At 44.5% G+C, this 72,089-nt stretch overlaps 1 protein-coding gene across 1 annotated transcript; it reads left to right on the plus strand.

Moving 5' to 3' along the window:
- Positions 1-2,650: 2,650 nt before the first annotated feature.
- MUSK (muscle associated receptor tyrosine kinase) lies at positions 2,651-47,394 on the plus strand (the record flags this gene model as incomplete). Its single annotated transcript, XM_079548094.1, has 17 exons — positions 2,651-2,729; positions 6,102-6,228; positions 8,967-9,118; positions 9,902-10,029; positions 10,534-10,675; positions 24,400-24,524; positions 27,532-27,691; positions 28,287-28,293; positions 29,876-30,142; positions 34,699-34,874; positions 35,092-35,115; positions 37,584-37,672; positions 37,994-38,153; positions 39,390-39,579; positions 39,882-40,073; positions 44,731-44,879; positions 46,724-47,394. 17 exons carry the CDS (start codon positions 2,651-2,653, stop codon positions 47,392-47,394), a joined length of 2,838 nt encoding a protein of 945 aa, XP_079404220.1.
- Positions 47,395-72,089: the final 24,695 nt, after the last annotated feature.

The raw sequence follows: 72,089 nt of genomic DNA on the forward strand, positions 1-72,089 counted from the left end.
CATGCACGGACTTCCTGTGCATCCCTTTGCAGTGCAGAAAGCTTGGCTGATGAAAACACAGCTTGAATTGCAATTCCTGCAAGCCAAGGATTGCTTCTCAGTATGAGCTGTTCAGAGCCTCATTTTAGTAGAGACCTGGAGGCACGGCTACAAACAGCAACAATAATTAGCTTTAAACTCTGTGAATCTCAGTGAAATTGGTGAGGCATTGGAATGGTCTAGTCAGGGAGGTGGTGGAGTGACTGTCTCTAGAGGTGTTCAAAAAACACGTAGATGTGGCACTGAGGAAAGTGGTTTGTGGCCATGGTGGGAGATGGTTTGTGGTTGAACTTGGTGATCTTAGAGGTGTTTTCCAATCTGAATGATTGTGTGACTCTATGAATCTCAGTTTTATTGGGAAAAAAATGACAACAAAATATCACATGGATAACTGCTAGATGTAAAAAGTTAAGGAGCATTTACTTTGGGAAGCTAAGCCTGAAAACAGCTAGGAATCAAAGGAAATTTGGTGTTCTCATTGTTCTCATTCTTCTGATTTCAGTCTATACAGTCCCATGTTAGACTCATTTCCCTGTGTAGAAAGATGAGGTTTCTTTCCATGATGGACAGAGATGGTCAGCAGCTTGCAATATGTGTTGCCCATCAGCTATTGCACATGCACAGCTGGAGAACAAAGTAACCCTACCTTGCATGTCTCTGCTCATGTTTACTGTGTAAACATGCATTTTTTTTTTTCAGTTTGGAGCAGCTTAGCTTACTACAGTTGTTTATAAAATCTTAGAATGCAGAGGAATTGAGAGGTTACCAGCAATCTGATCATCCTGAAAATGCCAAAGTGCTGTTTATATTTAACTGCCATTGCAGCCAATGTCATACTTAAATGCTCTAATCAGCCAATAAAACGGAAAGGCCGTTGTGACATGGCCCAGACAGGAACCCAGTGATGTAGAAGTGTTTGGTCAGTTTGCTCCTTGGAGAGAATTTTACCCTAAAAGACCAGGTTGCATTTCTATGGAATAGATTAATTGGATGTGATTGGATTTAAACAAATACAAATAAATATTTGTAAGTTCATCCATAAGTCAGGATTTCTCTGTTCCCTCATAGGACTTTCGTTGTTTTGTTGTTGCCTTGCTTCGCTTTGTTGTTGCTAGCTCCAGAATTCCTGGAAGATCTTTAACATATGTTCACTGACTGTTTCTGCTTTTATCCATGCACAGAGAATACTTGTCTGGGGGCCTTCACTCTCCACCAGCCCAAACTCACATTGCCATTATCATGTTGTGCTGAACTTCTGGGAATGTGACACAGTCATGTCCAGCGTTGCTCCACTGGCTGCTCAGAGAGACCACCACAGGGATGTGCACATTCTTTGCAGAAACGACTGCTAATAGGTGGCTGAGATGCAGAGGCTCAGCAAAATAAAGGAAATTCCAGAGATCTCCAAGTACCTTGTGTTGTGATATGTTATGACCGCACATTCCCTTTCCTCAAATGAGGACTTTTAGTGCTTTGCAGAGCCAAGCTCACATCCGCTTTGCTGATAACATGATGAAAAGTAGCTGGAGTCATGTTCCCGGGGCATCACCATCAATCCAATTCTCCCAAGCTAAGTATTCATTGTTTCCCCTTCTCCTCACACAGATGTTGCCCCACACAGGGAAGACTGATTGCAAAAGCCGTTCATATAAATATTTACAGAGGAAAAGCATGAACCAAAAAGGACTTGACATTTTTGCGAAAGATCGTATGATGCAGGCTGGTGAGATAGGAGGCGGCAGACTGAGTGAGGAGATGCCCTCAAGCCCACGGCTCCTCTAGAGCTCAGAAGAAAGCTCTGACTGTCCATCTGTTGCTTTAAACAGAAACCACTTGGATTCTAAGGTATTTCTGAGGGATTAGCAATGCTAGCACCCAATGTGTATATTTCATCTGTGCCCAAATCCCCTGGGCCAGCTGCTGCTGATGAAGTGAAGCACTCCTTCTTCCCTCCTGCTGTGAACATGCCTACTCATTTCTGTCTGTTTCAGGACAAGACTCTGCCCTGTTTGTGCTGCAGCAGTTTCCAAACACCAATGACAGCCTTGACAGAGCTCTTTCAGCTCCCCTGTGCCAGCCTCCTGCTGCAGCAAAGATATCTGTTAACAAAAGTAATGCCACCAGCAGGCAGCAGGTGGTACATTGCAGTGAATCATGAAAGGTTGTAATAAGACAGAGGCAGAACACATGAGAGGCAGGGGAGGAAAAAATGAAAAAGAGCAGAACAAAGCTGAAGGAAAGCCCTGTGGAAAGCACTTTTTCCTCCACTGCTTATACACATCACAGAGCGAAATGTTTTGCTGCTTTCCCAGCTCTGGGATCGGGTATGGCCCTGCCACGCTCTCACCCATTGTCCTCCCCACTGTTTGCTTAGAAGGAATTCAGGAGGGATTTGCTTTCTCTTGTTTCACAAGCCCCACGTTTCCACACTGCCCGAAGTGGATACGCACCAGCTGGCCGTGTCCATCATTGCTGCTGGGATGTGGAATTCCTGATTATACTTAGAGCTGCAGAGCCTGCTCCGTCATTAGCAGGGCAGCTCGACGTGCAGCAGTGGGACCGGGGCCGTGCTGGCCTGGCCCGATGCTGCCAGACACTGTCCGGACCAGAGATGAGAGATCTGCTGGTGGTGCCCCTGGGGCACGTCCTCACCCTTGCTGCCCTCAGCCTGGCCGAGACGCTTCAGAAAGGTTTGCTGGAAGGGCTCTGCTCCAACGGGGGGTTTCGCTAACGGGAAGGCATTTCCACCAACAGCGGGGAGGACAGCATGACTGGCATTACCAAAAATGTGTGAAAGTCTACTGGTTTTGGGCTTGTCTGTTGAGTAGTTGCTTGGTTGCTGTTGTGAGGGGTGGTGAGAATAGCTTGCGTCTAGGAGGAGGGATAGCAGTGAGTCTGGCTGCAATGGGAAGAGGAAAGCTTTGGGTTCAGCCTGGGTGGGATGGATATGTCCTGTCACAAAGCTTGCTGCCGAGCACAGGGCCAGCACTGTTGTTTACCTGTGGGGATACACAGCTTAAAGACAGCCCTCTGAGATCTGCATAGCATATGTACATGGCTACAGATGTCCAACATGTCCACTACGTGAAGCAGAGAGTTACTGCCTTGACCTGCTCTCTTGCATACGTGCATACATTCAGCCAATGCATGAACTGAAAAATTATCTATTCATTAAAGTCCCTTAGGTGCCAAGATAAACACTTGTGTTCAGGATTTACCATCCAGTAAACTTGTGGACTTATTCCACAGTGGTAATCAGGAGGCATTCAGGGCTATGCAGCTTCAGGGGAAAAAAAAAAAGCAAGGTAAACCTCAAAAAGGAGTCCAGGGGTTAGCAGATAGGCCAGTATTTCTGCTCTCACCCATTACAAATGGAAATCAGGTTGGCTTCAAAATGGGGAAAAATACCTGCTTTTTATGAAAATTTTTAAAGTCAAAATGTCAACTTATTAAGACGGCAGTAGTGTAAGTTGGCGAACCTCAGTCTGTTTCAAAGTGATCATAGGATGGGATCAGGTGGGCAAGAGAATCAATAAGGAGTGTGATTGCCTCCTAGCCTGGTGGCACAGTGCAGTGAGGAGATAGGCATCTGCTCTTAAAACATGGTGGGTAGCTGCATTACCCACACCCAAATGGCCCGGTAGCTTCTGGTGGGTGGGTGCAGCATGGGGTTTGGCTTTCCCATGGGCCCCGTGACTGCCGTTGGATCATTTTGCTATCTTGGGAAACTACAGCTGACATCCAGAAAAATGGTACCAGAGTGGCTTTGCAGATGTGCTGCTTAACTGATTTTCAGTGTTACCTAATCCCCTAGGGTTAACTAAAAATGTCAGAGAGCCCCCATGCATGCACACAGTGCTATTTCTTTATACTGATAAATACATATTGTAATGTTTTATTTTTCTGCATTAAAATCTGCTCATTAAGGCATCATAAGTTTTGACTGCTTTCCTGAAAAGGTTAGAATGATGCTGATATCTAGGCTTTTTGGATGGCCTTTGTGAGGAGGCACCATCTCAACCATTTTGGGGCTCTCTCACCACACACTGACAAAATGGCGGTGTGCTCCACTGCTTCCTACATCCTGAAGATAGGCCATATGACTTCTAGGCTTGCGTCCCCTTTCCTCTGACCTCAGTGAAAGGAGTACTGCCTTCATGCTCCCTGCTGGCCATGCATTTGATTTTAGTATGGGAAATAAAAGAACAAACAAGAGAATTACACAGTGTTGTTGTCACGGTCGTTCCCTGAGGCTGTAGAATTTAGGAACCCCTCTGTTCTAACTGTATGTTGATGCATGGCCAGCTCGGACAACATTCTCCATAAAGAGGGAGTTGGATTCTATTGCAAGAGTTGTATCTTCGCTGTCAGGAGATGCCAGGTGGACAACATCACTAAGAATAATTGTGTCATATGTAAAATTAAGGAGAAACAGTGAAAGTACTTATCCATTGCTAATTTATTTATTCACTACATAAAACTGATAGACTCACTTGGCTGAAAGAGCAGAACAGTCATGTACATACAGCAAATCTATCTTTATTATTTATCACGTTGCCATTTTCATTGTGACAATGCAATTACAAAACCGGCTGCTTTGAATTTTTTTTACTGCAAACATTACATTTCTAAGGGTTAAAAGAGCATCATCCCAGAGATCAAGGCATGTGGACAACAGCAGTAAAAATGTACAGTATAAAATTGGATAATAAAACTCTATTTCAGTGAGTCTTAATTCCATCAAAACCTCATAAACTCAGTCACGAAAGAACAGCATCTCCTTTGAGGCAGACAGGATAACCATCAGTAGAAGTTATTCTCCTAGGGCAGCTGCTAGTTGCAGGGAAGTTTAGGCTTTCTGAAAATTTTCCACTTGGTTTCACTGAGATGCAATTCATCTGGGGATGCCATGTGGATGATTACTTCTATTCAGTATGACCTAGAGTGACCCAATAAATGGAAACCTGATACACTTTGAAGTGGTGATCTCAAAAACAAATCTGATGCAGATGTGTTTTAATTAACATTTAATAATATAATGTTTAGCACCACCTTCACTGTATTTTTAAGTTTTTCTTTCTATGCAATAGGAAGTCATATAATCCAGAAATGATACTGAGGCAAGTTTGTGCTAACGACGTTTATGAAGTGTCAGGGTATCTTTGTAAAACTGGTGGTGGAAGTCCATTCTTTCTTGCCTTACTTTCATTCCAACCGAAATCTAAGACATTCTAGTTTTTACGCTTATGTAAATTAAAAAAAGCACTAGGCTAAATGCTCTCTATTAATGCTTTCTATTATTATCAGTCTCTTATGCTGGAGTACCTTTTCGTTTCTTAGCAGGAGGCGAGAATTTGGTGGTGTCTTTTGGCTAAATCTCATTGTACTGAGGAGATTTAGCAGACAAAGTATGGGAAGGGTTTTCCCATGAGAAAATAGTTTCCCATATACTGCTTCAGGAAGCAAGGAACAGGAAGATTGTTGCATTTGCTGAACATTTGCAAGGAAGTGTTTCAGGAACATGGCATGAAGCTTACTCACCTCAGCACAGCTGTCAATGAAATACAGCCCAGCAAATATTGGATGCGTGTTCCATACAGCCATTCAATTAAAGTCGTTCATGTGCACTGGGGTGCAAAGGCTGCCATGAATTCACAAGGCATATCCCTTCAAACACTTCTTAGAGACTTTCACCAGGGTGAAGGAAAATGTTTCTAAAGATACATTCAAATGATTTGTGATCACAAGTCTGCGATAAAAGTGTCAGACACAGGCACTGCATTTTTAACCCTAGTGCTACTTGGTTAGAATAGGTGAGAAAAAGAGAGGATGTGCATCAGTCACACCACAAGTCTGGAAGAGCTGATGGGCCTTTAAGAGCCTCATTTTGGTAAAAATTAGTCTTGTATAAGATTGATCTGACTAGTGCCCAGGAGAGAGAGCAGAGGGGAGAGTTTGTGATAGCAAAGAGTCACAGGGCAAATTACAGGGGCATGACTTCCTTGGCCGCATCTCTCCAGCGAGCACTGGGAGGTTTTCATGCTTTGTCTCTCTTTGTGCAGCCCCCTTTATCAGCACTCCTCTGGAAACTGTGGATGCGCTGGTGGAGGATGTTGCCAAATTCGTGTGTGTGGTGGAGTCATACCCAGAGCCGGAGATCACATGGACACGCAACAGCATTCCCATCAGGTAGGGAGCCTCCTTAGACTGCTCAGGGCCAGGGCTTTCCTCCACAACAAAGGTGTGACATTGGAAACATCAAAAGGGTCTGCAGTGAGGAACAGGAGTGTGGCTGTAATTATACTCCTTAAGGAGTGGTAGGAGCACTCCGGGGGCTGCCTGGATATGTGGTCAGCCACAACAAAAACAGAAATCTGCTATCAATACTCAGGGCAGGGAGTCCAACCTCTTGCTGTGTTATGTGCTTTATTAAGTAATTCTGGGAAGCCATTTTCTTGGACATTGTCTTGTTTTCAGTCTGTCTTTATTGGTAATGGTAGTCTGTGACCTTGAATTTTCTTTGAATCTCATTCTGTTACATTAGGAGAATCTATCCTTTACAACTTCACATGTTGAGTTTGGAGATGGCTGGTTTCTGCTATGAATAATGCAAGGAATTTGCTCTCCAGTTACAAATATGCAATTCTCTTTCTGTGCCTCAGTTCACTCCTTGACAGAGGAGTATGATGTTGTGTATTTGAACAGAACTTCAGATCTGGCTGCCTAAACATCTACACTATGCTTAAAACCTTGCAAGGAGGGGGCTGCAACAAGCAATTCTTGTTCACTTCTGCACTTGATGGTAGATGAATTATTTGTGCTTTACTCTGTCATATATTAAAGATGAAGCATCAAGATGCCTCTGAAAATGCAACACTGAGACCATGTTATGGAAGTGACTACCATTATTATAACCTCATTGATCTAGATAGGCTCTTGCAAAGTAAACTCTATTCAGTCATCCAACTCTGAAATCACATCATATCTACTGGATATCTTCACATCGGTTTCTCTCTCTTGTTTGCTCTTAATGACTGTAATGGAAAGCTACAGAATGTTCTCTATATAGCACAGTTGGGATCTGTTCCTCATGAGTGATCTCCATGTTAAGCAGATAGTCTTCTTCAGTGTGGTTTCTGCTGCTAGGATTGGAGACTGAAGACACCTGTGATCTGCTGACTCAGAAGACTCAGACAAATCAACAGCAGGAAGAGTTCTTATTGTCAGGAAATCAATTTTAGAATGAGAAAAAATAGATATCTACATTTAAGCATGCTTGCCTTCAGAAATCACATTTATCACCTGCAGAAGAACCTGATCAAAACCCTACTCCTAACTCTCTTGTCCTCTCCTAACTCTAACTGCCCTTAATGTGAGGTGAAGGTCTGATTTTCCATGGATGTTATTTCCAGGTCAGGTCAACTTTCTCCTAAGTCCTTTCCCACTCATGACACCATGCTTGAGAGTCAAATCTGGCAGAGGAAGTCATTCACGTGGGACCATGGGAGATTACATGCTTTTTTTGTCATAAAGTCATAAGAAAAATCACAGTTTTCTCTCAGTTTTCTCTTTCAGAAGATAAACACACCAATCTGTGCTGGTGTTCACAATTGGTGCTGGTGGATACAAAAGCTGGGACCAGTGGCAGGGAAATAGGCGAGCTGAAAATATCTGTTACTTTCCAAGAACATGGATTAACGTATTTGCACAATAGAAATGGATCAGATCATTGGCTTCTTTTCTGAAGAAAAGTATATTTATGCGTGTGTGTAGCAGACTTCAAAGGGGCTAACTAAAGCAAGCAATAAATATTGGTTGTTTTATTTACGAAATTTTCTTCTCTTGCCAAGGTCAAAGTACCATGAACAAACAGCTAAGCTAACCTCCAAAACAAAGCAGTATGTAAACATGCAGCTTCAATGGGAAAAGTGCCAAGACAGAGGCTACTGTCAGCATTAATCTTCTGGAAGATCCTCTGTGTGTTCCTTTTGGTGTCAAAAACCTGTGCAAGTAGAGTGGTGTGTTCTGAACTGAGCTGAACTTGTAACACCAGCAATGGCACAGACATTATGCAGTAGCTGCAGTACGTATTTCAGCAGCCCACTCAGGCTTCAGGGATTTGTGGCAGACTGGGAGACAGTGCTCCGGTCAGATCCATTTTGCTACCACTTGTTGGAGTGAGTTGCATGGTAGTGTGAAAGTCAAAGAGGGAGAGAATTATGAAACGTTATGCAAATCATCCTTCAAAGTTTTACCATATTTTTCCAGCTTTGCAAGGAAAATCAGAGAGCAGCCCTCTTGCTTTCTCACTGTGTGTACTCCTCCCTGTTTCTCTAACATGTACATGCATGCACAATATTCTCTTGTTTACAAGTCGTCTCTGCTCCACGGGCTTCTCTGCAAAATCCCATCCCTTCCCAGAGCAACAAATGCTCTGATTTCATAGCTTTTCTGCATTTATCTGAGGTCTCCAGGTTAAATCCTGCTGTCATTGAACTGTAGCTAACCTTTCATCCTCTAGTATTTGAATGTTTCTTTTCCAGCCACCCTCCCCCCAAAAAAAACAGGACCCAGCTGTATTAAGGCCACTGGTGCTCATGCCTGTCCTTGAAAGGACAGAATGGCAGATGCCAGCACCTGTTGGATGTAGCATTGCCACCATGCCAGTGGCCATCTATGCGTAGTCTGGATGATCTATAGTTGTACTAGATGATCTCAGTGGTCTTTTCCAACCCTATCAATTCTGTGATTAATAGTTCTTTGGTTTAGTGAGGCCCAAACTGAATCTTAAGGCCCATCGTGATGTTTTCAGTCCCTTTCCTTGTCTGCAGATGTTGAAAATAAGAAGTAAAACCAATTGACTTTCATGGTGCAGTCTCCAGTCTATATGCACATAGTCTCCTCACCACCTGCGCTCTGCTCCACAGGCTGTTTGACACCCGGTACAGCATACAGAGGAACGGGCAGCTCCTGACCATCCTGAGTGTGGAGGACAGTGACGACGGGGTGTACTGCTGCACGGCGGACAACGGGGTTGGTGCAGCTGCCCAGAGCTGCGGGGCTCTGCAAGTCAAAATGCGTAAGTGGGAAAGCAGAGGAGCTCTCAGCCCCACAGTTGCCCTCAGGTTGGAGCCAGCACGTGGTGATGCTTCTCTGCTGGCTCAGTGATACACCATGGAAGGAAACTTAGTTCCCCCAAAATGGTGAGCGGGGGATTCTTTTTCCTGCCAGCGAGTGCAGACTAAGTTATGTTTTGCCTTTGGGCAAAAAGTGTTCAAATTTTCCACACATTACCTTTAATGGAGTTTGAATAATTTAATTTTTTTTTTTTGGATTGTTAAAAATTTTTCTTTAAGAATCCTTTATCATTTTTACTGACATGGTCACAAATCTTTCATGTAGGGCCATTAATTGTGGTTACATGCCCTTCTTGCTGAGCTAGAGACAAGGCTGAATCACTTAAAAAACAATTCACTCCAGATCTGAACTTTCACACAAGGTGTTGTTTATGCAAAAAAAATAATGTCAAAACCTGGAATGCAAACATTCTTCAATATTGGAAATGCTCTTATCTGGATCTGGACTTCAGCCTAGGTCCTACTTCAAATGGCTGTCAAACCCCACTACTGAAAACAAAGGATGCATGCAAGGCAGCTGTTTTTGTGTCCAAAAACTGCAACTTTGATTGCTGCACTAAGGAAGGGTTTTACTTTCCAAAGCAGCTCACACCCCACCAAGGATCTATCTTTCGGCTACAGCAATGCAAAGAGAAAGCAGCAGGGGATTTTGTTGGATGACTCTGAACTTGTCCTGTTCTTTTATCTCTTACCTTCAGTTCAAGTTTTGCCTTTTCAAATTTTAGGACCCAAAATAACCCGGCCGCCTGTAAACGTGGAAATCATAGAAGGTTTAAAGGCCGTTCTTCCATGCACTACAATGGGGAATCCAAAACCTTCTGTTTCATGGATCAAAGGAGAAACAGTGGTAAAGGTGAACAGAGAATGAAATTTCGCTATTGCTATTATCTATTGCTATTTGCTGAAGTTACTGTGACTAAATATTAACATCACTTACAGCTCTTCCAAGTTCTTTCTAGGAGGAAATCATTTAGAAAAACCTTGGCTGATCTTATAGATGCTTACACTCACAATAATTTCTGTTTGTTGAAGTTTTACATTTCATTTATTACTACTAAGCATGGCTAAATGCTACAAATTACACTTGTCAGTGTTTCATAAATAGCACTCAGGTGAACCACTTGGCTAATACTGAGGGCCCTTTTGAAGCTGCAATTCACTGATCTGCAGAAATAAAGATGGATTAGTGTGTTGTGACAGTGCTGAACAGGAAGGTCTGAGCTCAGATTCTTTAGTTACAGGGCAGCAGAAATCAGTTTTATGCATGTAAGCCCAAGTTTTGCAAGAGGACGTTTGGTGCTGCTTGTATGCAGGGTGTACACAAAGTTCTCACCTTGGGCCCTCCTTTCTCTGGCAGGAGAATGCACGCATTGCTGTTCTTGATTCAGGGAATTTGAGGATCCACAATGTTCAGAGAGAAGATGCAGGACAGTATCGATGTGTAGCCAGAAACAGCCTGGGCAGTGCCTATTCAAAACCTGCAACAGTGGTTGTGGAAGGTGAGTAACCCTTGCGTCGGGGTCCAGCTCTATCTGCTGACCTGATGGGACTACGGAGCTAAGTTGGGTTAGCCTGAAGTACCAGTTTGATATTGACAAAAATATCCTAGGGTGGCCAAAGAGGCAGGGGAAGGGAAAGGAAGGGAAATGAGGGTAAGAAACAGGATTTTTGACCTCACTAATGCTCAGTGCTTTTTGATGGGGAAAGGGTCATTGTCCACAGCTGCTGTGGGTCTGGTGGAAATTGGTCTGAATAGGAACTGATTCTCCCTTCTGACTGACATGTTCCAAGAAATCAGCTTGTTTCTTGTTTGGAAGGTGCCACCAGCACACTGTTTGACTTGTGGAGATGGACAAGTAAGAAGCTTATGGCTTTGGAAAACTGCTGTAAAGAGACTGGTTGGAGACAGCTGTCGCACATCATTTTGCAGCATTATGTGTACATCCTTCCCTTTTCCCTTTGATTTCTCGTCTGAGTTGGTTGATTCTTCAGCTAAACAAAGATGTTTTCTTTGAGGACTTGCACATTTTCTGCCCACTAAACCCAATACCAATTTGATTTTTCAGTTTCTGGTCTTTATGTGTTCTGTCCTTCTTTTATTTACAGAAGGTGTTTGCTTTCTGGTATAAATCATATTCAGTTTCCCAATGCTGAGAACAGTGGGCTGCAGGGGCACTCAAATGTAGGCAATGAAGCACTCAGTGTTCCTGGATCCTAAAGGAGAGTCCGGGTTAAGCAAGGTTTTGCAAAGCCAGAAGAGGGATGGATGACACAGCAGAAGAGCTTACATTTGTTTTGTACTCAGAACTGAACAATCTGTACAGCAAAATGTAGAGAAGGGCATCTGTCCAATTCTCAAAAGATTGCAGAGGTTACATTTAGTCTATTAGAGGTTATTCAGGGTACAGTCATGTTTCTAAAAGAACCATTGACTGTCTCCTGGAAGGAGGTCAGATGTATTAGATTCAGCTACAAATCACTGTAGGATTGCTGTTTTCTTAAAAAATGCAATCATTTTCTTTCTTCCTTTTTTTTTTTTTTAAAAAAAATAATATTTACATGTGCAGACTGAAGGATGTTAGAAATTCCTTAAATAGCTTGAAAATAGAAAGGCAGCTATTTCTAATCTAGATTCAGAGCTGTGCAGCTCCTGATGAGGCAAGGTGACTATGTGGCTGAATAGTCTGGGTCTGGGTTCTGCTTTGTCCCTGATGCTGATGGAGCAGCTCAAGGCTCACCAAGAATTGACTGAGGCAGACGCTCAGTGCAGTGCTTGGAGACTGCCCTGGTCCATGCAAACAGCCTCAGTCACTGGGGTCTTATTTCTCAGGCCTACCGGAGCATTTGGGAACCTAAAAATGGTCTAGAACTGCACCAACATCTGGGCCGTTAAGGCCGATACCTTCTTTTGTCCCTGTCTCCAGAATTATACAGCTGAATGTTAATTCAGGGAATAGCAAATTTATCTACAAATACACTGCTTGCAAAGGAGAGTCTGTGTATGCTCTTTTTAAAAGCAGAAAGATTAGCTCTTAATTAATCAGTGGGAGCTCAGTGCTCCTGCACAACCTATCCCTTCATGTTCCCTGCATGTGTTCTGTGAACAAAGCGATGTTGTTCTCTAGGCTCTCCTTGGTTTTTCTGGTAGGGCACCCGTATAATAGACCTTGTTTCAGGCTGCCACCCAAACTAGTCTGGTGAATGTTTGTTTTACTTTTTTGGCTCCCAAAATCCAAAGGTAATAATCCTGACTGCAGCTTGCTGTGTACACAGATCACTTCCCCTCCCAGTATTTTAGATCAGCTCTCATGAATATTTACAGATACATACAGATGTGTGCATGTAGCTGTATATGCATGCATGTTCGTGCTTCTATAGCCTAGCTCACTCAAGTTATTGTTATTTTTAGTGTTCCTACCCCCTCAATGCTAACAAGTTAAGATAGATCCAAGTCAATAATAATCTAAAGCGAGAAAATTGCACTTTAGACTGCCTTCTCTAAGCATTAATTTGAGCTCTGTGTTCAGAAAATTCATGCAAACATGCTGCTTTTCTGCAATAATACAACAATATTTTTCCTTAAAACTTGGTGCTACCACTTGCTGAAGTTACTATCAAGTGTAGTGTGGCTTAATAAAATGAAATGACTAGGTATGGCCATGAATATTTAATCCTGAAGCAGATGTTCATTCAAAGGGCAGTGCAAATATTTATGCCTAGCTAAATTGAGATCAGGCGGGTCCTGATTTCTGAATGAGGTTTCTAATTTTCTGTCTGATTTTAATGGCTTTGATGCTAGTCCTGCAATTAGTTCAAAGCATGGAGGCATCCAGCTTTTGCAGGATTGCATGCAGACATGCTCCTTTACATAGGTACCTCAAAAAAAAAAAAGGCTGCTATTTTCATTTGCTCCGAAATGTTACGAACTTGTGAACTCTAATCAGTTAATGAACCTTGATACACAGAATTGGGTCAGGATTTTAATCAAAAAAGTTGAAAAAGCCTGTCCATCCAGACTATGCCTTTTTCCTCCTTTGCTCCAAGTTCAAGGCAAACCCATGTTTGTATAAGTGATGGTGGATGGCTGGATATTATGTAAAATTTCTTTTCCAAAAGAGTATTTGGTCACTGGAGCAGGCTGCCCATGGAGGTACTTGAATCATTGTCTCTGGAGTGTTCAAGAAATTTGTGGATGTAGTACTAAAGGATATGATTAGTGGGCATGGTGCGGATGGGTTCGGGTTGGACTTGATGGTCTTAGTGGTCTTTTCCAATCTTAATGATTCCATGATTCTGTGAAATATTTTGTCCCCTTAGAAAAGCATAATCCACTAGGGACAGAAACATGATCACCATGGAGCTGGCTGCTGACAGCAGGGAGCAGGCAGGAGAGGGAGAACGGGGAAGTCTTCTGCTCTGCAAAGACAAAGAATTGAACAGTGGCCCCTTTGCCGACCCTGTTAAATTTAGCAAGTGAGGATGGCTTCCAGTTACTCATATATATTCAGTTGTGGCTACAGGAAGGTACTTGTCCACTGAGACAAAGGTACAATGTTACCATCTTTTCTGCTTGTCAGGAAATGTGGTTTAAATTTCCTGGTGATAGTTGAACAGTAGTTCTGTATTCATTTTCTATCTTAATAATTTTGCTAACTAGCAGTTTAACCACTACAGGGTCAATTTTGAATATTCTGCTAACCCTAAAAGAGAAGAGTGTTTATGTACACTGTGAAGTAGTAGCTTGCCAAGGCGTTAGTCAGCATCTATACAAATTTCCTACTGATTGTTATACCAATGCACAAAGTGAATCTGTGGCTCAAAGACTTTGGGATGAAGGCTAGATTCAGGGCTTTGGGAGAAGTTTTCACTTGCTTATGTGATTTGTAGTTCCTGCATATATTCAGAGGGTAAACCTTACTGACAAGATGTTGGCTAAGGAGTTGCATCTGGTTTTACCTGAAGATCACTGCTTTGGAAATAAATAGGAGAAGGGCTATTGTCTTCAGTAACACAGAGAGGTGCCTTGAAGTGCAGATATTCCCAGTGGTGTCAATGGAAACTGCAGGCCAGGTACAAGCTCTTGGGCTGTGCCAAGAATGTATTTCTTGGCCCCCCATCTGCACATCTGAAACCTGTGGGGTTTGCACGCTAGGCAGTATTAGTGAGTTGTCCAAGGCTTTTCCCTTCATGCAGTACACAGCAATTTGTGTAACACAAGCTGCAGAACAGGAGGAATATTCAGTTTTCATTGGTATTTGTTGTAGCATTGACCCAGCCCATTAATAGGACCAATCCAACAAAGGCTGTACATAGGCTGATCAGGCTCAGCTTCTGGGTTTACTGCCCTTGGCAGTCCCCATGGCTTGACATGTGTAACAGTGACATTCTCCATACTCTTTATGTATAAATTGTATGACATTTAAAGGATAAATTTGAAGCTACAAACCCTTGCCTAGTAAGAGGCATGAGAACATTTATACTTTGGGCACACTTGTTGTTCTTTGAGAGCTCTGAGAGACTGAGAGAGAAGACGTCCTGTTGCCCTTTCTTTTTTTCCTTCTTTTTTAACATGGAAAAAATTCCTCAGAATGGTTTTTCTTTACCTTCTTGCTGTCTTTTTCAGATGTGATTCTTATAACCAATATACAAAGTATACAAAATTTCTGAATCAAGTAAGGAGCTCGTATTGCAAATCAGCAGTAAAACAATTTATCTCCTGGTGACTTCAGGTCTCATCACCTGATCTGGGCTCTGTGTTTTGGCAGAGCTTTTATTTCTGTTTTGGAGAATGCTTCCTGCTCCCCTTGGGAGAAGCAAAGTGCCACCTCATGAATAGGTAGAGTGAACTTCTGTCCCATATGGTCTCCATTCTTCAAAACAAAAAGGTCTCAGAAAAAAAATTGAAAACTGGCCACAAATTATGTAGAGCTTAGAAGCAACAGATGTTTATAGAAGAGGTGTGAAAGTGAAAACCATATGCTTCCGAAACAGTATAATTTATTTCTATAGCACCAACTGCAGAAAAACCATTTTCTGTAAATGAATGGTGTAACTGCTGTTAACATGTACAAAGGGTTGAGGTAAATCATTTACTAACAGAATTCAAGGTCAAATGCCCTTCAGAGATGTTCCCTTCCACTTCAACAGCAGCATGTGTAGGTTCTGTGCTGTAGGAAGATGACGTTTGTTTGTGTTTTTTAGCTTTAAAAAAGATAAAGATTTTCTTCTCCTGAAGGTGAACAACATTCACATTGTGTCTAAGCATTGCACCCAGTTACTGAAACTCCCACCATTCCCAGTTTGCCCCGTAACACATTTTTAGCTCAATATCCCAAATAACAAAGAAAAAGGTGATAAGTAAGGTGTAATTTAAATAAAGGTGTAAATTAAACAGAAAGAATACGTGGATGGATGACTGTGTATTCAGTTAGATGCACCTCCATTTTGTGATTTACATGAAGCTGAACTTGATCTCCAGCCTGTGGCACCAGAGAGTTGTAGAATTCAGGATTTTTGGAGCATATTGTGTGATAAGCTTTGGTTTTGAAGTCATCACTGTACAAGGGCAAGTCTGGAAATCAGCAATCGTAAATCCGCTGGGAAAGAAAGAAACAAACAAAAGAATTAGCTAGGACAAGTGCTGGAAGATGCAGTGCTCTCATCAAGATGCTGACAGGATCCTCCAGGGATTTCATAACATGTTTGGGTCAAATCTTCCTTGCAGTTTCCTGTTGGCTAAACACAGGTATTGATTGCGAGCTGCTGATCCTTTATCCAGACAGTTTGGTTCATCCTTCTGTTGAAATGCTCCTACTTGGCTTCTTCCTCTGCCACACTATGTGGACGGCACAGAAATGAAACAAATTATAACAATAGTAGAAACAATGCTCCTCATGCTACTCTGACTGAGATGTTTGTTTTTGCGTTCCAGTCCTGGTAGATAGAAGTCTTTTCTTGCCCGCAGTTTATTACTAGCTTATTACTGCTTATTACTAGCTACTAAAATAATACTCTGCCACAGGCCACAAAAATGTTCCCCTATAAGCCACTTGTGAGAACTGCCTCAGTCTTAAAAATAGGAAAATCTTCCTTGGAGAATCATCCTTCAAAGAATAGGATCTTCCAGTGTATGAGTAGATTCAGTCCAGATGTTTAACATTCTTAGATTGTTCTGTACAATTGGAGACAGCAGGCTAGAGGACATCAGAAAACAGTGCCTTAGCTGTTTGATTAGCTACTACTGGCTAATGACAGTAAGCACTATCTGTTTTATGAGCCTCTTCTGATGATCATTATGGTCCTTTTCCACCCATGCCATTGGGTTGTCTATTTCTGTTTCTATTGGGATTCTATGATTCTGAAGCCTTGGGACAAATTTGTATCACAGATAAATCAGAAGATAAGAAAGTCACACCATAATTGCAAGAAAGAAATGATGCATTTTAGTGTATCTGTCAATTTAGATGGACCACGTTCCAGAGAAAAGTTTGATTTCAAATGAAACCTGCCTCCAAATGTACCATCCAGTAAGTGCTCTACATTTAGATGTTGACGCTTCTTTGCATAGAAAGGGAGGTACCAAGGGATCACACTGATAGCCAATCAGCACTGTTATCCTGACTCTTGTGGCCATGCCTACAGGTTGGCTGTTGCCATGAAATCTGACTTTTTGTCTATGCTGTCTCCGAGGGTAGAGCATTTTGAGCAAGATGGAAATGGATCCATGGCCAAGAAGCATACTGACAGCATAAGCCTGCTTTTTTGCACTTAAGCATCAGCCTCAGTTTCCACAGGGAAGCTTAGATACCAACAGTGAACATTATTTGGACATTCCAAGGAGAATAATTCCTGCCTCCTGGCAGTGGGGCAGCTGCATGAGCCTGCAGGCAGTGTCTTATGGCAATAAGCAGAGTACACTGAAGGTTGCTGTGAAAAACTGCATAGGGTGTGGGGGCAGAGAGCACTGAAGGGAAGGAAAACAGAGCTGAGCTTGCCTGTAATTACACAGTGTAATTGACTGTTCTCAGCAGGGTGGCAATGGGCAGAACTGAAATTCCAGAATATCTCATTAAATCTCCTCCTGCCTACTGAAGTAACCATCATCATCCTGAGGTTATCAGATGGTGCAGATATGTGTATAGCCCTAATTACAGGGCAATGGGGCAGGCCACAGGAGAAAGAAAACAGTCCCAGACCTCCTGGGGAGCAATGCACAGGCATTCAGTGTGTCATGCAGCAGTGTGGTATGGGCACAAGGTGCCTCTCTGTGCCTTCAAGTGCCTCCCAGTTCCTCCCTGTGCCTCTGGCTGATGACTTCCTGTGCTGATGAAATGGAAGACAGGCACCTAGAAGCACAAGGCTCCTAACAGCAATTCTTCTTTAATGGACTTTTGAGCTTGCTTCTTCTTTCTGAAAAATAAAAAAACCTCTCTCTTCCAAAAAGGAGCTTGGAAAGGCACAGGAAACATATATGAATTTCTCATGTAATCGCAAGAATTGTCATTCTCTACCCTATGTTTGGTAGCTGGGAAGCATGTCTTTTGTGTGCAACAACGAAGGGAGTAAAGGACAGAGAATATCTGTAGCTGTGAGGCTAAGGGAGCCAGAGCAAGATGAGATGGCTGTCCCAAGTGACTGCCTTTTCAATATGAGAAACTGATATATGTCTGAACATACAGAAAGTTAGGTTTTCCAAGCAGTAAAGAGATTTTATACAATCTCTTTGAATGTGCACTTTTGGTATGGTACATTTGGGCCAATATCCTTTTTTCTCAAGGCTGTTCCCCCAGGTCATCTCCCAGTGACTTCTCCCACCTTTCTTATTCATGGAGCCTTGTGGGAGATGATTTTTTTTTTTTACCACTTGCAACTACTCTTCCAAATGGTAAGGTGCTAGATCTTGTCCTAGCAGTAGCACCAGTTCTGTTGTCACACAATATTTCTAGGATGCCTACCCAATGAAAGTGCCTGCGTTGTGCCGCTGTATAAGACCAGTCCTTGCACAGCTCCAAAACTGAAAAGGAAATCTCAAATTAGAAGTTGAGAATAAGGTCATGAGATTAACTTACATTATGATGGGCTGACAGAGTTTTCAGAACTGAAAACCAAGCAATCAGAAGAAGGAATGATCATGAGTACCGTAGATACTGTGATTGGGAAACGCCATTTGCAATTACCCACGTGCAAGAAGAACCAGTTGCCACTGCAGGCAGCACTTTGAAACAGACAAAAGGAAGTACTGCACATCTATAAGGCTAGCACTGACATGAAAAGAATTTCCTTATTCATTTCCTTGGGAAGTAATTTGAACGTGTTATCCTCACTTGTCCTTGAATCTGGTGTTTGCTCTGTATATAGAAATGGACAGTCATACAGAACAGGTTTTATATAGTTACACAGGATATAAGCTATCTATTTACATTTTACTCCTGATTATTATAGCCTTGCATATTTGCAGGATCTGCTTTAGGATTCCATCTACAAGCCATGCAAAGCCTTTCACAGATGAGAAGTTCCTGTGCTGACCTGTGCATTTAGCTTTCAGGGAGGCCTTCTGCTGAAGCAAATTTTCCTGCTATCCATTAATCTTGGAGCTCACCCTAGAAAAAAGCTACCTTGGAAGGCTATTTCCTGGATAAGAAAAACTTGCTTTGATATTAGACACCAGAGATGAGAATCTGAAGGCATATGCTTCAGGATGAAGATGATGTGATTTCCTCCACCTCCCTCCCATGCAAACTTTGGATTGTCCTGACTGTCATCTCACAGGGTTGTTGTACAGCCTCAGGACCCCAGTTGTAAATATATATTGCTGTGCTGTGCATTTCTGGACAGAGGGTCTCAGACCTAATGAAAGTCCCAGACCTAATGAAAGTCCCAAACCTCTCAAATCATGTATCAGGAGGCAGAAGGGCTTTGGAGATTGTGAGATTCATAGAAAGTGCTGAGAATTCAAATCTGGTTCTCCTTCCAGATTAGCATGATAATCAGAAGAGGGGCAGCGGTACCAAGGGGACAGGCTGATGAAGCAACACTTGCCTACGGCCCTGTGCAAACTGCGTCTGGGGCCAATGCTTAGTAGCCCTGTTCTTTTACAAATAATACACAGTTTATGTACGCTCTTCACTCTCTACAACATTTTATCTTTTTTTTTTTTTTTTTTTTTTTCCTTTGGATAACTTATATGTCCATTGTTCTCTGGCAATAAGCATGTTTGGATGAGGATTAAATAGAAATAGGTAAAAATTTGATAGAGATAAGTGGAAGTGTCTCATACTAACTTTGCCTGTGGCAATTTACTACTCTTTGTGATTACTTGCTAGGCTTGTCAAAAGTTAAATTTGCAGTTTTGATGAGAGTTACTCAAAGATCAAAGTAAGACTGACCTCACAGTTATCTCAGGGTTTAATCATTGCCCAATAAACTTCGGGAGGGTCTGGAACGGTGCGAGCAACAGCCAAGGTACATCATGAGCTGTTCCTGTATAGAGGTATGCATTGAGCTGTGCACAGAACCTGCCTTTGATCTGCTGGTAGTGCTTGCTAAAGAATCTGTTCTCTGAGCTCTGATCCAGGCCCACCATGCCAACTGCCAGGTCTGTGCCAGGCTTGTTCAGCCTGGGTCTCAATGTGCTGCTAGCTGTGCATACATACTCGTCGTTGAGCCAGATGTGTGGTGGATTTTGAGGGTTGGTATTCAGAAATTATTGGGATTTTACAGGGATTCATTTGAAATGTCAGAAAATACAAGTGCTTCAGCTTTCTGTGTATTTATGAATGTATTTTCAGAACTCCGCTCATCTCTCACTGGTGGGACAGAAACCATAGCCCCTCTGCTTAGTACTTCTTCTTGGCTGCCTGGTTTAGGTTTGTCAGGATGAATGAATGGATGTGAAAGGAATAAATCTGGATGGGGATTTGCATGGCTGGACTTCTTATTGGCAAAGCCTGCAAACACACTGGTAGAAGTTTATGGTCCTTCAGAGCATATAGGTGGCAAGCATAAATGATTTCATGCAGATTTGCAAGTGAAGTCCCAGCCTGGAGAACAGCTCTGTTGAGAAGGAGTCATATAAATCTGTCATGCTTCAGGTACCAAAGAGCTACCAAAACACTGTGAAACATGAATTAAGAAATGCTTACAGGCTAGTTACTGACTGCCTATACATGACTACTGCAGAGAGCAAAGGCTTTGGCAAGGTGTTTCTATCGGGGGAGGTTCCTGAGGCAATGTGTACTGTGCCAGTTCTTCCAGCAGCACAGAGCACCACTTCCCAACACACAGAGGTGACCTTCACTCACTGCATTGTGCAAGTTAGCAGGCAAAAACATCCAGCATGTAACTGTAATATTGATCCAAAGGCTACTTTTTATGATAAAAGCAGAACTATCTGGGGAGTGGGGAAGGCTGGGATATCAGATCCTGCAGCATGGAGAAGGTCTTGCTCATGTATTCAGCCAGGCTGAGACAGGGAGAGAGCCAGCACCCACTGGTGCTTTGTGGTTTCTGAAAGAGCTGAGTTCTCTGTGGCCCTGTCTCAGTTTGGACTATCAGGCATGCTTTACAGTATACCAGCACCAGCAGCAAGCTCCTGAAGAGTGAACTTGTGTCCACATTCACCAGCTGGCTGAATTCAATGCGCTGGCAAGCACTGGCTGCGTTCTTTTGGAAGCCAAGGCTCAACCAACACCAGTGGAGGTGTGAAGAGAGCTCCACCACATACCCATGCTTGACAGGGTTTAATGCAGCAGAGCAAGCAAGGACTTGCAAAACTCACCCACTACGGGTGTCCTGACATGATGGGGCTGAAGCTGATGGTTTCTGTGGGTTGCTGGGCTCTGAGCATGGCTTGGCCCTCCCCTGAATGCCACAGCCCACCAGAGCTGCAGCTGGATGCCAGCAACCCAATCCAGCCAGCTTTCATGGAAAAACAGGCCTGAGCAGGCCAAAATCTCGTGGAAATGACGGACAGCTCAGCCAAAGGCAGAGGGAGGGTGAAGTCACCTGGAAAGAGTTAGCTGCTCAAACCAGGGGGACACTGCTTTAATCTTTTTATAGCACAAAAAATTTTGTGACTGGGTTAAAGCCCTACTGTTTGGACTGGATGATGTTACCTAATTCTCAGAAATGAGAGCAGCTGGCCATGGTACAGATGCCTCCTAGCAAGCCCCGTGGCTTGCAGCACATCATTTAGCAGGACTGTAAAAGAAAGGACATTTATTAGGGGGCTTGAGAGTGAAACTGAGCGTGCTGGCTGGACTTTGAACTGGCAAGATTTCATTTCCAGCTCCTCTGAGTGAGGCACTCTGTTTCATTTTCTGCTGAAATATAAAAGTAAGTAAACAGAGCCCTCTTCTCTCACCCTGCTCACCTCACTAAGGACACTGTGTGGTTGCTGATAGCTTGTGATGATACTGCCAAATGAGGGAAAGTCCTGGTAAAAACCACGTTTGGGAGGATTTGGACAAGGAGGACTTGTAGTGGAAGTGTCAGAAATCATCTGACTGCTGGGGATTTTCATTCTGAGGTAAAATGAAAACAAAACCATGTCCTAAGCCCAGCAAATAATGTGAGTATTACAAACACTTATTGCCATTTCTTGTTCCTTCCTGTTCCTGCTTTTCATCTCTCTATGCCTCCTGGTTGCTTAGCTTGGCACCATTGGGGTCTTTGATTCTTTCTCCTGTTTACTTCTTCCATTTTGTCATGTAGGACAGTGGAAAAAAAAAATCATATTTTTGGGGGCTGGGTTTCTCCCTTTAGCTCCATGGTAGATTTCATCACTAATGCCATTGCCAGCACAGACCTCAATTTTGCCCTGGTGGCCTTGCACCTGCTTGCACTGATGGAAGGTGACCCTAGATACTAGCACACAGCTTGACCTGGTGAGCAGCCAACACCAGAAATACAGGAATACATAACTGTCACTTTGTTTTCTCCCCTCATATTTGGTAGTTTAGGCTGGAGTAGCCTGATATGTTGCCTTTGCTGTGCTTAAGCCAACAGAGCTATAGCTGCTGCAGCAGGTATTGTGCTCCATACACACTGGGGAACCAGAGGAGCCAATTTCAGATTCTTGGCCTTCCCACTTGGGGCACTTGATCTTGCTCCCTGTGCATAATAGAGCTTTGCTCCCTAACCGTGAACCTGCTGCCACTGTTGAAGGATTTTTTTTTTCTTTCTCCTGTCTGAAGGTTCCATGCAGATTTTGAGAGATCAGTGGGTAGAGGGGATGGCACAAATGTCTGTGTCTGACAGTGGCAAATGCAATGCTGTTAATTTCTTGCTCTGGCATCAACAAGGCTGGATCAGAATAACAAGATTGTTGTGAGGGCAGGCTCCCTGTGGCACACTGCACAAGTAATGGCAGCATGAGAAAAGCCTGAAGGGCTGTATTCTGGCTTTGGGATTAGAAGTGCTGGCTTCAGCAGGAGCCATGTGCATGTAGCTGCCGCCAGAGGACCGGCCCAACAAGTTTAGTATTTTTCCAAAAGAAGTACGAAAGTAATCATGAGCTTGGCTTATGGTGTTCAGGGTGGAATTCACAACCATCCAATGCTAATGACCTGGAGCAAAACCTTGGGCAAAAGCTTAATTTCACTTCTTAATCTTCAGAGAAGTCCATGGCCAGGCACTGCAGCTCTGCTCACCTGCAGTGGGGCTCTGTCTCACGCCAGCCCCTTTGAGCAGCATCCATGGGGTGCTGCTCAGTGAGTGGAAGGGAGCCAGGAGTCCAGCAAGTGTCCTCCTGCCCCATCACTCAACCAGTGCTGAATTTAACCCTCCTAAAAATTCCTGCCCAGGAATCCACTGAATGGGTGTGCTCCCAAAGTGGCAAAGTTTCTAGGAAATGCACTCCCCTTGTTGCCTATACATCTGTGAACAAAACTGACTTTAGGTGCTCTGTTAACACAAAGTTCAGCCTTCACATGTCCAAATAGGAATGGAAAGACTATGTGGAAAGTAATTTTTTTTTTTTTTTGTCCCATTGAAATTTTGCAGATGAAGGCTTTTCTGCTGTTGAAGAAGTCTCTATCAGGAGAAATATTCAGTGTGTGTCAGGACCATAATTGTTTGCTTAATTTCTCTGCTTGGGATGTATGCATCTGGAAAATGGGAGAAAACAGTGGTCAATGACAAGAGGTGCAATGGGGAAACAGGAAAGCAAAAGACTGTAATGTAGTCTGATATTTTGATAAGGGGAGCTGCATGGATAGCTGAAGTGGAAAACAGAATATAATCCTTGCAGAAGAATGCCAAAATAAACTCTTTTACTTTCTAAAATTTTTGATGGAGATTTTAAGTCATTGCTGTGCTGCCTAGAAGGTAGAAAGTAAGCATTACTCAGTCTCCAGCATGGGAAACTAGAGTAAGAAATGGCACAGAGTTATCCATCCTGCTTCTGTACACACATTCAGGCATCTCCACTGAAATTTTTGGGTCAGAACTCAGATGTTCCACATAGGAAATGATTCTCTTCTTTGTTTTCCTCTGTGCCGTCCAAATGCTGCAGCTGAAATACAGCTTGTGGAGGCTTGTCAGGTCCATGTTTCTGGATTAAAACACCTGCTCAGCAAAAAATTTGTAAGATGTTCTTTTCACCAAAAAAGTAAAGCAATCCTTTTGGAGAGGGGAAGGCCTTGGCTTCAGACTGTCCAGTAACTTGACTGCCATGGAAGAAGCAGTGGAGGTGAAAAGTGACCTTCTTGTCCTGTGCAGTCTTAGTTTCCCAAAGCTTTTGCTGGCCTTGCCCCCATAGTTAAGTGATAGAAGCTTACTACCCAGGCATGTCATGGCATGGAAAATAATGGGGTTTGTGGTGCTCTGTGGTGAGTCCTAATTGCTGCAGTCACACTGATGAGCCTACTTGACCCCCAACCTCTACCACCATGGTGGGTCCCTCGGTGTTTTCAAATTGTAATATGCCTTCTATTCACTGCAAGCCATCTGGGTGGTTTTTGCATGTTACTTCCTGTGAACAAGGGCTGTGTATAGATTTCCAGAGCTAAAGTCTTGGTTTGTAATGTGTGGAATACAACCACACTGCCTACTTCATTTCTTCTCTTTGTCCCTCTCATAAAACTGTTGTTCCTCAGGACTTTGCTCAGCTTTCTTTGAGGGGTTGTGGCCTGTTTGGAGATGTACTGGGAGGAGACACCCCTGCATCAGACCAGCCTCAGCTGTAAGCACCCATTTAACATAGTGCCTTTGTCTTCTCCCACAGTTTTTGCCAGAATCCTGAAGGCTCCTGAATCCCAAAACATCACCTTTGGCTCCATGGTGACACTGCGGTGCACAGCAGCAGGTGCTCCAGTCCCCACTGTCACCTGGCTGGAAAATGGAAAAGCTGTAAGTGTTGCTTTTCTGTCCCCAGTTCCCATTGCTGCCCTTTGTAGTGCCTGCTGTTCAATCACTCTGAGACAGTTCTCAGTTCTTCAGTGCTCAGTTCTATGGAATGCTCTGCCTTGTCTCCAGGTGTCGCATGGGTAGGATCTGGAATGCCGGAGTTGAAGGATGTTTGAGATGCTTGCAAGCTCCTCCTGGGCCAGAGTGTCTAGGAGGACTTAATGATGAGTTTAAATATTTCTACAGCCAGCTTTCCTGGCCTTTGTCCTAATATGATGACAGTAACATGAAAAAATGGCTTATCTGACGAAATAAGAAAAGCTGAGGCAGTTAAATAGAGCAAAATTGTTTTGAGGCAGAATATGCTGCAACTTGAAACTTGAAAACCATCTGGTGCTCACAGGAAAGTGATTTGTGGATTAATCAGCCTGGCCATCTAATGTGGGTGCCTCCTTTTCGTTTACCCAATTTAATGCCCACCTATAAGACATTGCAGTGCTCTTCAGTTGGACTGAAGAGCCCCCTGACTCCCAGCATACCCTGTATGCCAGAACAGTAGCAGCTCTCCAGTAGTTGCAACGCTGGATTCCATCCTACGCCTTTCTGACACGGATTTCCTCCAGCCTTCTCATGTTTGTTAATGGCCATGCTATACATTCTCCATGGTCTTCCAAAAGCTTTCATAAAGTTGTGTGGCCTGGAGCACAGTGCCGCAGAGGCAACTATGTGCATACCAGTGATTTGCCTCTTCTTCTTCTCACTGATTCTTCTGGTCAATGGCTGGCCATGGGCATTTCTGTTGGCTTGCTTGTCCAACAGGACCAAAGGATCCTCTTGCAGAAATTTCTTACTTCAGGAGGCTACTCCTGCCCTGCTCCATATCTCTTCTGTCCGTCTATTAAAATACATCATTAAGGAGCTTGGGCTATTCTGCAGGCTGTCTCACGTTCTTTATCTCCAACAACACTTTTTGTATTCTCCAGTCTTACATGGTTATTTTCCAAATTAAAGCTATTGTAATATAGCTATATTATATTCTATGCTATATTCTGTGCTCAGACTGGTAGGTAGTCCCTCTCCTTGTGTCCATCCTCCAGATTTCCATACTGGCTTCTAGACTCTGGATTAACCATGCACATTGTCCAAACCCTTTTTATCCACTCCTGCCAGTGACTACAAGGTCATGCTCCTGCCCATAGTTTTCAGAGTAGCTGAGGAAACAAGAAAGATGAGGAACTCACTGGTATCATTTCAGAAGGCTGATGAAGACCAAGGGGCCTCAGAGCTTCAAGGACCTATATTTTAGGACAGCCAGTTCTTCACCTTCCTTGCTTTCAATTGTTTCTTGCAGGAGTGGAAGGACCCTGCTATGCCAAGCTCCCATTGGTGCATGACTCCTGTAGAGAGCTGCATGCTGGTTGATTTGTCACCGCTGGTGAAAGCATAGTTCCTGTTTTGTTCACTCCATCAGCTGACATGGAGCATTCTGTACTTCTTGGACCAAGCTGAGAAGAATGATCTCAGATCTCCATGGTCAGGGTTCCTGGCATGAGAGGCCTCTGCTGTGCAAAATCCTATAGAGGGTCCCAGGCTGGACCTGGAGCACTGTAGAAGAGCAACAGATGTGTTGAATGCAGGGGAATTGTTTCAGATTGCAGCAGATAATGCTCAGTGCTGGCTAGGTTCTGTGAGGAAAAACTTGTAAAAATAAATCTGACCAGTGATACAGTTAAAGAGAAACTCTTCAATTGTGAGAAAATATCCTGAGTTCTCATTCATCTGAATTGATTTGACAGCATAACGCCAAAAAATATCCCTGCTCCCTGCTTTTGCACTGTGACCAGCCTGCCATGCATTTCTGATGCAGTATTTACAGTACTTGTGTTAGTTCTGTGATTTAGTTACTTCTCCTGCAAGTCTCCTTTCCATACATTTGAGTTGAGCTGGAGTGGGACAGAACAAATGTATTACTTTTTGTATTTTCTTTTTAGAGAGAAAACAGTGTGCTTCCTGAAGAAAGATACCACACTGATGTGTTCCTTCTTGCTTTTTAGTTATTACCAATAACAACTCTGGAAGCAGACAGACATCTCATTGAAACATGCTTCCACTAGCTTCCACAGTGATCAGATTAATGTCTCACCTCTCTGCTAGATGTGTAGATAGAGCACTTTGCTTGGATAGATCCAGACACACACAACTTTCACTGTCCTTAGGGCCAAGACATACCAGAGGAACCTACAGATGGCCACTTTTCCCTTTGATACTTCCTAGTGGTATGAAGAACAGAGCAGGCAATGCTGCTGTATGCTGCTTCCTTGCGAAGCACAGTCCTGATGTGCTCTGTTTGATTTTAATAAGGGCCAAAGTTGCAGGAAAGGCTTTAAGATAAAAACAATTCTGACTTGCCAAAATCAGCAGGCTCCAAGTTCATTCACCTCAGAATTTCTTCACTGGGGAAAGACCTGACCAATATCACCACATCTGCTGCTGCTTCCACATTTCCAGGCAGGAGGGAAGAAAATGTGTGTATCTACTAGAGCATTGGAGACAGAGCGTTTGCTTGGCTCACTGCTGGTTTGAAGTTGTGGCAGAGGCTGCCTTTATCAGTCAGGTCACAGCTATTTTGCTTATACCCAGGCTTGGGTGCACAAAGCCATTTTGTGCTCCACTGAGTACATGAAATCTTCTGGTTAAGTCCTTGGAGCAGTTAGCCATGAAAAACTGAGATCTCTAGAACTGAAAATTAATTCCAAAAGTACTGTTGAAGTGTGGACTAGGAGAAGTCTTGAACATTTGCTTTTGTCTGTGAAAGCTATGAAAACAGCAAAATAATGCCAGCGGCTCCAGCTCTCTGCCACTTTCATCTGCTTGCTTCATCTTTCTCTGCCAAGCTTATCGCAAAGTAATGAATCTCTTGTGATTTTGTTTTTTTTTTTTTTCCTTTTTTCTTGGTTTGCTTGTTTGCCTTTTTGGAAATGTCATTGCAGTGGGCTTTTCGTTCCCTTAGGTTTCTGCAGGATCTATAGCAGAAAGTGTGAAGGACAGAGTGGTTGACTCCAGGCTGCAGGTGTACGTCACCCGACCCGGCCTATTCACTTGCCTTGCTACCAACAAACACAGCAAAACCTTTGGTGCTGCCAAAGCTGCCGCAACCATCAGTGTTTCAGGTATGCTGGGAAGAAAGGGGTCGTTAACAACTCACTCTTCCCTGCAGGCCCAGCTTTCCTACTGGGAAATGTGATGGAGGAGGAAGGAAGGCCTTGGAGAGCTCATAGTTTGCAGGGAGCTAAATTTGAGTACCAATGCCTGCCCTGCTGGGCTATTTCCCCATATATTCTTACACCCAGGAGACTGGCACAGCTGTCGCTTCCTGCATGCTTGGTGCTGTCTTGTACGTTGTGTCCCAGAAGCACTTGGAAAGACCATCCATGCGGAGGAAGTTGTGGCTGCAGCCCAACTTTGGTGTCACCTAACAGCAAGGTGAAAATAGCTTTCCTCAGATCATGAGCTTCTTGGGCTTTCCTACCGCCCCGTCTCTTGATGGGAGAAAGAAAGGATGAGCCGGGGGAGCAGCTGCAGCCACCCGTCCTGTGAATGCACGACGCAGTCTGGTGGTTATGTAGGGCCCAAAGATTAAGGCAGATTTCCTACCATGTAACTCTTAGCTACCACAGATGTGACAATGACAGATCAGTGACGTCTTTTCCTTTTCTTCTTTATTCTGACTCATCGCCATCGCTGGGCCTGGTACCTCCCTGGCAGAGTGGAGGTAAGGATGGGTTTTATGGCTGCCTGGGGATCCTGTGGGTCAGGGAGGGTAACAGTGATGAACCAAAGGGATTTGGTGAATTTTGCTTAAATGAAAGGGGTAGGTTTCTGGATGCTAAGCATATGGGTGAGACTCTCTGGAGGGCACACTGGGATCCTTTATAAAAGCATGAACAGAGCCTGGGACCCCATCAGATACTGGTGCCTTTGCACTGAGCCACTAATGGAGCTCACATCACAGTTATGTGCCCATGACTTGACTGACATTATAAATTTACAGACAAAAGTCTAGCTGCATGATAGGCTCCTGCCTACATAGAGCCAATGAATGTATTTTTGTTCAGTGGTCACTAGAGTAAGGCAGAAAACATTTAGATATTTGTTGGAAGCAAAGTGTTAGATGAGTAAAGCCACTTGTATGTGACCAGAGGTGCTCTTTTGCGAATTACTTTCTGAAGTGCTGAATGATTAGTCTGACTTTTTATTTCTAGAACCCTAGTGGCATGAATAAATAAGTATGAAAGGCAAATGCAAGGGCTAGCTGAGACCTGGAGGCTCTCAGAACAAAGAGCAGAGCCTGAGGAAATGTAAGGAAATGGCTCAGCTAAGCTGTTAGCACATCTGCTTCAAGGCTTTTGCAAAACATTTGGAGACTCCAGCAATGATGGCAGACTTATGCCCTGCACCTTCACCTGTGTAGGTGTGACAGGCACAAGAACTGTGATCTAATCCTCAGCCTTTATCTCTCGCAACTGTTCTTGCTTGCACCCTTTTCTGTGATAAAGACTGCAAGAAACATTGCTGCCTCTGCAGACTGTGTCTCTGCAGATGGTGAAAAAGCAAGGAAACATAATACTGACACTGGTGTGCTGATAAAAATGGGACCTTTCCAGGCTACAGCCCACCAAAGCTAGCAGCACAGCTGTTCTATGCATGCCTGTACCCCCTCTTGTCTCTCAGGCCTAGGAAGGATGCATCTTGCATGGGAGGCATATGGGGTGTCACCAGGACAGCGTGTGTGGTGTGCCCTCTGCCATAGTGAGGATTGTTGTGAGGAAGCTGCTTAGCAGGAAAATAAATAAATAAATAAATAAATAAATAAAGAGATTAACATTGACCCCAAACCCATGCGGCTAAACTGGGGCCAGGGAGCATCACCTACTGATTGCAAGATGTGCAAAGCAGAATTTTGGACATCCTGTGTACTTTGTTGCCCATGTAAATCCTGTTTTCCTAAGAAAAACAGCAAGAACACCCCCAGAACATTGACAATGGGGGATTATTTGGACAGAGAAGTAAAAGGCAAGGTTACAAATAGCTCTGCTGGATGCTCCAAATGGTTGGCATGTTGAGAATTGACCTCTCTGACCCCAGTTACACTGGCAGGGTGAGCAATGGGAACAGCTGCACTCCCAGCTCCCCCCGCCCAGTTTGAGAGCAGGAGGGTTCATTTTCCCAGGTGTGCCCTAGGGACAGTGTCCTCTGACCTGAGTGCATCCACAAACCCCTGCACTCTCCTCTCCATTCCCTTCTGGTGCAGGGCTGTGGGTTTACCCTGTGTGTTTGATCTTGTTCCTTGACAGCAGGCTGTATAAGGGTGATGCAGGCTACTGCAGCACCTACAGAGGTGAGGTGTGCAGTGCCATCCTGTCAAGAAATGCTCTTGTTTTCTTCAACTCCTCCTATGCTGACCCCGAGGAGACCCAAGAGCTGCTTGTTCACACTGCCTGGACGGAGCTGAAAATGGTGAGTTCATTCTGCCAGCCAGCCGCCGAGTCACTGCTGTGTAACTACATCTTCCAGGAGTGCAAGCCCTCGGGAGTGGGGCCCACCCCAAAACCCATATGCAGGTAAAAAATCACAGCGTGCTCCTCTTTCACTTTTGTTCTGTAGGCATGTGGCTGGTTAAACTGCCCAGTAGCACTGTGCTCTCTGGATTGCTGTGTTTTTCCTTTCTTCTCCCTTCTGCATGCACAGAGAGGGCCTGTTGCATGCAGTGTTCAGTGGTGGGGTTCAGAATGAATTCCAGGCCCCAGAGATCTGTGCTAAATCAGGTGTTTTGGTGGCAGCTGTTGAAAAGATACATCCCTTTGAATGACATTGTTGATATAAGTAATTAACATACAGCCATCAGTTAGATCTTGCTAGGTCAATGTATAGTCCTTACTGTTATCAGAAATGTGCATGTTCAGAATTCTGACTAAATATGGACATGCAGCAGATGTGGCCAGGGCAGGACACTGATCATTCAGCACTTCCCATCCCCACAGTGATGGAACTGAAAAAGACCACGCTGGAGACACTGTCAGTGTAACTGTACCTGCTGAACCAAACCTCCCCCCTGGCACACGTATCCTCTCATGGCCAGAGGAATGTGCAGTCAAACAGACCTGGCAAGGACCCGTGGAGTCCGAAGCATCTCACGCAGCAGCTAATCCCCTGCTGACAGGTGCTTGTGTGGCACGTCCCAGGCTCAGAGGCTGTACAGCCCACTGGGCAGCCCTCCCCACTGCACTCTGTCCACTCCTGCAGCCACTGAGAAGAGCTTTCTCCTTCCTTTCTGCAGCAAGATTTTAAGAAGCCTTCCCCAGCCTAGAATACACCAGCTTTCTCCAAGTTCTCTCCATAGGTCTTGCTTTTCAACCCTCTGTATCTCTTGCAGCTTATTTTTCAGTGAGCAGTAACTGTGTATGTAGCCTAGTTGTGGACATGCTCTGGCTCCCCATGATGGCACAAGGACTGCTTGATGTGCTGCACGGAACAGTCCCTATAGACATTTTGGGCTGATACTCTCCTTTTCCCTAGCACTGCTGTCTTGCATGACAAATCTGTGAAGGCCTGCTGTATGGTTCCCCTTGGCTCTGTGTTTGGGCAGCTGACACTCCTGCCTAAAAGCAGACTTCAGCTCTTGTCCCTCATGAACTATGTCCTAAAACAGATTATATAGATCAGTATTTATCAGGAGAGTGGCCCCAGTTCTGGTGCCTTGACCAAAATGCATGTCTTGTCTGCAGATGTGGCAGGAACAGAGGCAGTGCTCCAACAGCTGGACATGGGCCAGGTGTAGTCTAGTGGCAGTTATTTCTCCAGTTATGCAGGGGCTTTTTAAAACAGTGAACGGTATGCTGTCTTTGCATTCAGGGTCTTTCTGATCTCTTCTTCCACAACTCCGAAACAAAGGCACAGAGGAAAACACCAGTGTGGAACCTGACACATGTTCTCATTCGTTGCATGAGCTACTTGGTGTTCCTCACTCAGAGCACTTGCAGCATGTATCCTAAGAAAGAAGTGTATTTGCAAATATCCACAAATAATCCTGCAGACAAGTGCTGAAGTTGCTTTTTGTTTTCAGACTCCTCCCCTCTGCCTTGATGTGCTGCTCTTTGTCATTGTGCCCTTTAGTACACCATCTCTCTGCCTGTTTTCAAGATGTGTGACAGTATTTATATCTGAGCCACACAAGCGTGGCACATTTGTCTGTGAAGGACTGTGCATGGTGCTCCAAAGGACATGCCAGTGGGGGTGGCTAAGGCACTGGCTTCATTTCACCTTGCTCGTGCGTGGCCCAGCAGGGATCAGAACTGGTGTGTATGAAGACTTGCCTTCCTGGGGTGCTGCTGGGAGGTGCAAGTCATAGAAGGGCCTTCAACTAGCAGGCAAAACCTATGCAAACATGTCTGAATACTAACAGATCTGTCTGGCATCATCATTCTTCAAATCCAGACAATTTGCAGATACATCTATTTATTCTCTTCCTTTACGAATTTTTCTCAGTGATTTTATTGTGAATTTAGAAGTGGCTTTCTTCATGACCAGAGCCCTGGGACAGTGTTCCTCTGGTTTCCTGTTCCCAGAGCCCATTGGCTGGACAAGTTTCCCCAAAGCCCTTGCCCCACACTCTGATAGCTCAGACATCATCTGTCCTTCTGAATGGTTGAGACCTCAGAGGTCTCCTGAAAGCATTTTGTGCAGTCTTGGTTGCTTTCCAGTTATCTTATCTGCTTTCTACTGACAGCTTTATACCTCTCTGCTCAAACTGTCTAGACAGCACCAGCTTTCAGCTGAACTGCATCAAGAGTAAAAATTTAATTATCCCAGAGGCTGTAGAAATCACCTCGTTTTTGTGGGACAGATTTCCCTTGGTATGTTTTCATGTGCTTTTGTCTTTTTTTACTTATTCTTTGTACCACTTCTTCCCTCCTATGTAATTTTTGTTGTTCATTCTGGTTTGGAAGCTATTTAGCTAGAACAAACTGAGCAAGACTTTTATAAAAATAAATGCTGGCAAAACAAGATGAAGTGAAACAGAAGAAAACAACATGGGAAAAACTTTACTTTCCATATATTCAGATACAAATTGATTAGAATAAGAGTTTTTGTACTTGAAAGGAAAGTGATACTTCATCTCATAATTCTTGATTACTTCTGGCTTTTATCATGGGCTGTTCTGTGATACTAGAATACTAGATACTAGTTGAAGAAAGCCCCTCCATTTCCATTTCAATGACTGCTGATATGAAGTGATGGGCATAAATCTCATGTTGGGAAATCCTTCACTTTTGTCAGGTTCATATGTCCTCTCCTCCTCTGCAACAGCCCACAAGCTGCTGGCCCACTTGTCCTCCTCGGCTGCTCCTGGTCTTTGTCTCTCTGTCATGTTACATAAAACTTCTAATAATACTCTGAAGTAATCTTTGCATATGATCTCATCCGGCTCTTGCTGCTGGGGATAAAGTGCTGTAACAATGGCATGATCTCAGCTGCAGGAGGCTGACTGCCCCTCCCTCTGGCTGCCTTGTTCTACTCCCCTAGAAGCAGCCAAGGGGCACGGGGGCTGAGGATCACCTCCCTCTAAAGAGGCAGTGGAAAGACTTGCAGAGGTCTTTGTCTTGCAGGTCTTTGGCTTTTTGCAGCTGCACTTCGCATACAAGGATTGTTCAAGGATGCTCCGTCTTTCAGAGTGAAGGCAGCTAATGCAATCCAGGTCTCTCTGTGTCAGACAGTGCCTCAGATGCTAGGTTTTCCCATTTCCATAGCAAAACATTAGTGTTTTTTTTTTTTTTTTCCACTTCAGAAAGTCTTTCCTGTTCCCATTGTTGCTTAACATAAAAAACTGCATCTATATGTTGCACCATCTGTCTGCATACTGGTTCTCATGGAGGTGAGGAAGGAATCAACCAGACATGGAAAAAAACCAAGAGCAAGGCAGCTGGGTCTTCAATAGCTTCAGCCTGCAGATGTGAAGAGCATTCAGCTCCACTGCAAAAGATCTGCCACCCTGGAAGAATTTCCAGAGGCCTCCATCATTCTGGTGCTACAGAAGATTTGCAGTGGTGGTGTTTGTCGTTGAAGCTCATGACCTTCTACTCTTGCCAGAACTGTTGGTAGTAATGAAATTGCATCAGCCATCCAGGTGGTGAATTTGGCTGAAGCCTTCAGCATGGGTGCCAGCAGTATATTCCTGCATGACTGTGTCATTCTGTGTTGGTCAGGAAGGACAAGCATCCTCAAAGGACAGCGGCTGAGTTCAGCAAAAATCATCTCTGTACATTACCTCAAAGCTGGTTGTGCAACTCGGGCTCTCAAGAATGAGTGAATAAATAAATGAATCACTGACAAATTAACTAATACAACAGTCAAATTTTCCAGTATGGCACAGTTTCATTTACTTATTTATTTATTTATTTTTCTAGCACAGATATTACTGCCTTGGCCTTCTTTACAAAACAGCTTCAGATCTAAGGAACATTTAAACATACACAGTATGGCTTGCCAGTGAGTATTTCACACTGTTAGGGAGGCAATAAATTAGTAAGAGGCAATTTGGTCTCTTATTTCACCTGGCATTGCAAAGATTTTGCTGCAGATAGCAAGCAGATGAAAAAGGGGAGTGAAAGGCAGAGAAAAGACGGTAATTGTGTGGCTAGTTCTGTGAGATTAAAAATGTAGGCTAATATTCATCTTAGAAAAGATTAAGATTTGCAGCTCACCTCTTGCTTTGAACAGAGGGCATGTTTGTACAAAATTTATGAACAACAGGTGAGATTTTCAGGATGTATCAAAAATGCTAAGATAACTCCCAGGCATGCTGTTTATTATTAGAAGATGGCAGTAAATGTCTGGGAAATGATGGAAATGAACTCCTCACAGTCTGTGATGTCTGTTGCGACTTGAGAATAACCCTGCTTCATTAAAAATGTAGCTTTGTGGGTTTCCTAAAGGAAGCTATTACATTTTATGCAGTTTCCTTTATGGTTTATGAGCCAGACAGACTGGCTTAAAGAAGCACAGCGCCACTAATGGTTTTATGTCAGCCAGTATAACCCCTGCACACCACCGCTAGGTGCAGCAGCTGTTATCAAGCCATTGACCGCTGTATTTCACTGTTTTTTGCAAAATAATGTAGAGAGAATTGCCTTGCTGTAAAGGATCTCTACTGCTTTAAGGAATGGCTCTCAATGGAGGAAAACTCTCAGCGAGGGATTTACAAGCCGGGGCTGATGCTGCTCGCTCTTCCCGAGTGCAACAGGCTGCCCAGCCTGCACCAGGACCCCAGTGCCTGCACCCATATCCCTTTCTTTGGTAAGGGGCTGTGCTGCCCATCATCTGCTGCTTTCTTGGTGAGGAGGGCATGGTGACACCCATGACTTGCAGCGAAAGTGAATGCCTGACAGCCTCTCAGTAGCTGTTCTGTGGTCAGATGTGGTGTGTGAAGTGGGAACCAGCCTGCCTGTGGCTCTGCAGCTAGCGCCTGGCTGTGTCACAACCCCTCCTTACACCTTGTCTTGTCTTTTCACAGATTTTAAGAAGGAGAATATAACCAGTAAGTAGACTTCTCCAGGATCTGTTTTTCAAGAGGGTGGGCACAACATTTTTGTTGAAGATGCAGCTTGCATGGCATTTTTTAGACTTTGCTGGCTTGATTCAGGCTGTTGCCAAAGAATGACTAAACTCTCACGTCTAAGGCATAAGAAAACATATTTCCATCTGCACAGTTTTTAGGGAGAGCAGAGGCTGGTAGTTGTTGAAGGTGATTAGAGAGTGATGGTGCTTTTAGATCTCCTCCAGTTGTTACCCTGCCTTTCCACCCATTCTTTCTTTTTTGCTGTGTCTGGTACTTTGGAGTCTGCTGTCAGGGCAGTCCCACCCTTACATGCTGTCATTGATGTGGTTACCAACATAGAATCACAGAACCACAGAGTGGTTGGGTTGGAGGGGACCTCAAAGCCCACCCAGCTCTGAGCTCCTGCTGTGGGCAGCACTGCCACCCAGCAGGTCAGGTTAGAACAGGGCCCATTCAACCTGGCCTGCAGCGCCTGCAGGGATGGGGCATACTCCATCTGTCCCTGAAGCCATTTCTCTAATGCCCCTCCAAAACTACCCGTAAATCCCAGCCATCTCTTGCTGAGACTTCTGCCAGCCCCATGCTCTCAGTGGGGGACAGAACACGAGGTGGGTGGCAGAAGCATATGGCAGTTTCAGCCTCTCCTTCTTCAGCATGTCCACCTATAAGACTTTGGTATTTTTCAGCGCCTTAAGGGCACAGTGATGCTTTACTTTGCCCCCCAAGCCTCTCCGCCTTGCTCCTCAAAGCTGTCACATTGATGTCACATTTAGTGCAAAAAGGCCTCTTTTCACGTCAGCTACTTGCTCAGAAGGATTTCAGGTATTGCTCTCCTTGCCTTTCAATGGTTGACACAGCTGTGTTTTAGGCCAGAAGTTTTACAATTCTGCAGTGCTACACACACTGCAGATAGCTTATGTACCAGTCAAAGAAGCTCAAATTACAGCATTTTACCTTGGACTGTGATGAGCCAAGTATTGTCATGGGGTCTGAAGCCATTTCTAAACTGAGGTATTTTCACACCTTGGGCTACAGGGGCTCAACCTTGTGCTTGAAGTCACCTGCCTACAATAAACCTGGTGTTGCTCTGCTACCCACGAGTACAGCCTGGCACCAATGGGTGTACAGAAAGCTGAGGTTCTGTAGCAGCAAGTATATGTGGAGTGGGTGATGCAAAAGGAAAAGAGCAGGCAGTTATTGTGATGTGCTCAAGAATTGCTGTTTACACTGGTCTTTACTGAAGTGCTCAGGTGCTCTGAACAACAGTTAGAACTACAGCACTGTAAAATTTAATCAATCATCGATGTTTCTCCTACAGGAGAAACAGGACAATCTGCTTGAGTGAATTAGAATGTGTAGCCTGTGTCTGAAACCTGGATCAAACCTTATGCAAATCTTTATTGAAGAGGAAAAACATTTGCTTAAAAAAATCTCTGTTTTAGAGTGACATGGGTTTCCTCCTGTGGTAGCTTTTATGAGCTGCAACTTCAATATAGTTGAAAATAAAACTGTGACAGCACTGTTTGCTGACATACTAATTTATTTAATAAGGTTAATAATGCAGCACCTAACAAGAGGACCCTAATGCATGCCTAATGCAACCAGAATGCTAATCCATGGTCAGCAGTTTCCACACAATTAGCTAGCAAATGCCACATGTGTAAGACTGCTTCTCCTCTGCTGTCCATCTTACTTCCTGGATTATGCCAGCATGCATTAAATTCTCCTCCGAGGATAAGTGATGCCCACATTTATGTTTTGGGAACTTATTCTCAGAGTGAAAATCTTCTCTAGATTTCCTGCTGGCTTTTTCTGCAGCCATAGTAAGCTTTGCATATGTGAGATCAATGGCACATTCTTCATTATGAATAAGTGCTTTGTGCTGATACCATTACTTCAGATTTGTAGCTCCCTTTAGCTTGTGGTTTCCATGCATGCTGGGAGCCACAGTTCCAAGCATCCAGTCTGAGATGACAAGCACTATATAGAGGCCAGCAGGACAGCACTCCTTGCAAGACCTTGCTTCTCGCACCCCAGCTGCCCCTGACACTGTGCAGGCTGTGAGCCACACAACCAGTGCTGCAGTTTGCCTTCTGCCATGGTTTGGCTCTGGAGCATCCCTGTGGGCCCGTGCTGCTTTGTTTGGTTTTGGGGCAGAGTGACAGCCACAGCCTCATGGTCTGTTCCTCAGTCTGGAAAACTTTTCTCCTTTTCTTGGGATGTTACCAGATGTAGTCCTATGTACAGAGCTCAAAATCTGTTTCAGCATGAACATAAAGCTAAGCTCTTCCGTGACTGTCACTGGTCCTTTTGCGTGCTTCAAATCTGCTGCTAATTGTTTTGGCTCTTGTGTAAGGACATGACTTGTCACTCCTCACTGCAGGGCACGGTCTATGGCGCTTGTCCCCACTTTGTTCCATTTTTTTTCTTTTTTTTTTCCTGCCCAGGGACTTGCTACAGTGGCAATGGCCAGTTTTACCAGGGCTGGGCCAATGTTACTGCCTCCGGCATCCCCTGCCAGAAGTGGAGTGACCAGGTGTGCATCAGTGTGAGATAACCAAATGGGGTCTTCTTCTGTGAGTTTCCCAGATCTGGGCAGCCCTGTCCCACAGAAGGGCTGGGCAGATGGCAGCTCTCCTTCATTCTTGATTGCTTCATATTTCAGTCTGCAAGTTCCCCCTTCCTATTGCCAGATGCTTTCTTGGTGATTCTTGCAAGCTTCTACAAGTCTGTTTTACCTCTGCCTTTTTCTGTTTTTTTGTTTTGTTTTGTTTTGTTTTTTTCCCCTTTGTTTTTTTTTAATACCAGCAGGAAAAATTGTACTCAAACACTAATCCAAATGGTTTCCTACTCCAAGGCTCCCCACTTACACAGAAGGACTCCTCAGGTTTTCCCCGAGCTGTCTGATGCTGAGAATTACTGCCGCAACCCAGGAGGTGAAAATGAGCGTCCCTGGTGCTACACAAAAGACCCATCTGTCACTTGGGAGTACTGCAGCGTGTCTCCCTGTGGAGATGGTAGGCCATTTCTGTCATTGTACTTGTTTTGGGACCATGTAAAGTGTTGACTTGCTGCCCATCACACCATGGGTCTCATGGCCCCATTGATTAATTCTGTGTTCTAGACTAATCCAGCACTGGTTCCTTGCACAAATGCACTCATCATCTTCAGTTTGAAGGTGTAATACATACTTTAAAGATGGGCAAATGAAGACAGACAAATAGAGCTCCTTGTCTGAGATTATAATAAGGATAAAAGATGAAATCAGATTTCCTGTGGTATTATGAGGGATAGGTTGGCTACAGTGTGCTCTAAAGGAAAAGGAGAGCTTATAGCAAATTTTCCAAAGTTATTTTGCTTCTGGTGATTTTTTTTTCAACATTAAAAGGATATATATCTAAAAATAAATCTGAAAAAGATGGAAATGTTTTCATTCTTTTTTTTTTTGTTCAAAGAACAGTTTTTGAAACATATTTCATCAATGATACAAGGTTTTAATATTTCACCAAGTTTTAGGATCTCAGGGCTTGAAAACAAGACAATTCTGTTTGCACAGAGAATAGAGATGCCGTAGAGTCAATGGAACTCAAATCAGTGTCAATTTAGCTGGCCTTAAAAATATAGTGTAAATTTATTTCCATTCTCAATCATTTTCTAGAATAGCTCAGAAAACAATCAACAGAGGTATACCTGATTTCTTTTTCCCCTAAAAAAAAAAAAAAAAAGTGAAATTTTACAGTAGTTTACCATAAAGTAGTTGACCCATAAAGTCACTGAGATGTGAAACTGTTGGAGGGAAAAGGATGGTCCAGGAAAATATCAGCATATACCTGCCGTGGGCGGACACTTGTATCTGCAGAATCCTTCTAGGATATGTGATTCACTGTGGTCCACATTGTGGAGTCTAGTTCAATCCCACTATAGGCCTTCAGCTTATTTGAACACTTTGAGACCATTGGATATGATCTTTCACCTGTAATTCTTGCAAGTTATCTGACTGCTTATCAAAACTAAGTTCCTAGTTCTACAGGAACTGTGTCTTTACTAGGTCCTGCACTTCCACAATTATTAAGCAGAAATAGGTTTTTCTTCGTGTATACAAAAGTTCTTTAGTATGGTCCTCTCAAACAGTCTTACTGTTGTATCTGTAATGTTAGTAATTACCAGGAAAACAGTTGTACACAAATACATCTTGAGAGAAAGACACATCCCTATAGAATAGATATCATCTTCTGATTTTGTTTGCATTACAGCATCGTTATCACTAGGAACAAGAAAACCAAATGGAGAGACACCAAACCTCCCCCCTCCTCCATCTTATTCCCCCACATACTCCATGAATGTTATCATCTCAATCATCTCCAGCTTTGCTCTAATCGTGATCCTTGGCATTATCACCCTTGTTTGCTGCCGTCGCCGAAAGCAGTGGAAAAACAAGAAAAGGTAAAGCCCAGGCCTCAGTTCAAGGCAACAAATGCTGCTTTGAAACAGAACTTGCCTGTTTCTGAGTCCTGCAAACTCCTGCAGGAGGGAGAATCCCATGGCAGCGCCAGTGTAAGTTCTGAGGTGTACCTCTGTGGAAAGTAGCCTGGTGGTTATTTTGGGGAAATGGTGAGAGACTGCTGCAAGGTTTTTTCAGCAGCTCTGCCACACCTCTCTTTCCCGCCTTGGAAGAATCCAACCCCATGGTACAGATGTAGATCAGGAGCCATGCACATTGACCAACAACTGCTCTGTTGTTTCAGAGAGTCAGAAACACCGACACTCACCACTCTGCCCTCTGAACTCCTCCTGGACCGGCTGCACCCTAACCCCATGTACCAGCGGATGCCTCTTCTCCTCAATCCCAAACTACTCAGCTTGGAGTATCCCAGGAACAATATTGAATATGTGAGAGATATTGGGGAAGGAGCATTTGGGAGAGTTTTCCAAGCAAGGTAAGACATCCATGTGTGAATCCTCTCTATATGGAAGTACCTGGAAAAGATAAGCAGTTGGACATCTGTTTGTCTGGACACCTGAAATCCTTTGTTCATTTACCCAAACCAAAATTAGTAGAAGATTCAAACAGCTAAACTCAAGCTTGAGTAATTGTTTATCGTGGCTACTTCTTCCCCCTGATATTTGTTAAAATACTCCCACAAATGAACCTCCTGTTCTCTCTAGTAAATACTGTGTCATACTCACATGCCAAAGCCTGGTATAAAAGCTTAGCTAAATTTATAATCCTTATATTTTTTCCAAGAGTATTGCCTGTGACATATGACCTATTGTGAAATGCTTGTATATCCCAGTGTTTGCAAATTGACAGTGTGTATTGGTGTGCTCCTTTACAAAGTCAACATTGGCCAGTACTTACCACAGAGATATGTCATGATGCAGTTAGATCCTGATCCAGTTTCCATTTGATTCAGTGGCAAAACTAAACTAAACCAAAAATCCCCTGAAACCTCAGCCGACTTGATCCAACATCCTTTTTGTGTGCATGTGCATCCTACTTACTCAGTCTTTATTCTTGGAATTCACAATCATTGTTGCCTGTTTTAAATTTAAGGCATTAGATGAGGTCCCAGTTCTGTTAAACCTCATGGGAGGTGAGGTCATATATTTCTTCGTATGCGAAATATGTTTCATTGAAAACCCAGAATTGAAGTGAATGGAAGGCATCTTGTAATGCTTAACAGGTTCTGTAATGCCTGCAGGACAGCCTTTGGCTGATCTGCTCCTAGAAAATCCCCCTCCAAATTCCTGAAAAAAGAGAGACAGACTGCCCAGTTCCATTTTTGCTTAGGGTGAGTATTCTTTGTCCTCCAGAGGTAATAACTCTGGGACATAGCTGGCTCTGTCATTGCACTGTCTAGAGTAGTGTATGACCAAAGCCACCAGGGACTATCAGATCCATAACCTGTTTGGTGAAAGTAACTTCTAAGCTGAAGGACTCTGTGCAGAAAGCAGCCATTGGTGCAGATACTTTCAACGTTTATAGTTATGCTGTGGATGTATCCACTAGGAAATAAGTTATGGACAAGTTAAATCATTGTTAGAGCAGAGAAAACAATTTCAATAGATGAATTTTTTTCCAAGTGAAGAGATATGGAAGAAACGCAGGCATACTTTAATACAGAGCAAGCTAAAAATAACAGAAGTTTAAAGGGCAGGCATTGGGAAAACTGCAGATGCTTAGCTGTGATTGATTGTTAGCCTGGATGGTTGAACCAAATGCATCTGAACTGGAGCTGAGAACAATGCAGTGTGGACTGCGTCACAGCTGCTGCCTGGGTGCAGAGCAATCCCTGTTCTGGCCATGGCACAGTGTTGAGAATGTCCCATCATTTGAGCCTTCTCCTGGATGTGACAGCAGGGCAGGCAGTCCCCTGCCAAGCGTCACCCTGCACTGGAGCTTCAGTGTAGCCTTGGTGCTGTGCTGCCCAGGCCCTGCTGAGAGGTGACTCTCATCCACCTTGAGCAGGACCTCTCAAAGGGAGCCTGAACTTCACTGAAGTGCTGAAGGAAGCAAGTGTTAAAGTGGTGCAGGGAGCTTCCATGTGCATTTCATCCACCCGAGTGCTGGAATTCCTTTTAGAAAAACCTTTTTGCTATTGTCAGTGCAAAATGGCAAAAGAAAAAAGCAAGAAACAGTCTTCTTAGGCAGCTTTTGCAATGTGCAGCATGCTATACTCTCAGAAACACTTTCTCTCAGGAGCTGAAGAAATACTACTTCTCCATCAGAAGCCCTTCGGAAGCATTATATTCTCAGGGTAGATTTCAGCTCATGGTGTTTCTATGCACAGCTCTCAGGCCAGCAGAGACTGATACGCTGACATCCAGCAGCACCAGCAGCACATCCCTTCAGGTCACAAGCTCCAAGATGACTCAAACTTTTACCTTGCCGTCGTAGATGAATAAAATGTACTTGTCTGCATGTGTTAACTGGACATCTTAAGCTAAGTTTAGCGGCCCTCTTACTTTTCCTGGTCTCATATTTCTTCTGCTCTTGTAAACACGGCTCTGCACACAGTGCCAGTGATGCCTTTGCCAGTTGGCTTGCCGTGAGGCCTGATTTAGTGTTTACTCACTCCTGGGTCAAGCAACATGTTAGGACAGGAAGTGTCTGGCTATCGTTTACCTGCTCCTCCTGAAAGGCTGCAGTGTCCGCTGAGGGCTCGTACACACTGAAGGGGTTGAGGAAGTAACCAGTTTCCTTAGCAGATGTCTTTAAAACAAAATGTTGGACTCAGCACAGGTTCATCCTGACTAGGCCTCGTTTGGAGACAAGGCTGCCCCAGGGGCCAGGGTTGGGCCATGGGCAGGTGATCAGAGGTCAGAGTGGCAAGATTTCTTCTTTCACAGATCTCTTCATGTTCTTTCTTGTTCAAGGAGTGTTTGATCCGCTGTCTCACTGTAGATGAAAGACAGCATAGATGTTAGTTTAAGAAACAATACCCTACATACAATACTCATTCAAAATAACTCTTCTGCTCCCACAGAAATTTTTCTCCAACAGGGAGTGTAGAGGTGGGTCTCCACACCCCTCAGTTAATGACACCACTTAATGGCCTTACAGAAGCTAACCGGCTATGGTGCTTGGGGAAGATCTGTCACAGGTCACAACCTCAAATACAGATTCAAGCAGCTCCACATTTTTTTTTCCCCCACAGTCGCTGCTCTGGAAAGAAGGTCTGACTGGAAACCTAAATTCAAGTGTGCTCTAAACGTAGAATGGGGACAAAATCTCTTCTTGCACAGGTGGTACCTAAAGTTCTGCCCGTGTTGCGGAGATCCAATGATAGTAGAGAAAGTGAGGAGAGCTGCTGTTGCCCTGTGCACAAACAGTGAGGTATTTCACCTAAAGCATGTAGGGAGTCACTAGAGAGGAAATCCAGGCTAATTCCTTGATGTTTCCTGTATCTTGAAGAAAACGAGCTGTTTCGTAGAAAGCACACTCCAGCCTAGAACTTGAATTCTCCTGTTTGATTTCAGAAGGAGGAGCTTCTCTGCATGTGTGCCTCCATCTCTTCCTGCTCACAACGTTTTTTGGGCATTGAGGGGCTCAACTTTGGCAGTTGCCTGCCAGGACTGCACACAGAGCCCTCCTCCCTGTTCAGTGCAGTTTCTGTGGATCTGCAAGAACTGGGCTGAAGAAGGCCCAGCAAAAGCTCTATGTAGCTTAATCTTACTTAAGTCACATTTAGGTTAGTGTACACTACAGGATTTCAGTGGAGAGCAGGTGGATACGTGTACTTTAGGCTTTGGCCCAGGTGAGCTTTCTTCTGCAAAGCATGCAATATGAAGCTGTTATTGCTGTGCTAGTCTGCTAGCCAGTCATGAGAGGTAATCTACAGTGAGGCTGCTTGAAAGACATAAATGCCCTCCTGTTTCTCATTTTAATTGTTCTGCTGATATCTTCAGAGTATTGCTGCTGACTTTCTCAGGTGCTCCAATTAGGCAGCAGTGGGTGCATTAAAAGAGGTCTCCTCTCCTGCTATCCTGGGACCTTGCTGCCAGCACAGGGTAATAAAGTAGGACATTTTGCTATAGCAAAGGCAGTAGTAGACAAATGTTGAGCCAGCTCCTCCATTCTGGCATGCTGGATCTCCTTGTCCAAGCCCTTCAGCTGCGGTCCAGCTGCCTGTGATATTCCTCTCTAGATGGGCATCTTGCCATCTTCTGACATTTGACATTTACAGCATCTGAGTGCATCTGTTGCAACTACCATATGTCTGGAGTAGGTGACAAGGAAACTGGAAGTTTGCTTTGGAAATCTGAACCTCCTCTTGTGACTACTGAGCAGTAAAGTAACCCGGCATTTGAGCAATGGGAGGGCAGTCAGGCAGGAGCATAAATTGTAAATGGGTGCCACTGTTCATGGGCTCTAGCTGCCTTTAAGGAGCGTGCCTTAACTGCAGGACCCTGGGAAGAGCAGGCATGGGCAACAAAATGCGTATCTGAAGGTTGACCCACATCTGAAGCATGGAAAGTTGCCATGCTTGAGCGCTACTCCTGGATCTTTGGTAAGTATGCTTAATTAAACTTGCTGAGGGCAGAGTGACATGTGGATAGTGAAACAGAATGAGCTTGTGATTGCTTGAAGTCAAAAGCTCTATTTCCTACAGATTGTCTAAAACATGAAGATTCAGCTTTTGACACAGCATATTAGTGCATGAGCTTAACAGGGTTTATTTGTGCATTTTTCCTTCTTACTTGGCACCTATTTCCACAGCACTTGCTGGAGCATTACTCTTTGCTGGACCTCAGCTCCACTGCATTAAATGCAACCAAAAGCTAATGGGCTTTAAATTTGTTAAATTAGAGGTGTACAACTCCACCTATCCTCTGAACTGTGCCAAAGGGTTATTTTCATATAAAATCCTGGGGAACATGCTTACTCTAATTGGTACTTGTTCTCTGATAGTAGCTAGATGTTCCAGTGCCACAAGTGTTCCGGGGGGGAAGCAAAATTGAGTGCAAGAAGGCTCTTTCAACATTTTCATATAAAATATGTTTATTTTTGAGTCAGTGCTTCATCATTTTATTCCAAAAAAAGCCTGTGTTTTATGTGCTTGCAACTCTCGTCAATGCTTCCCTCTCTTCCAGGGCCCCAGGACTACTGCCATATGAGTCATTCACAATGGTGGCAGTGAAAATGCTCAAAGAGGAAGCATCTGCGGACATGCAAGCCGACTTCCAGAGGGAGGCAGCCCTCATGGCTGAATTTGACAATCCAAACATTGTCAAGCTCTTAGGTATCTGAACGAGGTGCCCATGTATGGGGGTACCTCCTCCTGCAAATCTGCTGGCGTTTTGCTAGGGGCACAGGCATGCATGACCAGTGCTGAGTGACGATGGACTGTTCTACAAGAGAAAATAGCTTGTTCAAAAGGGGTGAGCTTTGCTATGAGTCACTGCATGCTCTGCTAAATTCTTCACCAGAACAAGTCTGGAAATGTAGGTCTTAAGCAGCTGCCTTAGCAGGACAGCACCTTGTAACAAAGCCTGCTCATCCTGTGGTGGAGCCTGCGGACCATCTTGGTGCTTAGATCTGCTTCCAGCTTCGTAACACTGAAGCAGATGTTTTGCAGGGAAGACACGGGCTTCCTGGAGCTGTGATTTATTTTGCGGGTACTTAAGAAAAAAAACAAGCACATGTCTTGTTAGTTTTATGGATCCCACTTACTATTGTCATGTCTGAACATTCACCAGCATTAAAAAAACAAGTGAAGAAAACAAACAAAAAAGCCAACCACAACGACAGTCTCTTCCTTCCCCTCCCTTCACAGCTGAAACAAAACTATGTTTTCTCAGACTTTTTAGAAAGACTTGGTCCCACATCTTGGCTAATAGGTCATTCCTCTTCACAGAAAGCTGCCAACTGGAGTTTATTTCTGTAAATCTGCTCTCCACCATCACCTTGCAGTCCCACTCAGGGTTACTGCAGGCAGACCTGATCCCTGTGAACATGCAGCTGAGATTTTTTTTTTTAATATTTATTATTTAATTTATTTCAATAGGAAATTCTACACAATCTGGAAATGCATAAACTGCAGGTTTGGAAAAATTGGGTTGACATGAGCACTTTGGCAACAGAAGAGAGCAGCAGGAAATGCCCCAGTCTCAAGTACACATTATGTTTATTGTCAACACATTGTATGCCAGGGAAAGGCAAAGGTACAGGAGCAAACTAACCTCACATTCAGGGGGTGTGGGGAAAGCAGTCAAGTTTTTGAGCACAGCTTAGACGATAAAACCCTCGCATACTCTCCTCATGCTTGTCAGATCCTGATTTTATGACACTGGAAACAGCTATCTGTTTTTTCTCAAAGATTCATGTGTTAGGTCATCAACATGAAGTTCAGATTTCACAATAAGCTGGATCACTAATTGCTAAACGGCCCTAAGGAAGCAAAACATGTACCCTTCAAATTCTGGCTTTCGCTAGTTGAGAAGTTAAATAGCAGGCACATAAATATTTTTGCCTATCTCTCTAACTGGCTTTATTAGTTACTGTGTGCTCCGTAAATCTGGTTAAAATGTTAGGTTTGGGAATTTATATAATAAACTGATGATCTTTGCATGCATTCACAATACTAATGCAGTACATACTCTTCTATTTCAAATTTTTCTTGTAAAATATGTATATTAGGTACATCTAATTGGTGTGTCTGATTTGAATCACATTAGTAGATCATTAGAAATCATTGGACAAAGCAAGGTAAATGTTTATCTGCAGGCTGGCATGGTGCAGCTGGATCACATTAAATCCTGTTGCACTGTGGGAGTAGAGTCCACTGCTCACACTGGACCCTGGTGAAGCTAGTGCAGAACCAAGCATGTGCCCATCACTCAGGCTGGGTTAATGTCTTGTGTCTCTCACAAAGTTTGGATTCAGATTCCTGTTGAAGGAGCTTCAAAGACATAAAGAAACATGAAATTTGATGGTATTTGCATGCTTCACATTTTCCTATGTCCCCACATGCATTCCTGGGAATCTCCCTTTTGTGTTAAGTATTTTTGGATATTTTTCGGCCTTGCCACAGCAGAAACTTCTTTCTCTACAAATGACCTGAATGGTGCATCTGTCTTTTTCCAGGTGTGTGTGCTGTTGGGAAACCCATGTGCCTGCTGTTTGAGTACATGGCCTACGGTGATCTCAATGAGTACCTGCGCAACCGCTCGCCCCGCAACCTCTGCAGCCTGGTGCAGGTTAGCCTGGAGGCACGGGCCTGCCTCCCCAGTCCGCTGGCACTATGCTGCACTAGCCAGCTCTGCATTGCCAAGCAGGTGGCTGCAGGCATGGCTTACCTCTCTGAGCGCAAGTTTGTTCATCGGGACTTGGCCACTAGGAACTGCCTGGTGGGGGAGAACATGGTGGTCAAAATTGCTGACTTTGGCCTCTCAAGGAACATGTACTCAGCTGATTACTACAAAGCCAATGAGAATGATGCCATCCCCATCCGCTGGATGCCCCCCGAATCCATTTTTTATAACCGGTACACCACAGAGTCTGATGTGTGGGCCTACGGAGTGGTGCTGTGGGAGATCTTCTCCTATGGCATGCAGCCCTACTATGGGATGGCTCATGAGGAGGTCATCTACTACGTGAGGGATGGGAACATCCTGTCATGCCCAGACAACTGTCCTCTGGAGCTCTACAACCTGATGCGTCTCTGCTGGAGCAAGCTGCCAGCTGATCGGCCAAGCTTTGCTAGTATTCACCGCATCCTGGAGCGCATGTATGAGAGGGCTGTGGCCTCCCCATAGGTCTGAGGGGTGTGGTGAGGAGGCTGTCACGCCAACTTGCCTGCAGGCTCCTGAGCTCAAAGCTCTGATTTAGAGGGAGGAGAAAAATCTTGTTCCTCTACCAAGCAAGGAGTGTGGACTGCTCCCCTTCAGGGTGGACCATACCTCCTCGCGGTGGACTGTACCTCCCATATTATGGGGATAGCTCCCAGCCACCAAGCCAGTGCTCCTTGGGTTGGTTGGCGAGCTGGCTGCGTTAGCTCAGGACCTGCTTTAGTCATTTCCAGGAGCACAGAGTTCCCCGGCAGCCCCTTCCTGGGGCAACTTCTTTACCCAGCAGTTTTCTCCCTGTTCTGCATTTATGCACCTGGCTTTTAACTTTCTGTTCCCTTCCTTATATGTTTTCAACTACTATCTGTAACAAAAAAAAAAAGAAAAAAAAAGGAAAAAAAGATTGCAGATATCAATCCTGTTTTGGATTTTGCGTATCATTTTATTTTTACATGCTCACTTCATTTTGTAGAGGAAGGATATTGCTGAAGGCATAGTCCACTGACTTTTTAACTCCCTTTTTCTGTTTGTTGCTCATGAACACAACACATAGTCAAATCATCAGCCCACAGGACCACCGGTGGTAGCCAGTATGTCATGTTAAACAAAATCCTATCCTAAGATTTATCTTAAAAAGAGGGAAGTCCACACTGAGGGTCATCTGATTTTTGCTAAGATCTCACAAAAATCTCATATATAGTAGCCAGTCTTCTCACCCAGTTCTACAACAAAGCCACTGGTTGTTAATGGACAAATTCACCCTAAAGGCCCAGTGCTGCACCCATCTGGTCTCTCGAGTGTGTTTATTTCCCTGTGCCTGCAGTACAGTGCCCACCATGCTGAGATCAGGAAGAAACATAGATTCGTAGACTTGTAGCATCACCAAGGTTAGAGAAGACCTCCAAGACCATCCAGTCCACCTGACTCCAATATTTCTCCATTAAACCATAGCCCTTAGTACAACATCTAGATATTTCTTGAACAAATCTAGGGATGGTGACTCAATCACCTCCCTGGGCAGCCTGTACCAGCACCTAACCACTCCTACAGAATACAAATCACTTCCTTGCTCCTGCTGGCAACACCATTTCTGATCCAAGGCAGGATGTCATGGGCCTTCTTAGCCACTTGGGCACATTGCTGGCTCACGTTCAGGTGAGTGTTGACCAACACCTCAGGTCCATTTCTTCCACACAGCCTTCCAGCCACTCTTCCTCAAGCCTGTCGCATTGCCTGGGGTTATTGTGGCCAAAGTGCCAGGACCAGGCACTTAATCTTGTTGAACATCATCCCCCTGGCCTCAGCTTAGTAATCCAGCCTGTAGGGCCTTCCTACCCTCAGGCAGACTGTCACTTCCTTCCAACTTGTCTGCAAACTTACTGAGGGTGCACTCAGTCCTCTCATCCAGGTCATCAGTAAGGATGTTAAACAGGACAGACCTCAATACTGACCACTGGGGCATACCACTCATGACTAGTTGCCAGCTGGATTTAACTCCATTCACCACTAATTTCTGGGACCAGCCCTCCAGTCAGTTCTTTACCCAACAAAGAATGTACCTGTCCAAGCCACAGGTTGCCAGCTTCCCCAGGAGAATACTGCAAGAGACAGTGTCAAGGGCTTTAATAAAGTCTAGGTAGACTGCATCAACAGCCTTTCTGTCATCCACCAGCTCGGTTTCTCGATCATAGAAGGACATCAGGTTGGTAAAGCAGGACCTGCCTTTTGTGAACCAAAGCTGTCTGGGCCTGATCCCCATTTCACTCTTGGGTGAATTTCGCCTGGCCCCATGGACTTGCTACAGTCTAGATGGTGTAGAAGGTCTCTCTACCTCTTTCCACCTGAATTGTAGTGGTTTTATTCTGCTCCCCATCCAAGACTCCCAGGTAAGGGGGTACCCCAAGGATAATTGGTCTGACTTTTAAGGACAGAACTAAAGAAAGCATTGAGAACCTCAGCCTTTTCCTTGTCCTTGGTGGTCATTTTCCCAGCCACATTCATTAAAAGATGGAGATTCTCCTTATCCCTCCTCTTACTGTTAATATATTTATAAAAACGTTTTTTTGTTGTCTTCTAGCCCAGCAGCCAAGTTCAAGTTGGGCTTTTGATTTTCTAATTGTCTCCCTGCACATCCTAACAACTTCTTTGTATTCTCCCTGTGCTGTCCATCCCTTCTTACACAGGAAATAGGTTCACTTTTTCTCCTAGAGCCTCAGGAAGAAATTCCCTCTTCATCCACATTGGTCTTCTTCGCCATCGGCTCATCTTATGTCAGCGGAGGACAGCCTGCTCCAGTGCCTTTAAGACTTCCTTCTTGAGGGGTAACCAGAGTTCCTGGATCCCTTTACTCTTCACGATTGAATAACAAAGGATCCTCACTACCATCCTAAACAGTTCAAAGTCTGCCTTCTGGAAGCGGCAGTTTTGCAGGGCCCCCTCCTAACTTCACCAAGAATCAAGAACTTTACCATTTCATGGTCACTCTGTCTAAGACAGCTCCTGTCCTCTTCATCTCCCACAAATCCTTGTCTGTTTGTGAATAGCAGGTCTAGCAGGGCTCTTATTCTGGTAGGCTCCCTTACCAGCTGCGACAGGAAATTGTCTTCCACATATTTTAGAAACCTCCTACAATGCTTCTTCTGTGCTGCCTTGTATTTCCAGCATAGATAAAGGAAGGTGTAGTGTCCCATGAGAACAAGGGCTGGTGATCATGCAACTTCTGCCAGCTTCTTGTAGGATGCCTCATCTGTCTCCTCATCCTAGTTAGGCGATCTATAACAGATGCCCACTAGCATGTCCACCTTGTTGGCTCTCCCCTTGATCCTTACTCACAGACACTAAACCTATCATTCCTAGTCCCCAGCTCTATGACACTGAAACTCTCTCTAACATAGAGATCGGCCCTTTCTTCCTTGCTATCCCTCTGAAAAGCTTATAGCCACCTGTTACAGCACTTCAGCTGTGGGAGTAATCCCACCATGTTTCCCTAATGGCAAGTAAGTCATAGTTGGCCTGTTGCATAATAACTTCCAGCTCCTCCTGTTTGTTCCCCAAGCTTCATGCACTGGTATAGATGCACTTCAGCTGAGCCATCTGCCTCACCCCCAGACCCATCATCGTTCCCCTAGGGTCATCACTAGTGAGCCTGGTTTTATCCCCTTTCGCCTATATACCTAGTTTAAGCCCTCTCATTGAACCCCGCCAGCTCCTGGGCTAGGATCTGTTTCCTCCTTTCAGATAGGTGAAACCCATCAGCAGCCATCATGCCGTACCTCTGGAAACGAAAATATCCTCCTCCCTTGCAGAAACATAGGAGCTTGTGTCAAGTATTTCCCTTCTGGTCTTTCCACTGTGTTTCTGATTTTCCTTTTCTGACAGCATCTCTTTATCCCTGAAAGCTCTTCAGCAGCTTTTGTTGACCACCACCTCCCACGCTGCAGTAGGAAGTCGGGGTGATACATACTATCAGTGGCCTTCATGGACACCATGCCAGCCAGAGATGTGTCTAAAAGAGGATTTCAGTCTTCAACAAATGAAATGTTACAGTCTGCCCATTCACAGGTCAGAAATGAGTCTGCCTCTCTACATATGGTCCTCATCCCACTTGCAAACACCATATGTCATTTCTCTACTGAAAATTATCTAAATTATAACAATCTGTATCACTGACAGAGAAAAACAGGTTCCTCTGAAGACACATTTTACTGTCTTCTTCTTTGGGCATTGAGGAGTAATTATCCCAACCTCATTGCTAACAGAAATAGGGTCAGCAATGGGGATGAGCATTCTCCCCACAGAACATGAGCACACCTGAGTGAGTAGCTGGCGTGGCATCTGTAACTGGGATACCTTGGCTGAGCTCACTCAGTGAACAGCAGTGGTGCAGCCTGGTTTCCTGAGAGGTAAGTTTGGAAAGTTCATGTAGTTCATAACTGGAAGACATGCCTTCCATGGGTTTGGCCATTCTCTTTAGAGAGAGCAGGATCAGGCCTTGGACTAGAGAGTGGTGTGGATTCTGCACGAGTATGGCAGGGCAAACAGCACCTCCTTCCTACATGGAAGGTGTCCTACACCAAGAAAAGGTAGAAATAAGATGTTGGTGTGAAGTGTTTACCACCTGCTAGTCTGAACAGACACACTTGCAGATGGAAGGACAGCCCTTCTTGTCACAGTTCCCTGGCCAAACTTTTCTCCAGTGACAGCCTTTGCAGCTGGTGTGGGGCTGCCATCACAGGAGTGGAAAATCTGGTTTTCCCTGCTTGTCCTTTGCACTGCAAGCGTATGTTGAAACCTGCATTGGTTAGCAACAGCAAGTTAGGATGGAGAATGCTTCACCTGTTGTAAGAGAAAAGATCTTTTCAAGATCATTTCGCCGAGCAGCTCTCTGAAGTGTGCTCTGGGAAGATGGCAAGTGCAGTGCAGTCCAGCTGGAGGGCTTAGTGCCTCAATGGCAACGTCCTTTGAGGATTATGTGCTGACAGGTCTTCTGCTGCCCTGGCTTGTGTCTTTATCTTGCCTTGAGTTTCCTCCTTGGTGTCTTCCTGTTGTCCAGCCTGATGAAAGCTGGTGGCTGAATTGCTTCCAGGATTTGGCTTATTTTACACCTTTATTTTTTTTTCTCTTTGTTTGAGACGTCTGCTTTCCTCTGTGGGTGCTATAAATTGTGCTTCTGCAGAGATTTTTAGGCAGTTCTGTATATCTATCACATAACTAATTATTTTGAATGGGCATAAGCAATGTAAGTGTGAGAGAAGAGAAAAGAAAGAAGAATACTTAAATAAAAAAACTGTTGGAAAGCAAAAATATTTTGCAGTGTTAAGTCTGGATCTGCAGTTAGAATCATAGAATCACCAAGGTTGGAAAAGACCTAAGAGATCATCCAGTCCAACCGTTCACCTATTCCCAATAGCTCCCACTAAACCATGTCCCTCAACACAACATCCAGCCTTTCCTCGAACACCCCCAGGCTCGGTGACTCCACCACCTCCCTGGGCATCCATTCCAGTGCCTGACCACCCTTTCTGAAAAGTAATACTTTTCATGCAGAGGGAAAAGTTGTACGAAACCCAAACGTTTTGGCACTTCATTTCCCATTCTCACCAATGGCAGTGGGAGCCTTGCAGTCAGTAGCACTGGATGAGAATCTTGTGGAAGAGGACTTACAGCACAGCTGCTATACCTGCTCTTTCTCCCAGTATCCTGGCTGAGCATCTGCTGCACTTATTGTGAGCAGCATCCTAAGACAAACAGCACTGCAATACTTTCCTGTTGCTTAACAGCTGTATTAATTGTGCGGTAAAGCATAAATTCCCTCATTGATTTGCCTGAGATACAATCAATTGTTTTGGACATGATGAAGTTTGTTTTGGAGAAGGTTCTCTCAAATACTCAGTGGCTTCAGTACTCCAAGGGTATACAATCATTGCTTTGCTTTGGCTGTTTGTTACACATTTCATGAATGAAAGCTTTGAACTATGCCTCAGGCAGAGATTATAACTATTCCTATCCCCACCTGTGTAGCTCATGTGTGTAATATTTTATAAAATAAAGAAAAAAGGATTAACAGTGATCCCAAGCTCTCTATTTTCTTCCTTCACCAGTACTGGATTTATTTCTGAAAATGGATGTATTTCATCTTATTAGAACAGCTCTAGTGCTGCTTTAATATCACGGTGGCTGTACTATAGGAGATTACAGTCAGATGTTTGCAGAGGCTCTCAGGTCAAGGTTTGCTGCAATTAGCCTATTAGGTGTGCTTGAAGGCTTTTTTTTTTTTTTTTTTTTTTTTTTTTTTTTTTGCTAGACCAGTGATTTAAATTATATGCTGTAGGGATGCATCAAAGCACTACAGACAGAACAGGGCCCTTCGAAGAAGTTGTTCAGGTTGTGCTGGAGAAGGCTTCTTGCAGGGCAGAATTTAGGTGGGAAAAGAAGAGTGCTGAACTCAGCATGACAGTCTCCATCCTGAGGCCAGTGGTGTGAGGAGAGTAGGAAGACATCAGCACAGCAACGTGGGGTGGAATTCCTGCATGTTTTCCCTTGTTGCAGCAACGTCAAGGATATCTAATGTACGTGGGAAAGACATTTGCTCCTCCCTCAATTTCTGCTGGTCCTTATGCCTGGGCTTATGCCATACCAAAATAATAAAAGTGAAACGAAAGTGCTGTGTAAAATTGCAAGGGAACTGGATTTTCTGTCTGTAGAATACAACCGAGATAATAGCTTGCTGCTGATGTGTGTATCTTAAGAAAAGTTACAGCTCCTGTATCTGGCATGATTCTTGAGCATGAATTTGTCCAATAGTCCCCCATCAACTCTGCTGATGTTTTGCCTATTCTAAAACTCATTGCAAGTATTTGACTGTCAGAAGTGGAAAGTAAAACCAAACTTCCTGACTACAACCAGACAGGGAGGATGTGAAGTACATTCTTTCTGTTCTTTTTCTTTCAGATTTCTTACTGCATCTCCCAAACTCTTCACTTTGCTCCTTTCAGTCCTATATAAAACTCCTCACCTCCAGGTAGGTGCTGGAGCTGTAGTGCCAGCAGCTTCCTGTGCTGCAGGGACAATAGCTGCCTGGGACACAGGTGCTGTGTACTGCTGACCTGTCTCCATGCTAAAATGGTTGTCTGCTGATGTCCTGACAATTTAGGAGTATGTATGAGGGCTGTTCTGAAAGTAATGCCTCCTGTTATGTGATGTTGGCCCATTACATCAGAGGCAGATTTGGTGGTACGACAGTAACGGTTGAACCTTCCCATACATATCCTGTCACATTTGTTGCTGTGGGACAGATGGCAGCAGAGGGGCAGTCTGACATGGTGGATCTGTATGGAAGTGCATAAAGAAAAGGGACAGAACCGAATTCCTCCATGAGGAAAAATGGCACCCACTGACATTCATCAGTACTTGCTGAATGCTTATGGAGACCAACCAGTGGTGTGAGCACAGTGAGAAGTGGGTGGTGTGTTTCAGCAGTGATGATAACAGTGTGAAAGACACTTTCCAGAAAGTCACACACGGCTGTCACAACATGAAATGAAGAGTGTCCCAATTAGCTTATCCACACTAATCAGTGGATTACAACACAAGGGAATTGCGTACAGAGCTTCATGGGCTGCAAGTGATGGTGGTTATGTTGGAATATTGAAAAGTTTGTGCCAGCTGAGTCCCACAAATACTCAGTGATATGAAAGAAAGATTAGCCATTTTCTGAACAGCCATTGAACATGGTAACACCAGGCTCCATACCAGCTTGAAGACCTTGGAGAAAAGTGCCAGTCTTGGCTGGACTGTTGTACTATACCCACCATATGGTCTGGATTTGAAACCTTCTGACTTCCATCTGTTTGGGCCAATGAGAGTTGGACTGCATGGGCAAGTCCTAGCAGCGTTGACATACCCAGAATCTGTGGAACAAATCTGCTGGTGCAGATTTTTACATGGCATGCAGTCTCTTGTTCATTGCAGTTGAAAATGCATATGAAATGGTTGTGATAATGTTGAAAAAAAGTGTTTCATAGCTGAGAATTTGTGCTATCAAACTGTTATGGTGCTTTTTTTTAGCTATTGTAGTTCTCATGGAAATAAATAGGAAACACTACTTTCAGAGCAATCTACATCAATGGAAATTTAATCAAGAGTTGATCTATAGGGTGTTCTACAACAGGTTTGGACTAACAGGCTACCAATCAGTTAACTGGTTGTGCTTACAGAAGAATTGTTTTCTTCCTGGTGGAACACTGTAAATCTCATTTCATTTACTTTGTTGCTGAGGTAACTGCATAACTTATTTCTGCTGGGCAGGAATAAATGTGTTGGGCTGCTTGTGTATCTGATCTTTCTGTGGTTCTCAAGCAGAGATGTTGCAGCTCAGGAGTTTATATGGGTGAGCAAACATTCACGTAAACAAACAACTTAACGGACAAGTAGGGCTGTGCTGAAAGGTGAATTACTGCGTGAATGAATGAATGGGGGTTATTCATTCCCCTCATTGGTGAGCTCACTCTGTGCTAAATTTAACTTCTCATTTAAAGCAGCATTGACATTGTGGCAGCAGCAAGAGAGAACAGGCAGGCTTCAACTCAAGGTCTCTGCATGGAAAGGACTGGGAATGCTGCACTGCTTGCTGGAGAAACCTTGTTTTCCCTGGGGATGTAATAGGAGCTCCTGTGCTGGATTCACTTGTGTTTGGCTCGGGCTGAATCCCAGAGCTTTCAGTATCATCCCTCCTGTTGCGGAGCACCATACATAGCTCATTCTTTGGCTCCAGCCCCTCTGTATTCCTGCTGGAGAGGCAGCTGCACACCCAGCCCTAGTGCAGCGGCTGAGGGGTGCAGAAGCACATCTCATCTCCCCGTGGCTGGGCAGCTGCTCCTGCCTCAGAAGGAACTGTGGGTGGGGATGGAGTGCATTGTCCAGACCAACTGTTTTGCTCACAGGCTTGTGAGCTCCAAGGAAGAATGGAGGAACTTGGGGTGAGGAAATTCACAAAGGCAGTAACGAACCGGGATACACGTATCGGATGGGGTGCACTGTCCAGGCCAAGGCCTCCAACAGTGCCAGCCTATGTGTATCTGGGTGTTGCTGCTTGCCCCAAGGATCAAGGGATGCGCAAGCCACAAGGCAGTTCTGGGCTCCACTTCAAGGGAAGCTGGCCTGATTTACAGCCTTGTGGGTGGCAGGGGATGGATGAGATGACTTGGTGTCAGCATGGCTTGTGTTCGAGATCTTCAAGGCAATAGCAGAGCAGGCTAATGGTCTGTCCTTTCATTAATCAGGTATGAAAAATTTGTGAAATATTATCTGGGCATCAGGTGGCATCTCTCTAGATGGGACCGTATTTTGGCCAATTGACTTTACTGCGCAGAGATGACTAGAGAGAACCGATGCTCCATGCTGAACAAAGAAACCGGGTCTCTGTCTCCTTTGTAGCCCAGGTGCACTCTTCTCTGAGTGTGCGGGGCAACGGAGTATTGGAGTCAGTCTGCATGAGATAAATCCTGTCAGTGGAAGGGACGCATTGCCTGTTTAGAAACACACACTGACTCAGCAAGACTTGTACAAATGTTTTCTTTGGACGGCTACCATACAGCCAAGTAGCTGCTACTACACATTTGCCCTTTTAAGCCACATTAGACAAAGGATTATCTGTTAGCAAAATAGTTTTAATACTATCTCGAGAAAAATGGTTGATCAAAATCTTGCATATGAGATAAAAGTATCTCTGTCTTTGAGACAAAAACACATAGTTCATTCTTTGGGAGACTGAGATCTTCTCTGGCTTCATTGGCAGTCCTAATTTTAGTCAGAGTTTAGTGGGGTTGGCCATTAGTCAGGGCTTTTCCTGACACTAGGTTGAGCAGGCTTCTAGTGACACTAAGAGCAGTCAAGGAAACAATTTATGCAGAGCACAATTATATGCACAGAAGGCTGCAGAAACAAAACGTAACAAAAAAAGGAAAGGAAGAATGAAGACTGCAAAAAATTCATACAGGTGTGACCTGCCAGTTGCTACTTGATTGTTGTTACTTGCCAGTTGCTACTTGCTGGTCTAAATGCCCTACAATGCTGATTTCTAGCAGTGCAAGAAATAGAGGGCAAAAAACTAGTGTGGTAGGTGTAGGTGTGACCTACCGTGTCTCTTTCCTTAAAATATTTGCTGACTGCTGTTGGAGCGAGGATACCGAGTGCCTCATATCTGATGCCTCGTTTAGAAATTAATTTTGAGATTTGACTGCAAAAAGCCTGAGCTGTGAAACTGAGGCTCAGGACACAGATATGTCCATCCGCAGATGCAGAGGAGGGTTTCTGTTCCAAAGTAGGATATTGCCACTGGGAGAGCTCAGCAAAATGTTGCCTGTCAGTACAGTGTATCTTGTGGTTGCTTGCTGTGTTGTGCAGCTCTGTATACCTCTGACTGCAGCCTTCTTTGTTCACTCTTTGTTCAAAACCTCTCTGGGCTGGTACGTGCACCCAGAGAGACCTCTCGAGGAACAAGAAGGCTGCCCAGACTTTTGGCTCTGCAGAGCTGTGGAATCTAGAGGTCAGCCATGGGATTGAGGTAGGTGAAGGGGTCTTGTGGGTGCAGATGTGCCCAAGTGGATCATCTTTTTGAACAGCTGACCAAGCTGAGAGAGGAGGTCACCAGGCTGAGATACTTTCAGCTATCTGAGAGGGAAATTGCTGCTGCTACTGCAGCAATTGATGCCATGCTACTGCATGGGCAGACAGATAGACAGCCCTGTCTTTGGGCCCAGCCAGGGGAGGGTGATCAGCAGGCTTCTGCCCAGATGGGATAAACACATGAGGGTGAAGGGGGCTGGACCCTCCTGTCAGCTCAGGTCAAAAAGTTCTCCTCACCCTTGCCCCAGAAGTCCCGGTAGCTACTAGATTTCTGTCTCTGCTGTGAGAAAGAAGAAATTACAGAAGATAGCAGCTTAGAATTGGAAAAGGGTGATGACATAAGAAAGTCCCGTGAGGACCCAAATCACCGTCAGTGCCACTAAAAAAGTTGAAGGATCTCAGTAACTGGAGACTATTCACAGAGGGGCACTGAAGCGCCCATTTGCCACTTGGATAACCTCTCTAGAGAGGCTTGCTGCCTGCCAGGAGCCCACATTTTAAGGACATCTGATATGTTAAAACTGGATGACTATTATCCTCTTCTGGTCTTTCAAGCCAGGTCACACAAGGCTGTGACCAGGAAATTAATAATTATCAAAAAGGACTTTGTGTCCTTTGAGAAGGTGTAGAAGGGGTCAGGAGCACAGGCGATGTTCTCCTCAGTCCTCCCAGTTGGAGACTTGGATCTGGGCTGAAGGAGGAGGAATGAGCAGTTGAATGACTGCATAATGGTGTCATATGCCCGAGGCTATGTCTCCTATGATCTAGGTAGCATCTTTGACAAACTGGGACCGGGAGGGGCAAGAATATACTAACAAGCTAGCTGCACTCACTGCAAGGACTTCAAAGTAGAGCTGCTGGGGGAAAGGGATGTATGCTGAGTGACAGAGACAGGGAATGCTGCCACTCTAGGAAGCAGGGGGGGAAGCTTCATGTTTGTCCCAGAGCTTTGTGAGAGGGCTCTTCTAGGAAGGCAGTGTGTCTAAAAGGACAGCTGAAGTGCCTCTATACCTATGCACACAGCATGGGAAATAAGTGAGGGGAGTTGGAAACAGTGGGGCACTCTGAAAACTTCAATCTTATTGCCATCATGGAAACGTGGTGGGATGGCACATAACTGGAACAAACCATTGAGGGCTGTAAGCTTTTTATAAGGGTTAAGCAAGGTAGGAGGGCAAGGGAGTTGCTCTCTGTGTTATGGAGTGGATAGACTGCAAGGAGCTCCTTCTGAGAAACAGTCAGGAATGGGTGGAGAGCCTGTGGGTTAAAACTGGGGTTGGGACCAATGAAGGACAGCTGGTGGTCAGGGTCTACTTCAGGCCACCTGATCAAGAGGACCTTTTGACAAGGCCTTCCTGTTTCAGCTACAGAAGTTTCATGCTCACAGGCTGTCATCCTGATGTGGGATTTCAGCCACATGGATATCTACTGGCTATGAGCGATCCAGGAGACTCCCATAGTCCATAGAATCATAGAATGATTTGGTTTGGAAGGGGTCTTTAAGATGATTTAGTTCCAACCCTCCTTCTATAGGCAGGGACACCTCCCTCTAGACCAGGTTGCTCACAGCCCCATCCAGCCTGGACTTGAGTGCTTCCAGGGAGGGGGCATGCACAGCCTCTCTGGGCAACCTGTTCCAGTGTCTCATCACCCTCACAGTAAAGAATTTCTTCTTAATATCTAGTCTAAATCAACTCTCTTCCTGTTTAAAGCCATTTCCTTTCATCCTGTCACTACATGCTCTTCTAGAAAGTCCCTCCCCAGAATGCTGCTATGAGGTCCCCTTGGAGCATTTGCTTCTCTGGGCTGAAGAGACCTGCTGGAGGGGAGCTCTGCGGAAAGGGACCTGGGTGTCCTGGTGGATGACAGGTTGGCCATGAGCCAGCAGTGTGCCCTTGTAGCCAAAAAGGCCAATGGCTTACTGGGATGCATTAAAAAGAGCGTGGCCAGCAGGTCGAGGGAGGTGATCCTCCCCCTCTACTCTGCCCTGGTGAGGCCTCATCTGGAGTACTGCGTCCAGTTCTGGGCTCCCCAGTACAAAAAAGACAAGGATCTCTTGGAAAGAGTCCAGCGGAGGGCCATGAAGATGGTGAAGGGCCTGGAGCATCTCTCCTATGAGGAAAGGCTGAGTGAACTGGGTCTGTTCAGCCTTGAGAAGAGAAGGCTGAGAGGGGACCTGATCCAGGTCTATAAATATCTAAGGTGTGGGGGGCAGAATGGTGAGGTCAGACTGTTTTCAGTGGTGAGTGGAGACAGGACAAGGGGAAACGGCTGGAAACTGCAGCATAGGAAGTTCCGCACCAATGTGCCCAAGAACTTCTTTACAGTGAGGTGACGGAGCACTGGAACAGGCTGCCCAGGGAGGTGGTGGAGTCTCCTTCTCTGGAGATGTTCATGACCTGCCTGGATGCCGACCTGTGCGACCTGCTGTAGGGAACCTGCTTTGGCAGGGGGGTTGGACTCGATGATCTCTGGAGGTCCCTTCCAACCCCTACAATTCTGTGATTCTGTGATTCTGTGATTCTGTGAAGAGCCCCAGCTCTCTCAGCCTGTCATTGCAGGGGAGCAGTGTGTGTAGAAACACACACTGACTCAGCAAGGCTTGTACAAATGTTTTCTTTGGACAGCTACCATACAGTCAAGTAGCGGAACACATTGTCCAGAATGGCTGTGGAGCCCCTGATGTTGGAGGTTTTTAAGACCAGGTTGGATGGGCCCTTGGCAATCTCATCCATCTATCTGGTGATGAGGAGTGGTTACACAAATTCTAGGAAAGGAGTCATTTCCAGAGTTGTTCTCCATCTTTTCATCCCCCAGCTTGTCTTGATAGCAGGGTTGCCATGACCCAGGAGCAAGGTTTTGCACCTGGATTTGTTGAACCTCATGAGGTTCGCTTGGGCTCACTCCTTGAGCCTGTCTAGGTCTGTCTGAATGGCATCTCATCCTTTGGGCGTGTTGACTGCACCCCACAGATTGGTGTCATCCTTAAACTTGCTGAGGGTGAACTCGATCCCACTGTCAGTGCCATTTATGAAGTTATTAAAGAACTTTGGTTCCAGTATTTATCCCTGAGAGACATAACTGTGACCAATGCTCTACAGTATCTTGGTAGCTCTTTTTTAATGTCTAGAATGCCTTTTAATAGCTGGATAGAATCACAGAAGGAGCTGAGTTCATCTGGCATGAGGAATGAGGGCTAAAGCAACACAACTGCTCATTTGCTGCCCCTTCTGGCAGCAGCAGTCCTGTAGTACCAGCTGGGATTGCACACCAAAACTGAGCAATAGGGACACCTCTGGTCAGAGCTGTCTGGATGGGCTGTCACTCATTTCTGGAGTCTGGTTCTGTCCGTAAAGCAGCTGCTGTATGAAACTGTCTGGTGTACAGACATTTTGAGACCAAAACACTTTCTTCCTGCAGCCTTGGCTATACTGATATTTGTAAAGCACCAGCAATGGTATTTCTCAGCAAGTGCTTTTTCCATTCAGTCACTCTTAGCTATCAGTCCCCCTGCTTCAAATGTCTGCAGCCAAAAGATTTTTTTTTTTGCCTCCAAGCCCTGAAACTGTTGATCTCAGCAGCTGGCTGCCTCATCTCCCCAGGGCAGGTCTCCTTCCAAGGAACTCCATGATTCATCTACAGATGGCTCCCTGGATCTGCAAGCAGCTCCACCTCAGCCAAGGAAACCAGTGACTGCAGCACTGAGTCCACAGCATGAAGCCAGTGCCTTTTCACATCCTCACATTGGTCACCTCGTGCTTCCCATTTACCTGGGGCTAAGTGCTTAGAGGGGAGGTGGAAAACAGCATGCTTTGCAGGCACATCAAGGGGTGAGGGACTGGACCCAGCCATGACAGAAGGCACTTAGGCTGTTCCAGCGCAGGAGTTCAACTCCAAACTGTCTCTGGTCCTCATGCCAGCTTGCTCACCCTGCAGGCTGACCTTCCACTGATCTTGCAGCTGGCAGTAGAAGCTGGCTTGCTCAGAGCAGACCTGGAAATGCCACCTTCCCCATCAGCAGCAAGCTCTTCCTAATACCAGTAGTTATGCAAGACAAAGATTTACAGCATCACTCTGATGCAAATCCTGATGGTTCTGATGATGTACAACAGCTTTTTAAGTTGCTGTATTTCTGTGATGGAGTTATATAAGTGTGACCTGGACCTGACCTTCCCTGGCAGCTCCTCTCGTGTAATTAGAGATCTTCTGTCAACAAATTTGTGCTGGGATCCAAAGAATTTGGTGAATTCCAGATTCTTGTTTTTGGCAAGCTGGAGCTTCAAGCAGCTTAGTGTGGCTTCTGGAGCCTCACTGCAGGGGAGGTACAGGCACTAGCAGAGAGGGAAAATTACTTGTTACTTTCCCTTTCTTTTCTTTCCCTTCCATTCCCTTCACCTTGGAGATACATCAAAGTGCTGGCATCCAGCTGAAATAACAGGTTGTAACAACCCCTCCTTTGAGGTCTGCCTTCTTGAAAATCAAATGTATGTTTTGTTGTGGTCAAAGTGCTGCAATCTCCCACCTGCACCAGAGCAAGCTCATTCTAAGAAGCTCTCTTGTCAAGTGAGAGGACATTGTGTGGCCCTTACTTCCTTATAATGCTTATAACACGGTGCTCATTCCTGCAGCAGTAAGAAAGCAAGTGGGAAAGGAAGTGGAGGTGCACTCTTGACCCCAGTTGGCATCAGCAGACAAAGGGTGCTGAGACACTTCACACAGTTTTATTTAGCACAACTGTAGTCTGAATGAACAAGTAAACTGTGGCTGTAGGGACATGGTGAGTTGTCTTGCAATGTTCACTGATGCACTAATTTGCCTAAAAGACATTTTCCAGATTCTATCCATCAGATGCATCAAACATACACCCACAGCAGCACAATGGAAATGTTGCTAGACCCACCACAGTCAACTCAGCTCGTACAAAAGGGCTTGGTCTCTCTGATGGTCAGCAAAGAGAAGCCTTGCTTCTGTTGTGAATGGGTCAGTATCAAGCTAGTGATTAATCCCTGTAGTGTATTTTGTACAAGCTTCTAAGGGCTATTTCTGTGGAGCCAATAGGTAAGAATGCCTAACAGTGCTTGCTTGAGCAGTTTATCCCTTTCTGAGCACAAAAGATCCGTATTTGACACGAGCACTTCTCTGTGAACAGATGACTTGGAACCAAAACTAATTGGATATATCTCTCAGATATGCTCAGCCATTTTCTTCACCCAATTCCCGCATTTTTTCTTTTTTCTTTTTTTTTTTTTTCCCCTCCACAGTCTTGGGTAAAATGTAAATGCAAATATGGTGCACATCATTAAAACCATTCATTATACATGCGTAATGAGGTCTGATCCAGTCTCCATTCAAGTGAGTAGTTAAGTTAAACACAAACCTATGCGTTCATAAAGCAATGAGGGGGCATATGATGGCTTTTTTTCCCTGGAGCTCTCCTAACACGTGTGCCTGGACCTGTGTGGGATTAGCTCTTTCACAGAGAAAATTCCCTGTCAAGGGATTCTTCTTCCAGAGTACTAGAATGGTGTTTGTGAAAGTCTTGGAGACAGGGTGAGGTTGTTTTGTTCAGTATCTCTGCTGCTTTCCTTCACTCCTACGTGCACCACTTCCCTGTCTGTTGGCTGTCCCTTTCTCTGTGCTCTCTGTCACAGCAGTGATACATTTTTGTAGATACCCTGGAGCAGAAAATGTTGCTGTTTTTGGTAAATAATGAACAAAATTATTACTGCTGTGGAGCTGGATGAGGCTCAGACCACACAGGTTGCATCACCATTAGAAGAGAGTGCTTCTGGTGGAGCACCTCTGTGCTCCCTCTGGTTGGGTTTTGTTTACTGGGGTGGGAGAATCAGCTTATCACCTCTTGCACTGATGGCCCAGAATCTTGACAGCCCTGACCAATGGAGCTCTTGTCTCCTCCCTTCAGATCCTGAGAAAACAAGGCAATAACTTGCATGACTCAACACCTCTCAGAACCAGGCTCTGTTCCTGTTCTCCTCCCTTCTCTGATTGCAACAGAGAATTGAGGACGAGATAAGGCAAAGATTTGTAGTTAGCAGCAGCAAGGTTTCTCTAGGCTGAGCCACGAGCAGACATTAGCTGTTGGCTATATGTAAAGCTTCAGTTTGCATCTTCATCAATGTGAAAAAGTTAGAAACTGAAGTGATTAAGAAATGCCAGGAAGAGACAAGACCTTCGCCACAAGAAAAAGACCACCATAGTGGATGAAAGCAGGAGGGGCTGTACCTGGTGAGCTCCACGGCTTTTTGAGTGGAGTGAGCAGGGGATGACAGCAGTGAGAGCTGCACAGGTGCACAGTGGCAACAGGTTTGTGGGCGTTTGGGCAGGGTGTGTGTCAGTTCCTTGGGGGATGCTGGCCTGCCAAAATGTGATGCTCACTCATATCACAGCCATAGACAATGCTGCCACAAGGGAAGAGACATCACAGCATATTTTTCTGGGAGGAGGATGAAATCAGAAGAGCCAGAAGAGCATTAAGTCAGGAGTCAGGAGCTCACAGAAAATCTTTTACAGGTTCCTTCTCTTCAGTTCTCCTTGCACGTCCTGAGAGGGTGACAAACACAGTGCTCATGTCACCAGTGCTTCTACTGGGAGAGGGCTGCAAAAGCCCACTGCTTACATCTGGAACTTTATTTCTGGACCACATTTTTATTTGCTAGCATTTTTTATGTCTGTGTGTGTGCTTGCAAGCAAGAAGCAATGTCTTGCAACTCAAGAATATTCTGGCCACATGCAGCCAGTGTGAGGTCTCACTGTGGGGTCTCAGAAATAACTACCGTTACCTTTCTGGGGAGGAAATTAACTCATCAATATTTACAGAACTGCTAGTTAAAGCAATTCAGAGCTATTAACAAGACAGTTCTGATCAAAATATGGGAGAAGAGGGTTCAGCATACCTGACTAAGCCTGGTATTTGCCCAGCAAAATCATTTATGAGTGCAAGGAATGTTGTTTGCCTCCCTCTATTTTGCAAATAAATCAAGAGTGCACATTTGAGGAGGGCAGCAAATGCAGGCCCTTGAGATTGCATTTTTCAACCAGTATTTAAGCATGCCTCTTTTTTAGAAGAACAACTTTCCCTCCTTCCCTCCTATTTTTTAAAGAAATCAAGCCTGAACACTCATTTGATAATCAGTGTCCCAGGTCACATAGCCTGGGCAAGCACCAGCAGGAGACCCAAAGAGCCCCCCAGTGTCCCAAGGCAATGCTCCAAGCCTATCTCAGCTATCCTGCTGAGACATGGCTATGTTGGTTATCTCCCAAAGGGATAAATGGTGATTATCCTCTGGGAGAGCAGTACAGGGCTGTGACAGCAAGGTGCTGGTGATAACTTGCTCTTGATCTCTAGAGTTCTTTGTGTCTGGGTTACATATGCAGACACTAAATAAGACACTAAATAATGTCTCTGAGGGCTACAGTGGCCTCCACAGAACCAGAAACTCTGCTGGAAGATGGACATTGTCCTTGTCTGAAGGAACCAATTTGTACGCTTTGAAGACAGACCCTTGGAAAAATCAGTACTTGCCTTAAAATTAAATAGATTTTGCTTTCAAGAGGAATTTTTCTGTAAAAGTTTAGTGTTAAGTATTAGAAAGATTTTTTTTTTTCCTTTCTTTCTTTTAATGGCTACATGATAAAGGATCTCAGGGCTTGACACAGTGTTTTAAGCAGAAATGCTGCATGGTAATCCAAAGGTCACACTAATTAGGCAAGGGCCTCCAGCATCTGGGGAAATTAGTGGGCTAACATGGATCATCTTGTGTTCCTCAATCCAATCCAATCCAATCCAATCCAATCCAATCCAATCCAATCCAATCCAATCCAATCCAATCCAATCCAATCCACACTAGTCTTGCCCAGAAGCCAAAGTCCTGAATAAAACCATGCAGACAGACATGATGCTATATGCTGTGAACTGGACTGTACAGAGTTCATCAGCACGGAAAGTCTGGCACTGGCTGCTCTGTGCCCTGTCAACTGCTGAAGTGAGCTGGAACCTAGCACATCTGGAGCTGCATCTTCACTGAATCTGCCTTTGAAATGTAAGTTATCATAGAAAATCTATACAAAATCTGTTACAAAAATCAAAGCCATGATTTGCAAGGACCCACTATTCTATTTTTTTTGCTGGGGAGCAAGAAAAAAAAAACCCACGCAATGTTTGGTGGGAGTAGTCTTTTGAACTGAAGAGCAGCAGTCTCATTCTTTTCATCTTCTGCATTCACAGCATTCTTGCAAAGGCAGAGGAAGATAATACCAGATCTTTAAAGATAAAACTAGATGTCTGATTAAAGTTTTGAAGAGCCATGGTGAATGTAGCTGATATTTTGCAAAACTAAGAAATACCTGCAAGAAAGATAAGCACTTTTTTGAGGAGACACAGCATAATATCAGTACTGTGTCTGGTCCTACAAATAAGTAGGGCAAAACTAGATATATCAATCAGCTCTGGGACTAGAAACTTTCAAAATGCATGCTTATGTTTATCTACTTCATGTGTAAATAAAACTAATAATCTGACAGGAAGAAAATGTTGTAAAACTCCATGACTTACGCTGACCTTTATGTTATACTTCAAAATGCCACTTTCTTCTCCTCTCTGGCCTCAATTATGCAATTTGCATCTACTCAGCAGAACAGCAAAATGCCTGTTTGATTTTAAGTATACGCTGGTAGAGAGCCTTTGCTAACCTTTGCTGTGATGTCTGGACATCAGAGTGCCTCTGTGACTTCCTCACCTGGAGCTGCTGTAGGAGCCCCACAGGTACTAATCAGTGTGTGAGGAGTTGGGCTCTTTTCTTTAACAGAAAGCAGGAGATTAAATATAACTCTGTGTCTTGTGCTGACAGATAGTCCCAGGAAGCTGCCATGTCATCTATGTCATCTTTGTATCTTTTCTGCTTCCCCAGTGCTGAGTACCAGAGCTACTTGTCTGCTGGCAATATCATGCCTCTGAACATGGCTCAGAGTAAGAGGGGTGCCTGCTATGGTGTTAGCTGAAAACCATCACAGGAGAGAACAAGTGCAAAAAGTATACATACTCTATTTAAGCTGCATTTCATAGCTGCTTGCTTTTGCTGAAGGACTTAAAAAGAGCAAGATAGAGGTAGCAGTCTTTAGAGGACAGCATGGTGTCACCAAAGCCCTTTATTTTCTCATCCTTACCCCTGCTTTCTGCACCAGTAACTTGCACCAACATTCCAAAACAGAAAAAAGCCTAGAACACAGATGGTCTTCAGCCATTGCTTTTCCCCTAATTAAATCATACACACAGTATATGGAGGCACTGTTTAAGAAACATGATCTCTTAAGGCCTCTCCTGTCTTAATGAAGCAAGTTTCCCTCATAGGCCATCATCCACATGCATCTAACACACAGCATCCCGTTTTGTCAACAGGCATGGGTCAGTAGGATGTCACTTTGGTAAGACATATGCAGCCCTTTCATTCATGCATACTCGGTCACGTTCTTCCCAACTTCTTTATTCATTTGAGATGCCACAGAAATTTCACAGTTCAGCTCCTGCTGCAGATGAGAAATAAATCCTTGCTCTAATGCAAGGACAAGATCTGCCAGCATTGTCCAGTGCAAAAAAAAACCCCCCAAAACAACAACAACAACAACAACAAAACCCTACATCCCCTCCATGATTTTTTTTCTGCTCTGGATTTGATTAAAATAGCCAGTAAGTGCTGGGAAAAGGTTGCAATATATTTTGTGTTCTATACAGGGAACACAAAAACAAAATCACATTGGGAATGCTGTTAATGAAACCCCATGAAATGCAGTCCCAGAGGTCTGACAACCTGCTGTTGTGCTGACTGTGCCCCTACCAGTGAGATAGGCACGAGGATCAGATGCTGCAGTGGTAGGCTGGAGTGAAACTGCAGGCAAAGGAGAAGTGTACATGTATCCTCCTTGTGCTTCTCCCTGCCTAGTGCATGAAGAACTAAGCTCCTGCACCTCCCAGAGAAGCACCAGGGCCTGTAGAGCTTGGCAGGCCTCACGTGGGGTCAAGTGGTGGCCACAGTGCAGGAGGAGGCTGCAGCCTCTGAGACGTGGCAGGCCCCAAACATTGGGGACAACATCTTTTGTGCAGAGGAAGTACACCTCCCAGGGGGGAGCACACATTGTGTTTCATGCCACAGAAGATGGAAGCTGTTACAAAGCTCCAGCTGCTAAGCTGCTCGTGTTTTCATCCCTGGAAGCCCTTGGTTCCTCAGCTCCCTGACCGCTGTCCAGGAGAGGCTTGCGAATAAACAATTAAACAATACTGCCAGTGGGAAAGGTTCCAGGAGTTCTGTAAAACATTGTGGTCAGCTGAAAACAAAATAAGGACCGATCCCTGGCAGGAGATGTTCAGGACATTAGAAGATAGAGCCTGTGCTGAGCCAAAACAAATCTTAAGGAGCAACAAAAAGTCAGCAGCCTCCATACTAAACACTGGCTAGCTTCAGTTTATCCACCTCTGCTTTGCTACTTTGGTGTCCAGGTTCTGAAGAAAGTGTTTTCTCAGGGATAAGGGGTCAGAAAAGATTCTTCAAAAGTAATAGATGCCTCTTCACCTTTGACAGCATTCAGGACCACACACAACTGCCTACACTGCAAGCTATGGGCATGCCTCCAGAGATAGGAGAGGACAGCTTTGGCAGTGCTGTTAACTTCAAATTTAAAAGTTTTGCTAATATTTCCTTAGGAAAATAGTAACAAATGCTCTATCTACCAGGCACAAAGAGAGGTTGTGCCAGGCCTGCACTGTATAAAAGTCCTCTTTAATGCTCTACATCAACCTCTAGCAATGCATGGACAAAGATAATCTGTCCATAAACAAGCTTCTAAAGGTATGAGTCAAGTCAGGGAGATCTTTGTGTCTGACTGTCCAGACTGCCACACAGATGCTGTTGACAGAGGATAGTGCAATGAGCCCAGATTCAAAATGTAGATAGGAGTTTTCAGTGCAGATTGCAAGACTTGAGCACAGAGTATCTAAGTGAGCAAGACTGACTTGGGATAGGGAGGGTGAAACTTGCTTTCTCCTTTTGCTGGGGAAGGGGAAAGCTTCCCTTTTCTATCCCCAGAGCCGGTAAACAGTGCTCTCTTCTCCAAAGAATCTTCCCCATCTGGTTTCAAGTGTAGGCTCACCACCCTTCAGCTTCAGATTACAAATTCAACAAGTGTGATTTTTTTGTTTATGACTGCATACCAGGTATCCCCTGAATAGAGGAGAAATAAGCCAGAAACAAGCTCCGAAGTTTTCTGTAGCTGATGTAAAAATGCTGGAAAAGGGTTGTAAGGCCTGATGGAGTAATAATCAGCAGGCAGAAGTGCCCTAGAGGTATAGTTTTTAACTGTTCATGGTTTTTAACTTTAAGGTGACCTATGGATGTTTGGGTTGGGAATAACTGCTAAGACTGGATACCCAAGGAAAGCATTCCATGTAAAACAAGTGTGGACTTTGTGCAAAGAGGCCCTGATACCACATCAAATTTCCAGCATTTAATCACTGATGCAGTTTTAATTGCAGATTTTTAATGTTTCCTTATATTGTCTGTCTCAGTTCTTAACTGAGACATCTCACGTTGTGCTTACACTGTTACACAACCATTACACACATACAGCTATGTCAGAGCAGTCATTAACTCATGATCATTAAACGGTAAGGAAGGATGCTACCCAACATCCCAAACCAAAGTTGACAAAACTGCTTTGGGACAGAACAGGAATGTACTTTCATTTCCTTGTCAGAGGATTAAGTGAATCAGAAATTAAAACAAAAAAGAAAACCAAAAACCAACACATTTGATTCACTTCAAGCTTATTTTGTTCCTCCTATTTACAATAACCGTAAGTAAGTCTGAAAAATTAAGGGGCCAAAAAAAAGAAGAGACCAACTATTTCTGATCCATAGCATAATGCAGTTCAGGAGAAGCTGAAAACATTGGCTCCATGCTGGGTGGGTTCAACCTTGCCTTTCAGGGCACTGGGCCCGACCTTGCCACTGACAATGAGATGTGCCTTCAATTTTCCAAGTGTGAACAGGCACAGATCTATGGCAGCAGTACTGAGACGGGTGAAAATAGCAGGATACATTTTCCGGATGAAAATGGAAAATGGTTGAAAGTCTCTGCACGCATGCAAATTAGTATCTTTTTCCTTTCTCTGTCTCTTACTCAAGGCCAAAATAACACACTGATCCAAAAGGATCCCTGCTCTGTCTTACAGTGACAAAAAGCACAGACATCCATTAACCAGAAGGTCTGATTGAAAGGGTAAGAGAGTCAGCAAAGACAGCCAGGGATACTTTTTGAAGATTGTGTTACAAAACAATATGACAAATTAATTAAGCAGCTTGGGAAAATTCACAATTAGCAAACTCTGCAGAGGAACTTACCATGTGTTTTCCAGGAAAAAAACATAACAGAAAGCCTATCTTCATCTTCCCCAGATTCCTCCACCAAAAAAGAGAACAGCTTTATGGCTGGTCACATTGCACTGACTCTACGGGGAAATCCTCTGCAGCCACTGCAATTCAGCATCACTTCACTATGCTCTGCTCTTTCCCATGTATACAAAAGTGAAAAGGGAGAAGAAAATCAAAATCCAGAAATAAAAGCGAGGAGAGAGAAGGTACAGAGAACTAATGAAGGAGAAAGATGCTGAAAGGCCAAATCACAGGGCTGTGTTATTCCACTTGGCCTTGGCACATGGCAAATAGCTCAAGCCCTGCTGCTTCACCACAAGCAGATCACGTGCAGGGTGCTGGAGCAGCCATCTTGGGCAACCCTGTTGTTCACACTCCTTGGCCCCATCTGTATATTGTCTTTTTTCCCTCTTCAGGCTTTCTCCTGTTGCTCTTGCTGTTGTAGTTTGCTTTCTGACAGCAGAAGAAATGGTGCTAAGTGCATGGCATTTGACCGTGGTGACATCTAGATCTCCACCTGAAAGATTTATAAAGTGGCTCACTTTCCAAACCCCAGCATTCATAGGGCACACAGTCACTCTGGCTGCATCTTTGCCTCCCGGTAAGGATGCTGTGGAATGGAGCAGCCTGTGAAGAGAAAGAGGAGAGGAAGCACTGACACCTCCAAGTTCTCGATTGCACTGAGAAGATTTATTGAGAAAAATCCAACTTGTGGGAAAAAGTAATTCTGAAGATAAATTTGAGCTGAAAATAAAAAAAGTCAATGTAAAAAGCAGAAGCTCCTCTAGCTGAGCACAAGACTTGGAGACCAGTCCTTCTCCTCTCTGCTAACCAGGGATCTATTCTGTCCCCATGCATCCCTGCTGCATCTTGTGCTACCAGTGCTTCACTCACACCCATGGGCTCCCAAAATTCCTCCTGGATGTTGCTGCCTTGGTTCACACTGCTCTGTCCTCAGCAAGCTGTGTGCAGTCAGCTTTGTGCAGAAAGCTGGGAACTAGCTCTCCCCCAGACATCTTCTCATGAGTTCACTACGGAGCATCCATCATCTGAGCTGAAATGCAGAATATGTTCCTAATTGTGTGCTGAGGTTTTTCCTAGCTTGGCTAGCCAAGCCATTAAAACTGCCTCGCTGCTTTCTTTTATGCTCTTTCCTTCTGTGAAGATGGACTGGCTGCTTTATTGCAGAGGAGCAGCGACACAGCAGGGTAGGTTTAATGAGTCAGTCAAAGTGCAGATGCTTTTTCCAGTGGCAGGGCAGGTGGTTTTGTTATCTGGAGGAGCATGCATCTGCTCCTGCCTGGCAGCCACAGAGCCTCACCCATCTTGTCCTGTCTTCTGCATTGCAAGAGGTTGAAAGCATCTCCTGCCATACTATCTCCTTGTGAGTATGTAGCAATTTTTCTCCAAACTATGGAAAAAGGTCTGCTTTTAGAATAACAGAGGTAGTAAGAAAGACTTTGCCTTCCTTTGTCAGTCCAAGTTGAACTTGCCTTGGAGAATAGCTGCTTTGAAATTGGTTGTGAGCTCCATGTGAGTAAAGGCAGCAGCTGGCTGCAAAACAGAGTTTTGCAGATGAAGAAAGTTTAGAAATTGAATGTAGGTCATAGTTTTTTACAGAGATTCATACACAAGTAACTCTAAAAAGGCTACTATTGGATATTTTATAGATTTTCTTAGTCACTGGCAATGAATTTTTAGAGTCCAAAGGGCAATGAGTTGCTTTAGCCATCAGTTATTTCCAAGTTACTTGAAATACACCGTGACACACATTAGACATGAAAAAATGTAAATCATGCATTAGCCTATAATAAATCTTTTCCCACATAACTTTCATGCAAGGTAAAACTGTAGCTATTCTGTACTTCACAATGCCTTTCCTCTCTGGATACATTTTCACAACCACCTGCAGAATGGATCTATGCTATTAGAAGGACATAGGGTAAGACAGCTGGACTTTCCTGAAGTCTTCCCCAGGATAGTATCCCAGGTTTGGGACATTGAAAAGTGACACTGATGGGGCTGTTTGGGTGTATAGGAGTTGTGATTTTAGCACTTTTCCATTATAGGCAATGGGAGATATGACTAAACCTGACAATGA

This window comes from Tetrao urogallus (genome assembly GCF_951394365.1).
Source record: "Tetrao urogallus genome assembly, chromosome: Z".
Lineage (NCBI taxonomy): Eukaryota > Metazoa > Chordata > Aves > Galliformes > Phasianidae > Tetrao > Tetrao urogallus.